This window comes from Cryptomeria japonica, chromosome 3 (genome assembly GCF_030272615.1).
Source record: "Cryptomeria japonica chromosome 3, Sugi_1.0, whole genome shotgun sequence".
Classification (NCBI taxonomy): domain Eukaryota; kingdom Viridiplantae; phylum Streptophyta; class Pinopsida; order Cupressales; family Cupressaceae; genus Cryptomeria; species Cryptomeria japonica.
In genome coordinates this window covers 732,762,878-732,834,966 of record NC_081407.1, presented here as the reverse complement: position 1 = coordinate 732,834,966, position 72,089 = coordinate 732,762,878, and positions in this window count along the sequence as shown.

The following is a 72,089-nucleotide window of genomic DNA, read 5'->3' as shown; positions in this document are numbered from 1 at the left end:
CCTTTAGGTTTTTGATTCTTCAGCAAGGTGCCAAGTTCCTCTGAGCTTTTCTTGAATTTTTCTTTGTGTTGATTTGTAGTTTCTAGTTCTCTTTCTAGGACTTCTTTTTGTCTCAACAGTTCATTTGAGTCATTTTGAGTATGCATCAGATCTGTCTTCAACATGTCATTTTCATAGCTAAGTCTTGTGTTCTCATTTGCTGCATCACTTAGTCTTCTGGTCAATTCTTCTTCATTCTTCTTCCTATCCTCAATCTCTTTGCAAAATCTCATAGTCATATCCTGCATCTCATTTTTTGTTGTCATGATCTCTTGTTTCAACTTGCTTATCATATCATTAAGTGATTCCTTTTCATCATTCTCATTTTGCAATTTTTCACAAAGTTCTCTTCTCTTATTTCTTGCAACAGTAAAATTTTCTTGAAGTGCCTGAATGATGTCCTAAGTTGCTCTTAAATCATCTACTAATTTGATATTTTTCAACTTTTTTGCATCATAATCTGTAAGAGCTCCTTCCAGTTGCTTCATCAGATTTTCCATCTTTACTGGTGTTAAGATCTTCCTCAAGCTGTTAGGCTTTTGAAAATAGAGGACCAAGCTCTGATACCAATTGTTAGGGATCCCACAGATACTGAGAGGGGGGAGTGAATTAGTATCTAACCGGTGATTAGAATTTCTTAACTTAAAACATGTAAAACATAATATAACAGTGTACTAGTATGCAAGAAATAATGCAATAAATAGAATCAAGAACATCCACATGAAAAACACACCATAACACAAGATGTTAATGAGGAAAAATGGTGTGGGAAAAACATCAGTGGGATTTGTGACCCACAATATTCACTCACTAGCCAATAAGAGAATATTACTTACAATAGGGGCCTACACATGCAGGAAGGCCAACTGCCTAGAGCTCACTGCTCAATGGGAAGTCACACTGACTTACAATAAGGATTATACAAATCCAATATCTTGTACTGCTTTAAAATAGCATCTTCTATGCCAGGTTCAGTACCAGTTCCTACTCTATTCTTTACATATACCTCTTGACCTATATTTCACACATTAGGTCTGCCTAATATTTTCCTTGATGCTTCTCTATCACATCACTCAAATGTCTACAATGATCTCTTTTATATATAAGAGTCATTTTACAATTTGCCAAGTTGGCTTACACATTTTTACAATAATAAACAAAATGTAATATAACAAAATCCTATCAGCCTCTGTGCCAGTATACTTCCTTTCTTCTGTGTCAATGTTGGTGTCCTGAGTGCCGGTGTGGAGTGTGATCAACTGATGCCAGTATAATGTCTTTGCTGGTGCCATAGGATTGCAAGGTTGCCATCAATGACAAAACCTTCAATCACATACAATGTCTCATTGGAGTGTGCATATGTCAACATTATTTACACCAACACCCCCCCTTAAGTGCAACTTAGGGGAATGAAGACTTAAGTCAACAATGCAAGATGGGTCCTGGCTACTAGGCCATGATAGGTACCCATGTACAATATGCAAATGCAAGAGAAACTATGCAATGCAATCTCTCACAAACGGAGAAAAGGAGAAAACCTAGTGGGAAAAAACTCCCCCCCAAAAGAGAGATGAAAGTACAAAAGACTCTCAAAGAAGATGGACAAAACCTCAAAGAGGAAAAAGTCCCCCCCATAAGAGAGGAAGGAGAAGTCAAATGACCCCCCCAATGACACATCCCGAACCTTCAAGAGAGTTCGCAACTATTGGAACTTACTCTCAGTGAAAGGTTTGGTGAATATGTCTGCAACCTACTCTGCTGTAGGACAATACTGCAAATCAATGACCTGCTCCTGAATGAGCTCTCGGATATAGTGCATATGAATCTTGATGTGTTTGATCAGCTGCTGTTGGACTGGGTTCTTTGAGATTACAATAGCACTCTAATTGTTGCAATGTAGAACTGTCGGTCGTGGAGTGGTGAACCCAAACTCTGTGAGAATTTGCTAAAGCCAAATGGTCTCAGTCGCTGCATTAATAGTGCCTCGATACTCAGCCTCAGTCAAAGAAAGAGCAATAGCATGCTACTTCTTGCTCTGCCAACAAATGGGGCCTGAACCAAGGTGAAAATTGTAACCGGAAGTAGACTTACGATCATCAAGATCGCTAGCCCAATCGGAGTCTGTGTAACCAACCAGGCGAAGTCCTATGCCTGCTCCATAGTGAATCCCATAGTGATGTGTACCCTGGATGTAATGAAGGATGCATTTGGTGGCTTTCCAATGAAGCTCATGTGGTTCTTGCATGAAGCGGGAAACCATGCCAACTACAAATGAAATATCAGGGCGTGTATGGGTCAAGTAGATGAGACTACCCACAAGTTGACGATAAAAAGTGGCATCAACTGGTGGAGAAGAACACTGAGCCTCAAGCTTGACTCCAGAAAGAAAGGGAGTCGGTGCAGGCTTACAATTAGCCATATGAAAGCGTGCAAGTAGATCAAGAGCATACTTGGGCTACAATAGTGTAATCCTGGAAGGTGACTGTGAAATCTCTATCCTGAGAAAGTAGTGCAAAAGAGCCAAGTCAGTCATAGAAAATCTGTCATCCAAAGTAGATTTGACCCTACTAATGATGGATGCAATACTCCTTGTAATGATCAAGTCATCAACATAGAGCACAACTATCAAGTGAGAGTCATCCTATTGCAAAATATAGACATTCGGATCAAAATGACACTGGTGAACCCTACGGAGAGAAGAAAGGAATCCATCTTGGTGTACCAAGCCCTGGGGGTCTGCTTAAGGCCATAGAGAGATTTCCTTAGTCTGCAAACCAAGGAAGTATCCCAGATGAAACCCTGTGGTTGCTCCATATAAATCTCCTCATCAAGATCAACATGAAGAAAAGCATTCTTCACATCCATCTAATGTACAACCCAACCATGAGCTGCAGCAATAGCAAGTGTCAAGTGAATGGAGTTCATCTTGGCTACAGATGCAAAGGTCTCAGTATAGTCAACACCTGCAACCTTAGAGAAACCTTTTGCAACAAGCCGAGCCTTATACTTATCTACACTACCATCCATTGCAATCTTGGTCTGATAGATCCACTTACATCGAACCATCTTTCTCCCCTTAGGGAGATGGACTAAATCCCATGTGTTGTTCCTCATCAAGGAACTATACTCTTCCTCCATAGCTTGGTCCCACTTAGGAACCCCTGATGCTTCCCAAAATGTCTATGGATCGGAAGCGGTAGCAATGAATGCATGTGGAAGATCCTGATGCTATGATCGAGTTCTCTGTGTATCTGAAGGATCCCCAACAAGAGAACCTGTAGACTCAAGTGTCTGTCGAGCCCAACGAGGTCTAGGTGGAGGTGGAGGTGGAGAACGAGGCTTCTCAACTACAAGTGGACCTTGCGAAGGTGTAACCATGTGAGTCAGAGTTGAAGGAGTCTCATCATCTGAATCACTAGCATCACTATCCACAATGGAGGAAGGTGGAGGAGGTAGAGAGGCTAAGCTAGGAGAGATTTCCTCAAAGTGAACACTCCTCTCAATGAACACCTCATGTGTCTCAGGATCCATCAATCTATATGCCTTAACACCCTCAGGATATCCAACAAATATGCAAGGCCAACTCTGAGGTTCCAATGCCTTGCATTTCTATGGAGGTATGCGAGCCCATGCTGGACACCCAAAGACTCTGAAATGTCTCACAATCGGTTTCCTACTAGCCCAAGCCTCAAAAGGAGTATTACCTTGCAAATCTTTGTGAGGAACTTGATTCTGGATGTGTGTGGCACAACTGATAGCCTTGACCGAAAAGGTGGGATCAAGAGAATGTGCATGAATCATATAGCTAGCCATTTCTTTGAGAGTTCTATTCTTGTGTTTTGTAACTCCGTTCTACTATGGAGTGTATGCTATAGAATGCTAAAGATCAATCCCCTCAAATGTACAAAAATCCTCAAGTCTCTTGTTCACATATTCCCTTCCATTATCTATACAAAGAATCTTGACCACTTTCCTGGATTGCTTCTCCACATGAGTCTTGAAGTCCTGAAATCTGTCAAATACTTCACTCTTATGAATGAGAAAGTAGACCCAAGTGAAGTGAGAGTAGTCATCAATGAAGGTGAGGACATAGCGGGCCTTGCTAAATGAAGGTGCTGGAAATGGACCTGCTACATCACTGTGAACAAGTTGAAGAACTTGCAAAGCTCTCCAAAATTTCCCCTTATCAAACTTCTCCTCGGGATGCTTGCCCATGGAACACCTTGAACATACACCCTCTAAAAACCTGATTCAAGGTAGACCTGTGACCATGTCTTTAGTGCTGAGCTGCTGAATATAGCGGTAGTTGAGGTGACCAAACCGCTCATGCCATAGCTTACTTTCAAAATTTGAATGAGTAAGCAAGGCCCTAGAAGGTGAACTTGGCACAAAGTGGGAGAATGAATAAAGCCTTGAGTTGTCATTGACTTGTCCCACTACTACCAAGGCATCATCATCAAGTTCCTTTACCACAACTGAATTTGGTGTAAACTCAACCTTTTTCCCATTCCCATAGTGAGTGATTTGGTAGATAGAGAGAAGGTTGATAGACAAGTTAGGAACATAGAGAACATTCTTAAAAGTTCCATCATCCATGTCAACTAAACCTTTCCCTTCACCCTCTACTTGTGTATCATCACCTATGTAAATGTGAGGTACCTTAGATGGCTCCAATGATGAAAACTACTCCTTTGTAGAACCCATGTGATATGAGGCATCTGAGTCAAGTATTCACTGCTATGAAGAACTTGTTGTAGACACAAATGCTTGCCCTTTTCCCTTAGACTATGAGGAAGAGGAAGGAGATGAATCCTTCTTTGTGTAGGCAGATGGCAAGTTGATGTTGTTTTTCTTCAGAAGATTAGTTAACTCAACAACTTGCTTTGTGTGGCATCGATGCTCATCATGACCATACTTCTTGGAATATGCACAAGTTGGCTTATCCTTCTTAGGTGGTGTCCCCTTCTTGGAAGAGGATGAAAAATCACCTTGTGATGGAGAGGATGATTTTCCTTTATCCTATTGTGGCTGTGACTTAGATTGCTTCTTCTTGTTGTTGGAATCTTTGCCTTGATTCCCTTGATTAGCCACCAAAGCCTTGGACTTTGAAGACTTGAGAAACCCTATGTTCAACAACGTAGATTGTTCCAATATCAACATTTCTATGAAAGCATCAAATGAAGGCATAACATAGGAACTCCCCACTGTCAAATGATGAGTTTGGAAGCTAGACACAAATGCTGCATATTCTAATGCAAGCTTGTCCAACAAGTTGAATATCAACTGAGCATCCTTTTTGTCAATTCCACAATCCTTAAGCTTTGGTCTTAGCTCATTTGCTTTGGTGACATAATCTTGGATTGTATCAAAACTCTTGGGATCCAAGTTGGTGAGCTCATTGTCAATCTTATAACCTCTGATTTCATCAACTTGACCATACAATTTCTAAAACATATCCCAAGCATCTTTGATTGTAGTACACTTTTCAATATGAAAGATGAGGTCATCTGATACATACTTGCGCAAAGTTCCAAGAGCCATGCAATTATTAGAGAGCCATTCTAATTGAGCATTAGGATCAGCCTTAGGATCAGGTGGTGCTTCTATTGTTCCATCTATGTAATGTGTGAGACCTTTATCCATTAATTTACTCCATACTTTAATTTTCCATGATACATAATTATGTGGAGTTAAAGGTGGAAATTTATGAGGACTCATTGCAAAAAAAATGAAAGAGCACAAGGAAAGAGAGGCACAATCACACAAGACACCCCCCCAAAATTCACTCAATCAAAGAACCCACCCAAAAGTGATGATTTGGCACTGTATACTTAGTGCATGTACAATGGGCCACTTGCCAAAAATGGCAAAGTGGACTTCTGATTTCAATTTTACAACGACCTCAATAAGGCCAAAAGAGACTCAAACTAATAATGCAAGAGATCTAAACTAGGATCCAAGTAATTTACAAGTACCAAATAGGCCAAATAAGACCAATATCTGAAAGTAAAATTTCTATTTAAAATCTCTGAAATCTGATCATAGATTATAAAAGTAGATGGAAAAAAATTCACTTTAAAAAAAAACGGCACCTGAAAATGAGGTCGTATGAGCTCAAACGAGGCCTTTGAAGTTGCAGAATTGAGGATTGGATAGGTACAACTGAGAGAATCTAAAAATTCTGAAAACTCTGTGCACCAAAACTAGAAAATAACCACACCACTACGAAGAGCACAAAAAATTAGCCCAAATAAAAGAAAATTGCACCCAAAAATGAGCAAAATTGAGCAAGTTATGAGCCTCCAAAGTTGACCCAAAAATCTAAACTGCTTAATGGAGAAGGGTCTAAAAATTTCCAAAGAAAATGCTGACTGGGCACTGATTGTGCACTACTGACTGGGCAGAAGGTATGGATCCCAAAAATAATTTTCAATTTTTTTTTTTTTTTTCAAAAAAAATTTTCAAACTGGAAAATAATTTTTCAGAAAAAAATAATTTTTTTTTTTTGAAAAAAATCCGAAAATTCCATACCGTATCGCCCGAATTGGGCAGAAAATTTCCTCCACACCCAAAAATTGATTTTCGCCAAAATAGGTCGAATTTATACTCATTTTTTATGGAAATGGCCTCCCAGATGCAATGGTGAGGTCGAAAACGCTCCAAGATGCCTCCAAAAAGCACAGTTCCTCAGATCCAAAAATAGAAGCCTTCCATGATGTCTCCAAAAACCAATCAATGAAGCCCCAATGACTCTGATACCATGTGAGATTTTGCCAAGATCAAGGGCACAATGAAAAGTATTAAAATAGAGACAAAAGAATGACAAGAACAAACTGTATTCTCATCAATATGAAAATGATCAACTGGATTCTCAAATACAATGAATATAGGCCTGCTTATATAGGCAAGGCCATATGGATGTATGAGCAGACAATCATGACATGTGGCTCAATGAGAAACAAGGGTAGGTAAGAAATACTAGGGGTAGGTAGGAGAAATAATATAATATTCCACAAGAGGTGGATGACCCATCGAATGTGGAGTGTAACAGCAAAATAAGACCATAAAAGGTGGAATTTCTCCTACAAGCTCTATCCCTATGTGCACACTTCCCTAAGTGTCTCAAATCCAAACTACTAAGAGATGCATTATCCTAAGTTAACTTAAGTAAAGTGTAATAATATCCATAATGAATATTTATTTACACCAACAAAAATCATAAAACAAGTAAATGAAACAACAGTCTAAGCACGTCCCATTGTCCTCTATCTCCAAGGGTCCTTCATATTCAAGGTGGCTCTCAGCTTGGAAGAGCACTTGATCTCTAGGATGACAACCTAAAAAATGAGAGATATATGATTCTAAGATCTAAATGTATGCAACTATGATCTTAGTGATATGATATGGATATGAAACTAGATATGTTACTAAAATGAGAAGATTAGTGTGAGATTAAGCTAGCATGAGCATGGTGTGAAGATGAGATTGATCTAGCATTGAAAATAAACTAACATGATAAAATCTATGCTATAATACCACTACAATGATCTAAAAATGCTTGAAGATGGCAATGGAACTCCTTGATAACTTGAACAAGGCAATTCAACTATAGCTTAGATGCAACTAACTAAGATGGGATCCTTGATATGAGAAAATGAGCTCTATTTATAGAAGAATTGGTCAAATGGATGGCCAAGATTGAATTGGATTAAGAAGGGTCAAGATTGAAAGTTATCAATCCATGTGAGATTTTCAACACAATCTTATGTTGACAAGTGTCACAATGAGATTGCTTGAGAGGAGAGGGAATAAGCATTGAATTCTTTTGAATTTTTGATGGTTAATCCCATGTGGGTGAGATTATTGGGTAAAGCTTCTAACCACGGATGCAGGGTATTATCCATTGGTTCAAATCTTGTGAAAAGTTGAAAGATGCTCAAAGGGACAAGCCATGATGGGTTGATGTGTTTAAGGGATGATGTCTTGTTAGAGCCTCAAAATAGTTTTGAAGACTTTGGAGGTTTAGCTTGTGTGAAGGGAGAAACCTTCAAGGATTTTGTAATAGCCTTTAGTGGTTTGGAAGTCTTTGGAGTTTAATTTGTAAAAGCCTTACAAATTTGGGGAACTCAACAAGTTAACTTGGTTGAAAAAGATAAAGTCTTAAATGCATTTAGAAAACTTTCTTCCAATTTTGGTGAAGTGACTTCCCCAAATTTAGGGATGTGACATGATTAGAAGAATTAAGCTCATTAAGTGGGATTTTAGGACTTCTAGAAGAATGATTAGGAGGTTAATGGAAAATGTAGGAGAATGCAAGTGGGAGAAATAGGGATTCTAATTAAAATAAAAAGATTTATTTTAACTAAAATAAATGCAACTTGCATTTGTAGGAAAATGCAAGTTAGGGAGGGGATGTTATAAATAAAATTGATTTATTTATATGTAAGAAATGATTTTAATTAAATATAATTTAATTAAATGGGGGAGAAGGAATTTAATCAAATAAATATAATTTAGTCAATTAATGGAAGAAAGGGGAATTAATCAAATATTGAATTTGATTAATGGCTAGATAGAAAAAAGGGGATATTAATTAAACCTTAGCGTAATTAATAGGTGGATAAATGCTAATTAAACAAATAAAATTCATTTAATTAAATGTTCATATTTAGGTGTCTACATTTTGCCCCTCTTTGAAGTGACATGCGACCACATGTTGATTTAAAGAAAAATCGCTCGATATGTCACTCAAGATTTTCGATTTTGATGTTGTTTCCAAAATTTTTGATATGATGTTGTTGCCAAATTTTTCAATATACCCCAGATACAAATACTGATACTGATATGAATTTGATATGACAAAGATGCCCCCTTGGGAGATAAATTGAAAAAAATTGGACGCTCGAGTTGATTTCGTTGATGTTGGATGATTTGATGATTTTTTGGATGTTTTAGATTTTTTTATTTTTTTTTGATTTTTTTCTTTTTTTGTATTTTTATTGATTTTTGATTTTTTTTTGTATTTTTTCTTGATTTTTGATTTTTTTCTTTTTTTTGTATTTTTCTTTTTTTTTTGGTATTTTTCTTGATTTTTTTTCCCCTTATCTGTGCATTGGATAACTCATGTATAGAAATTTTTGAGTTGAATGTTGTTGATAGGTTAACAAATAGGTCCCCTTCTGATGTAGACAACTGATATGCCATTGATCCATAGGTTGATATAATGACAAAAGGACCTAGCCAATTTGGTCCAAACTTGCCCTTCTTTTTCCCAATCTTGTTGATTGCAAGGATTTTCCTTTAGTAGAAAGTCACCAATTTGAAATTCCCTTGGTTTTACTTTGTGATTGTAGCTCTTGCACATGTGTTGTTGATAGGCTTTGAGGTGATCAAACACACATTGTCAGCAATCATCTAGCAACTCTAATTCTTTCAGTCTGTTTACCCGATATTCCTCATCCGGGATGAGTCCTTTCAGTGATACTCTGAGTGATGGAATCTCAACCTCAATATGTACAATAGCCTCTGATCCATTTACAAGTGAGTGGAATACCCTAAAAATGGTCATCTAAACCATGGGCCCCTAATCTCGACAATGTCACTAAGGTCCTAACCAAAGGCAATTAAATAAATCTTGAGCACACAATTAATTTATAAAATCATCAATGTCACATGGAAAAATTAATCACCCCATATTAATTAAATCATTCCAAGTAAATTATTTTAAACAATTATCTTATTTATTTTATTAAATATCCTAGCATATTTAATTAAATAAATCAATTTGCCATTAAATCATCAAAATGAGGAATTAATTTGAAAAATAAATAAAAATTGCCATAAATCTTCAAAAAAGGAAACAAATCAAGAAAGAGAAATTGGAAATTATGAGCACAAATCTTCAAAAAAGGAAATAAATTAAAAAAAGAATTAATTGACAAAAAAAAATTGAGCAAAGAAATCAATTGGAGATAATCTTGAAAAAAAAAATTAAAAAATCGATAGATAATCTCAAAGAAAGCAATTAAAATAATTAAATATTAAAATTGAATGAAATAGAGAATAAATCAGGTTTTTCTTGATTTTATCTTAATTTTAGTTCAATTTCCTTTAAAACTAAGAAAAGTATCCAATCACATCAATTCACCTGGACTGTGCTTGCTCTTGGAAAATCTTGACCGCTCATCATCATTTGATCTTAGCCTTTGGTTTCTTTCTGAATTTTCTATAAATTCAGGCTCTCATCTCTCATTCAAAAATCTGGGAGAATATATTGTTATTATGTTGTTTTTGTTCTAGGTTCATTGAGAATTTGCATTGAGATTTTTCATATTAGTTATTACATATTGCTTAAATCATTTAGCTTAAATATTCATATATTGCTTAAATCATGTTAGATTAATCTTGCATATCTAGCTTAAATCTTGCATCCATTTAGCTCATATTCATGCTCATATAGATTTAAAAATCCTTCGTTTAGGTGTTGTCTAGTCACTAGATAGCTTAGCAATCTGAGATCAATCTAAACTCACATCTACTAGAAGGCAATGGGTCACTTTGTAATGGTTTATTATTCATTGATTATCGATTTACTAACCATGCATCTAATGACTTAATTGAAGTGTTGTGTATTCCAGATACAGATACAGGTCCACTTTTCTCACACACATTTTTGGCACCCATCGTGAGGCTTGAACCCATAACTAAAAGATTTGTAATGTTTCTTGAACAAATTTAATGTTTGGTTTTTATAACTAATAAACATGTGTTAAATTTGCATATAAAAAAATTTCTTTTTGCTTGTTCTTCTGTGATAGTAAAAAATGGTCTCATTTTGGAAGGCATAACATTTTATTGAACCATTGGATCTAAACCTATTTTTGATATGTTGTCGAAAACCAAGTTGTGTACAGTTTCACTGAAGTGATGTTCCTAGGAATTTTGGGTTTGAAAGTTAGGAATGACAGAGTGTAGTACTATCATTTTACTTTTTCTTCTATGACAGTCAAAAATGGTCTCTGTTCGGAGGGCATAACTTTTTATTTAACTGTTGGATCTAAATAAAATTTTAATATTTTTTGTAAAACCAAGGTGTCCACATTCTAGAGAAGAGGTTTTCCGAATTAGCTCTGGTTGAAAAGTTATAAATGATAGAGTGCACTACTATCAAAACTATCATAAATAGGATAGTCATAAAAAATGGAAATTCTTGTTAGATTAGTTTAATTTACAGTTTGCATGCTAAAATTTCCTTTTGATGATTTTTTTAATGTTATTTTGGCAACTAATTTTGGGATTTTAATGTTTGCAGGTCTGCTTGACAAAGAATTTATCAATCAAACATACGTCTATCAAAGAATAAAAAACAACATGACTACTGATGCGTTGGTTTTGCAGGTTGCCTAAAGAGAATCGACCAAACATCGTGTATTCTTTAAATTAATTTTTAGGCACTTAAATTGCTATCTGGTTAAAGAACAAATCTTCCTTTTGTGTTTTTAGAAAAATCTGAGAGGTAGGAGAGTATGCTCTTGTCTTTTACAGACAATCAGAAATCGAGACCCTCGAAGCTTTTTTTAAGTTTTGAGATTTGTGTACCTTTAGCGGGCCTGTCACAGTGAGAAAAAGTAATCACCCTATGAGAATGACCCAAGTGAGTACAGCTAGACTTGAGCATTCCAACTCACTATAATAAATAGGCCTTTGGTGATTAAATTCTCAGAGGATGGGATTATTTGAGTTTTCTCTTTGAGATCTCTCATATCGAGCATTTTGTAGGGCCTCGCAGTCTCAATCACGTTTACGTGACTACAAATTGTTTCAGTACCTTGTCGGGCTATAGGCCTCAATCATGCTTGCGTGACTTCAAAGGGTAATTTCAAATGAAATTCCTGAATAAGAACTATAAGATAGAATCTACCCGATTCACCTCCGAAAGGGGGATAATCTTTATGCAAGAGAGATAGTAACTCTCACAAGACACTTGCCATATCGTGCCCCCATTAGCATTTGGAGTTGGCTAATATGATGTTGAGAATCCATTGCATGAGACTCAATAGATGTATTCTAATTAGCTATTGGGTGTGTTCCTAAGTCAACAAGCAAAGAATTTCTTCGCTAAGCCAACTTGCATGTTGTGATTGAATTATTATATATCTTGCGTGTTTTCTGTATTTTCATCCCTGAAATTGAAATTGAAATACTAAAATGGGAGACAACACATTAACGACTCAGCGATAAACTATCCGTGTCCAAAACCGGTCTTTGTCAAATATTAAAAACTTAGTCCTTATCAAAAATTGGTCTTTATTAGTCATTGATACTCTGTCTGTCAGAATCTTGTCTTTGTCCAATCCTCTATCGTATGAATTCCTAATCTTGTCAGTCAAAATTGCCCAGATCAGTCTACAACGAGCATAAAACTGGTCATCATCCTCCTCAACATAAACAACCTTGATAGTGTACCCCTGTTGTTACGTTGCACGATTTTGTCGATCATCTCTCAGCTAGTTCAAACAACATCTTATCAAACTTAAGTTAACTTAGATAACATCTTACATAGGATAAATTGTTCCTAAAACCAGATCTTAGTTACTTCTCTCAATCACTACGTTAAACAAACAAATACCTTCAATTTGATCTTGACTTCTGCAACACATCTAGCTCTCGGTCCTATCAATTGTAAATTCTTGTTCAAACCAGAAGCTCTTCTAAAAATTCTGACAAAAGTAAGAAGGCCATGGCTCCCTTAGCTCCAATTCCCATGGCTACCTTGGCTCAAATGAATCAAGATATCAAGAAGGAAATATATGACATGAAAATCCAACAAAATAAATTAATGACTCCATTTGAAAAACAAATGCATGATATCAAGAGTGAGAAACTTCAAGGAATGCTAAAATGATTATATGATTTGACAATAAAAAACCAACAAATAATTAACAATCAAAATCTGAATCTCAAACAAGCTCACAAGACACCTTAACCAAGACATAAAGACATTTCCTCCAAATATCCTCTAGATAGACAGTTTACACCTTTGAGGAAATCTATTAAGTCAACTTTGAAAGAGCTTCTTGAGCATAATCTTATCATATTGCCTAAAAAGACCACACGGGGATGTGAATTTGTGAGTAAGTATTGTGTATATCATCAAAAAAATGAACATAAGACTTCGAAATGTGTGGAATTAAAACATAAGATTCAAGATCTCATTAATAATGGTGTCATTGAAATTGAAGATCCTAATGACTCACCTAAAGAAAAAGTAGGAACTACTTCCAAGCATGATCAAAATCATGAACCTATGTCTAGCAAGGCTCCATATGTGGCCTCCATCCCTTCCATGATGTCTTCATCTCCTTCAAACAATAAAACTTCTCATGTTTACCTTCAAGGGATATCTCCTATGGAAATCCATGTTAATGCCAATATTGATACAAGTTCCTCTAAACATTTAAAAATCCTAGATCCTATGCCGTCATGCACTCTAATTCCAAATGGACCCACTCCAGAGAGTCCCACTCAAAATGCTTCCCCAGCATGCCAAAATATGAACACCTTCCAAGAATCCTCCATGCATATCAACAATATTATCCCTTCCTTAGAAGTGACTCCATGTCAAGAGAATAATCTAAAAAATGAAGAAACAAGTCCTATCTTAAATCAAGATCAAGACACCAAAACTCCTCAATCCTATCTAATGATTGAAAAAGATCCCACCTCCCTAGAATCCCATGATGATCCCATTATACCTTTCCATTTCTTCCAAGATGATCCCTTTCCATCTCAAGAAAAAATCATCCTTCCAAATCCCATTCCTAATCCACTTCCTAAGCAAGATCATGATGCCTCTTCCACCTTTTCAAACGATCCTATTCAAAATAAAGAGTCAAACATCCTTCCTACTTTATCCAATGGTCCTCTTCCATGTCAAGATACAAGTATCCCTTCATCTCCTTTTCATAATCCTCCATATTCACCTCAAGGATCCATCATACCTACAAATCCCTCTCATGATCCTATCATTCCCTACATTCCACCTCCATCTCATAATGGACTCGCGCCTTCTTTCCAAAGAAAAGTGTATCCTACAAGTCAAAATATTTATAAAGGCAAAGGGGTAAATCTCCACAAGCAAGAACCCCTCCATATTAAAGAAAATGTTAAAGGTCATGGCCTTAGGGAAATTTCTCAAGATGTTGGTATCTCTCATAAATCCTACATGTCTCCAGTTAAATATAAATATATTCTTTCCCCATCATCACTTCCATCCATTCTAGGTCCCTATATCCCTCCATCCCTTATGCAGGATCAAAAAAGGCACACATCTTCTAGTACCTTCCATCCATCTAAAAGACCTCCATATCATTCCTATCTATCCACGCATCTTCCTCCAAGCAATTTGGATGCCAAGCATAAAAATCATAAGTCAAGTAATCCATATGTATTCAAGGATCAACATGTCCCATCTAATCGACATGTCAAAACAAAGCAAAATATGATCCAAAAAGAAAAAGAAAAATACAAAACTCCACAAAGGCCCACAAAGAAAGAAGAAAAGTCAAAATTTATATGGGTTCCTAATACACTTGTACAAGTAATGCACTCTAAGAAACTACAAAAGCATGAAAAATAAAAAACCATGTGGATCCCTAAGTGGCTTCTTGAAGCACAAAAGTCTAAAGAAAATCAAAATTGGCATACAAAATTGTTGTTCGTCCATCCAAACCATCCGATTCTATTCCTCCATCACCTCCTTCATCCATTTTGGGTTCTTATGCCCCAAAATCTATAACCTTTCCTCCATCCAAATCTCAAAATTTGAGATTCACTTCTCTTCCATATGTCCACCATCCCTCAAGGTGTATGCCAATGTTGATCTTTCCAACATTTCCATCTAGCCATACATAATTCTTCCAACATCCCATCCATTATCCAACACCTTTTTTCACCCTTCCATCCCTCTTATCCAATCCTTTGCATAAATCCTTGCCCTAGTTTCATTTCATTATCTTGCCAACATCTTTGAGCATACCTTCATAGCCATGGTCTATTGCAACTCATATTCCAAGGGTAGCATCCAAAGAAGAAAGATGCTGGGGTCCTTCTTCCATCCCCTATCATGCCTCTATTATCTTCTAAAAAATAAGAAAAATGATGAAAAAATGAAAAACAAAAATCAGAAAAAAAAGTAAAGAGAAATAATTTCATTCACGAGTGAAAACCACTTCTTGTGGCACCTTGGGCAACTACCATGATGAAAACTTGGCAAATAGGCGTCATGCATAATCCATTATCCTTTTACACTTTACATTGGGGGAAAGTTCCATCCATGTACATCCATCTATTATCCTTCTTCCTCCATTATCCTTCATCCTCCATTATCCCTCATTCGCTCTAACTACATTCATATCCCTTTTCCACCTTTGATCTTGACAAGGTTAAGGATCCTTGCAGGCTTCATGTGTCCTATCTATTACACTTGATCCACACCCTTTTGCTCCTATCCATTATTTTAACCATTTCCTACTTTCATCCTTCATTACCACCTTTGATCTTGCTTATCCTATTTGTCCCCTATCTAGATCTATTTCTTGATCTTGATCAACACTATGGACAAAATGCAAAAACATGCTTTCCACAAACCTCTTGACATGGCCACTTCGTTGGAGCATATGGATTTGTTACGCTATATCCTTGATTTACATTGCTAAAATACTTGCTTTACATCACTAAAATCCTTGCTTTACATTGCTATATCTGGACCCTGTGTTTGGATTAATGTTGCGAGATAGTCCTTGAAAGCGTCCACCATCATTCACTTATCCATTCATGTACTCAAAATCCCTTTTGCCTTGCTATACACTAGGGACAAACATTAAAAAATCATAAAAATCATAAAAAAGTCCTGAACAAACTCCTAAAATCATAAAAAGTCCTGAAGAAATCCTAAAAATTGGAAAAAGTCCTGAAGAAATCCTAAAAATTAGAAAAAGTCCTGAAGACATCCAAAAAAATAAAATAAAATATAAAAAAGTCTTGAAGAAATTCAAAAATAGAAAAAAAAAAAAAAGCCAAAAAAAAGGAAAAAGATAGAAAATGCCTTGGTGAAAACTTGGAAAACACCTGGCAAATAGGCAGCTCTTGTACTCAAGCACTCCATCTATCAACGCAATGTTGGCATTCCCACTTTCATGCAGTTCTTTGATTTTGTTTGTACATAACTTTTAGTTATTTTTGTGACATCCTGGTTCTTTTAAAACCCTCATGGCTTGAAACCTGTCACTGAACTAGTCTAAGGGTAATCGACTGATCAATTTATATGTCTTAAGAAGTATCAACCAAGTCCTGTTTACGTTAGTGATACCTGGTCATCCACTCTAAGTCAGTCGCCTATCTCCTGACTACTGAAGAGTTTGATCATTAAGTACACAAGCAAAACAAGACTACTAAAAACAATCACTAAATTGTTTGAGATATGCATGAAATTTTCTTTGTGTGTTGTCTTTTATATTGGCTTTCACTTATTATTCCCTCTGAGTAACTCGAGGAAGTCTATCTTGACTAAGAGGAGCAATGATTGGGGGCATAATATTTTCTTTATTTTCTGTTTGTAGGAATTATTCTGATGATCTGAAAACATCTAATCAGTTGGGTGTCTATGATAAGTGCCTTCACATCATTTATTCGTCTATTTTGAGGGAATTTCATTATCATACAATCTAGGTCCCTATGAAATCTGTCCAAGGATATGAACAAAAAAAAGGGTCATTGCGGACAAGATAATTAATATTGCACATGAAATGCAAGGAACTCTAATCTACCTATTGTGGTTGTAAAACTCTCAGTGATGAAACTTAAGCATTTCAAATCCAGTGACTAGTTTTAGGTTTCATTTCATTATGCATTTCATTTTGCATTTCATTTTACATTTTTTGAATTTAGAGTGATTTTCGTATAATAGCAATGCTCTCTTTATCTTCTGAATGAGAGTTGGAAACTTCATCATTTCTCAGCTAAGTGGTCTCTTTTTCATCATCATTTCTCCAATCGAGTACTTGTGTATTGAGATGTTAGTTGCATACATAAGCATCTTCTATTGACCCATACATTTCATTTTATGCTTATTTGCATTCATATTATTGCATGAAGAAAAATAAACATTTGCATTACTAGTTACCCATTCTCCTCATTTATTTGCCTAAAAAGAAACAAAAATAAACATCCATATTCCATTTGCATTCATTCATCTATACTGAAAACATATGCATACATATGGAATAAAGCATATAGAACAACATCTCATAATCAATCAACACAAGTACGATGAAATCAAATCAAGAGCTCGTAAATCGGTTGTCCTGAGTCCATTTTTGGGATCAAAATTGAAATCTGATGTTAATTCTCTCATCTAAATTTCACGATGTTGACCACTTAGTGATTTCATCAACTGCTCATTCTCTTCTTCAATTTGCGCTCAATTTCTTGTTAATCAATGCTAAATCTCAATTTAATTCTCACATTAACTCTGCTTTTAATCTTCAATATTAATCTTTATGCTCAAATAACTTATAATCGTTACTAAAAAAATTGCCTACAATCACTGCGCAACCCTCGCTATCTTTTGATTTCGCTCCCAAGGGGGCATACTCATGACCTCAAAGTTTATAATTTCTTGAATCAAAAATCTCCATTACAAGTCGAGCAACTAAGCTTCATCAAATCAATCGCTAGGGGCATATCCATTTCATCACTTCAAATCAAGCTGATATTGTCTTCGTCTGAATCAATTTCTTAACGTTAATCAGTTTCATCGCTTTTCATCAAGCTGATTATTCATTTAAACTCAATAAAAGGTTTAAAGAGTATCTTCAATCACATAATCAATCTAAGCAAGTGTTTAGTTTCATCACATCAAATCAAGCTAGATAGTTTATCTTCTCTCATCATATCTTGATCAATCAAGTTCAAGATTGATTTTATCTTCGCTCACTGTGTCTAGTTCAATCAAGTTGTAGATCAGTAAGATCCACTTCTTGATCAATCAAGATCAAGTTCAGTATCTTCACTCTCTATCGGTCCTAGTTCAATCAAGTTCAAGATCGATTTTATCTTCACTCACTGTGTCTAGTTAAATCAAGTTCTAGATTAGTAAGATCCGCTTCTTGATCAATCAAGTTCAAGTTTGATATCTTTGCTCTTCATCGGTCCTAGTTCAATCAAGTTTGAGATCGGTATTGCTTTAATCAATTCTGTGCAGCTTCATCGCTTCAAATCAAGCTAGACAGTTTATCTTCACTCATCGTATCTTGATCCATCAAATTCAAGATCGATTTTATCTTCACTCACTGTATCTAGTTTAATCAAGTTCTAGATTAGTAAGATCCGCTTCTTGATCAATCAAGTTCAAGTTCGATACCTTTGCTCTCTATTGGTCCTAGTTTAATCAAGTTTGAGATCGGTTTCTCTTTAATCAACTCTATTTAGCTTCATCGCTTCAAATCAAGCTAAACACCTTGCTCTTCATCTGGTTCATGATCAATCAAGTTCAAAACTGGTATCTCCTAGACATCAATTTTTTTTGAACCAACGCACTGCTCGCACATTAATTCAAAGAGGGGAAAATGTAATACCCTAAAAATGGCCATATAAACCATGGGCCCCTAATCTCAACAATGTCACCAAGGTCCTAACCAAAGGTAATTAAATAAATCTCGAGCACACAATTAATTTATAAAATCATCAATGTCACATGGCAAAATTAATCACCCAATATTAATTAAATATTTATTTAATTAATTAAATCATTCCAAGTAAATAATTTTAAACAATTCTCTTATTTATTTTATTAAATATCCTAGCATATCTAATTAAATAAATTAATTTGCCATTAAATCATCAAAAAGAGGAATTAATTTGAAAAATAAATAAAAATTGCCATAAATCTTCAAAAAAGGAAACAAATCTAGAAAGAGGAATTGGAAATTATGAGCACAAATCTTCAAAAAAGGAATTAATTTACAAAAAAAAGAATTAAAAATTGAGAAAAGAAATCAATTGGAGATAATCTTGACAAAAACAAATTAAAAATTGATAGATAATCTCAAAGAAAGCAATTAAAACAATTAATATTAAAATTGAATGAAATATAGAATTAATCAGTTTTTTTCTGATTTTATCTTAATTTTAGTTTAATTTCCTTTAAAACTGAGAAAAGCATCCAATCACATCAATTCACCTGAATTGTGCTTGCTCTTGGAAAATCTTGACCGCTCATCATCATTCAATCTCAGTCTTTGGTTTCTTTCTGAATTTTCTATAAATTTAGGCTCTCATCTCTCATTCAAAAATCTTGGAGAATATATTGTTATTATGTTGTTTTTGCTCTAGTTTCATTGAGAATTTGCAATGAGATTTTTTATATTAGTTATTTCATATTGCTTAAATCATTTAGCTTAAATATTTATATATTGCTTAAATCATGTTAGATTAATCTTGCATATCTAGCTTAAATCTTGCATCCATTTAGCTCATATTCATGCTCATATAGATTTAAAAATCTTTTGTTTAGATGTTGTCTAGTCATTGGGTAGCTTAGCAATCCGAGAGCAAACTAAACTCGCATCTACTAGAAGGCAATGGATCACTTTGTAATGGTTTATCATTCATTGATTATTGATTTACTAACCATGCATCTAATGACTTAATTGAAGTGTTGTGAATTCCAGATATAGATACAGGTCCACTTTTCTCACACACAGTGAGTATGGTGTGGCTCGTGTAGGCATGCGAATGCTAGTTCTGTAGGCCCATAATTTTGGGTTGAGTTGAATATGCCAATCACGACCAACCTCATTCACTATTTTCTTAAGGATTTTCAGCATGGTATTGTTTGAGGCCTCTGCATGGCCATTCCCTTGTGGATAGTAAGGTGTGGAGAAACGATGTTGGATATGGAATCATTTGCCATAGTTCTCTCACATCGTGATTCTTGAATGGTCTTCCATTATCAGTGATAACGGAGCTAGGAATGGCATACCGATAAATGAGATAATTTAGGATAAAAGAGGATATTTTCTTGCCAGTAACAATAGTCAATGGGACAACCTCTATCCACTTTGTAAAATACTCAGTGGCCATGATGATAAAATTATATCCATTTGATGAGGAAGGATAAATATTGCCCACTAAGTTGAGTCCCCATTGATAGAATGACCATGATGTAGTAAATGGTTGCAGCTCTTGTACTGATGCATGTATAAGATTGCCATGAATTTGGCATTTTTGACATTTTCTAGAAAACCGGTATGATTCCTTTTTCATGGTTGGCCAATAATACCCCATCCTTAGAAGTTTATTGGCAAGAATAGGACCACTTGAATGTGTGCCAAAAATACCTTCATGAAGTTCTTTCAAGGTGGTTTCAGACTCATTACAATCAAGAGATCAAAGAAGAGTACCATTGAGACCTCGTTGGTAAAGTGTGTCAGCGGTTAGGGTGTAAGGAGCTTCCTAACAAATAAAGTTGTGTTTATTGTTTCATGAAATATCTAGTGCAAGGATATTATATTTTAGGTACGCATAGATATTTCCATAGAGGGGTGAGTCGAAGCCTACTATGTGTCATATGACTTGGGATTTTGAATTTTCATAGGTAGGGGAAAACAATTGTTCCACCAGGAATTCATAATGATTTTGTTTCTCTGGTATTTGTAGGAGTGAGGCAATGGTTGCCATGGCGTCTACAACTTTGTTGTCCAACCTTGGAATTTGCTCAAATTTGATGTCCACAAAGTACTTCTTGAAGTCATCCACCATACGCTTGTAGGACATCAACTTGTCATCCTTTGTTTGATAGTCATTGTTAACCTGATTAATGACTAACTGGGAGTCTCCAAAGACTTTCAACTCAGTGATCCTCCACTCTATAACTATTTTGATGCCTGTTACTAAAGCTTTGTCTCAGTTATGTTATTTGTACAAGAAAACATCAATCTATAAGGTTTTGGAATAGTGTTTCCTTCTGGAGTGATGAATAGGACATCGACACCTAATTCATGCTGTGTGTATGATTTTTCAATGATGCAGTCAAAGTAGGGAGATCCAATGAAGGATGTCCCATCCTTGTAGCCTAACACAAACACCATGTAAGATATATCTGAAACTAGTAAAACAACATAGATAAAGCAGATGGAGAAACTGGTAACATTAGAAAATACATAATCGGTAAATAGTATGAACAATTGTTATAGTAGATTACTGAATTACATATGCCACATGTTATACCACAACCCAGGACTACAAAACAACTCTTACAAATTAGATATTGTTAGGATTAATGATAATCCCAAAGATACTGAGAGGGGGGGGTGAATAAATATCTAACCAGTTAAGAGAATATTTAACCTTATTAAGTATTTTGCATTCCAAAATAGTGTATCGGTAAACAAGAATTAATGCAGTAAATAGGAACAATAAAGACATCATAGAAAACACATCATAACACAAGATGTTTAAAGAGGAAGCCTGGTGTAGGAAAAACCTCGGTGGGATTTGTGACCCACAATATTCACTCACTGGTAGATGAATAAATATTACTTACAATGAGGGGCCTACACATCTAGGAAGGCCAACTGCCTAGAGCTCACTACTCAATCTACAAAATGAAAGTCTCACTGACTTACAAAATGGATTATGAAAATCCAATACAATGTACTGGCTCAAATTAGCATCAACTATGCTAGGTTCAATACCGGTTTAAGCTCATACTATAACCATAAACCTTGTACAAAATCTGTCCTGTGCATTCGCATATATCTCATCTTCTATTCCATCCACTATCCTTATTCTTCTCTCTATCCTTATCACAAAATGATTTACAAGATCTCATACATATATGAGTCTATTACAATATGCCATGTTGGCTTTACAAAAAGATATTTACAATTAAATACAATAAACAAAAGTTTATTCCTGTTGACTGGAGTGCCAATATGTATTGTTGTCATTGCCGATGAAGAGTCTATCGGTGCCGGTGCCTACCGGTGGTTTACCAAATGAATGTCGGGTGGCTTCTTGAAGGTTGCTAGTAGGTTGCCATCAATAACAACACCTTCATTTCTCACTAGAGTGTAGAATGCCAACAATCTCCCCCTTTGACATTGATGGCAACACTCATGAGAAAAATCCAAAAACTGTTTCCAAAAATGAAGTAAAAAAGTTACCAAAAAATATGTGCTCCCCCTGAGAAAATGATCTCCTCTGAATAGCCATTTTTCTCTGTCCACTACTCCCCCTTTGACATCAATGACAAAGGTTGTCAAAAATTATCAAATGAGTGCAAAATTTTACCTTAAGTTTTGTAACTGGCTAGTTACAATTTGAAATGTATCAGCCAAAACCAAGTTTAAACTCTATATGAATCTATTGCTATCATTCATGGTTGCCTTAGTTCGTTGGATATTTTCGGTGAGATGATGCATATGTTCCTCCGGTGATTTTTCTCCTTGAATTAATGCCTTAGAGATCTCATTCCTAAGAGAGATAAGGTTGTCCAATTTAGGACTGAGTTTATACTTCAGCTCTCTAGCATTTGTCTTGATCCTTGCTTTTTCCTTCTAAAATTTCTCTAACTTTTCCTCAAATCCTGCTATTTCTTGCTCAATAAGTGATATAGGTTCAGATGAACCAATGATGTTATCAGCTATATCATCAATTTATTTTTGTACTCTGCTTATCTCTTTATCAATGTCCTGGATCAATAGATGTGGCTTGCATGTCTCTCTATACAGTTCCTTATACTCCAAAATTGTTGTATTCAATGCTGGTAGAAGTGTGTTAATGTGTTTCGTGCACTTCTTTATTATCTCCTCAAAGAATTTTTCTTTTTCTTTTTCTATTTTCTCTTTGAATGTATCCTCATTTACTTTATCCACTGTTATTACATTTTCAACAATCAATTTAGACAATGTGTCTAGCTGTCCTACAAAATCCTTTACATTATCTACATTGCATTTTGGTGCAATCATCTTAAGAATAGGTATAGTATTATCAATTTCCTTATAGGCCAAAGCATTACAATTAGTTATCTTCTTGATTGAGTTCAGAAGTACTTCAGTCACATTTGTAGGTCTGAATTCACTTAGTGAAGTACCTGATGTTTGACCAACTACTTTTACTATCTCAGTGCTTGCAGTAATAGTAACCAATTTGCTTGTCTCAACCTATGATGGATCAGTCTGAGTTTGTATTTCCACCTATAGTGGTTTGGGTTTCTCAATGATTACCGGTTTTCCTATCTCAACATCTATCTATGCTTCTGCCAGTTTCTCTGTTGGTTTCTCAGTGTTATCAGCTACCGGTATCTCTGTGTTATCCATTGTCAGTATCTCTGTCTCTATCAGTTTCTGTGAGGCCCTACCCCGACTCATCCTAGCATTTAAGTTATTTTCATGTTGAGACTATTATGGATGCTTTATTTTTATGCATTATGGATTTAGAACTTATATGATTCCATGAGTTGGATAACATTGATATATATTGATGCTTCATTTCTATGCATTATAGATATAGAACTCTATATGATTCTAGAATAGGATAACTTTGTGATGATGTATGCCATTATTGGATTTGCAGGACTTTACTATGATGATAGAAATAGGATGCATGTCTTATGTATGGACCAAAATTATGAAGATTATGATAATTATTTATGCAGATTTATTTGGATATAAGATATATTGATTTGACTAATGTCAATTGTATGCAAAGTGTTTCATGTGTATTCTTATTGATGTGTTTAATATTATATGAGGTTATTTGGAATTACTAATGTGTAATTGAGTTGCATAGGAAAATTATCCATGTGACCATGGAAATACTATGGAGAACCAAACCTAGACCTATGTACATTTGTAAAACCAGGGGTTGTCTATTTGGAGAGACAACATCCCATATGTATCATATTTTATTTGTGAAAGTAAATGTTGCATGTGTGTTAAATTGAATTTATTAATTTGTGTAAATCCAACAAGAGACAAATTCCATGTGTAATTTTGTAATGTATTTTATTGTGTCACTTGACACATGTGTTGATTTGTGTCTTGATTTTTGACTTGTCTCTTGGAGGGAGTTGGTTCAACCATAGCCCTTTTCAAACATTTGAATGTGGTCCCAAATTTTCCTTGGGTAGAGAGTCTTTGGAGTGGTCAACTCAAGTTTGACCCGAAAGTTAACTTCAGATAGGTTTCTAAGGAGTCAAATGGACTCCTAGGGGTAGTTTAAAAGTTCTTCCTAAGGCCTATAAGGTATACCTATGGGTTAGGAGTATTTTTAGGCATGTGACTACTCCCATGTGACTGTTTAGTCACCTCAAAAAGTGGGTTTCCTAAGGTGAGAGAAAATTCAATTTAGAAGTTTCCATCTAGGTTAGATAACCTTCCTTTTTGATGTGAGATTCTTTTTCCCACTTTCTCTTACTTTTTCCTTTTTCAGTTTTAGTAACCCGTGAGAACTCTCATTGAGGCCTTCTTAGGCAAGGATGAGAGACTTAGCGGGTAATCACCCACTCTCCATTTTTGGAGATCTTGCAATTTTGAAAAGAATATTTTTGGGATAGAAATTTGGCTAAGCGTAGAAGAAAGGATTGTAGAATTGGGTTGCTCATCCTCAAACTAGTTCTAGCAAACCTTTGGGCAGATTGAAGGTTGGTTCATCTTCTCCCTTTCACGTTGTATGTTTATGTTGGAAAGATTTTTTGTATGTAAAAGTTGTTTTCTTGTATTTTCCTTTGTGAAATTATCATGTGACCTATCTGTTATTTATTTTATGCATTTTCTTGTGATTTGGGAGTAACCAAGGCCTTCTACTCTTGGGAGAGTAGGTTGGTCTTGTGGGTGGAAGGAGTTTGACAGCCTTCAAGTGAGAGGCTCTCATTATGAGAGTGATCTCAAGGGTTGTATATGTGACCCTTGTTGCATAGCCTTACTTATGCATTTGGGGGTCATAAGGAGAGAAAGTATGGCATGAATGCCTTGGGGGGCATAAGGATGTGGGGTTAGTGAACTTATGATATATCTTTGTTTTCCATGAGATGGCTTTGTGATCTACCATTCTTACAGTCTCCTCAGGGTATTTGGTCCACTTCCACCCATATAAAAATATCACATTTTGTGATGAAGTGTAGCCTTGGTTGGGGAAGTGTTGTTGTGTGTTTTTCCCTTGTTGTGTTTGCCTAAGTGTAACTTGTCTAGGGCTTGGTTCTCCAAGCTCAGGGGTGGCTTCTAGAAAGCCTAGGCTGGGAGGTGAGCTCTCCATGGTCATAGCCATATGATTTACATCGAGGTTGCTTGGAAAGAAAGGAAAAAGACAAGCTAGGAGTTGCTGGTTTTACTTGATTTGCAGAAAAATATTAGGGAATGGGATATTAAATTTTAGTTGCAGCAATGTAAAAGAAAAGCTATATGTTGTAATTATTTTGAAAAAGAAATGTATTCATTTTATTTAAAGTCCCTGTTTAATAGAAATGGGAGACTAGTTGGGTATCTCACCCATTTGTAATGTTGACTATATTGTATTCTAAATATACTTTAAAGAAATGTAGTATTCTATTAAGTTATTATTGCAAAAATGAAATGTTTATTTTTGGATTAAGCTCCTATAGTTATGGAAATAATATTTGTTGTATTCATGTTATTTTTGAAAATAAAAGTTCAGTTTATTTCCTTATGCATATTGAAATAATGGAAATGAGAGAAAAGTAAGCATATCTATTCCCTTTTACAAATTATGGTTAAAAAGATTTAATTTGTCTATCTCTAAGGAATATTTCAAATGATTTCTAGTCTAATATAGTTGCTGTTAAAATTTATTAAATTTTGTCACTTTATTTATTTGCTATAAATAAATCTAGAATTAGTAAACCATCTCTAAAGTTAGCAACTAGGTTGTCAATAGAAAAAAAAATGTTTTATTTAAATCTGTTAGTTTTAAAAACCCGCTTTAAGTGGTTTTAGGAAAAAAAAAGAAATATAAACAGATTGTTTAAAGTAAATAAAAGAAATTTTGCCTCCATTTCCATGCTATCAATACTTTGTTAATTTTTGTATAATTTTAGAATGCAAAGAAAATAGATTCATATTTAGTTAAATTAGAAACTAAATCTATTCCTGAAATATCATATATATATATATATATATATATATATATATATATATATGTATGTATGTATAAATCAAATATATATATATATATATGTGTGTGTGTGTGTGTGTCTGTGTGAATGTAACTATATATGTATATATATAAATTAAAAAAAATAAAATCATGCTAACCCTACCCCAAGGGGACCCGGAGCCGAGGCTCCCACGTCCCCCTGGGCGGCGCAGGCTCTTTGTGAGCCATGACCCACAGAGACGGCGCAGGTGCCGCTGCGGGACGCACCTCGCAGAGGCGACTGTGGTCACCGCTGCGGGCCACGTCCCACAGGGACGCCACAACATCTCTGCGGGCCGCAACCCTCAGTGGCACTGGCGGCGCCATTGCGGTGGCTGCGCCCTCAAATGCCACCCCCTGTGCAAAGCCTCCGCCATGGCCCTCCGACTTGGCATTCAGCCTCCTCCCTGCACAAAGAAAACAACATAAAACCCTAACTTAGTTCAGGTTAGGGTAGTTCGAAAGTAATAAAAAAATTAAAATGAAGGGTTAAGTTTATACAAAAAAAATTAGGTTATCATTGTTATTTTATTATTTTGGGTTTTGAAATTAAAAAAAAGGGGGTGGGGGGGGAAACCCATTCAATCTTGAATAGATTATTCCCCATTATTTTCCTTTAGGTGTTAAATGTTAGTTTTTATTTATAGAAAATTATAACGATTCCTTTTGTAAGATATTTGGCTATAGGGGGATTATTGTAATCCACCTAGATTTAGGCTTGTTGAGATTAAACCTTATAGGGCAATTTTTATTATGGAATTATTTAGCCCTTTAGTCAAATTTTAGACATATTATAATTATAGTTAAATTAAATCATGGGATTTAAAAATCCAATTGCTAGAGTTAATTTAATTAATTCCTGCAATGATTAAAAAGATTAATTGAGATTAATAATATCTCTTGTCAATTAATTTAGGGGTTTTTGCTTAAATGAATTTATTATTTGTTAATTGATGAGATTATAATAAATTCTTTGGAGAGTTAATTTTCCACATGTAATTTAGATTATCCCGCTTACTTGATTTAGTTGTTTAAATTAACTTTAGTTGAAGAAGAATTCAAACATAGTTAAGACAAGACTTGATACTGCATTATTTTAGCAAACTTAGTTTTATTAGGACATGCTTAAAAAATTTTTAATTTCATTTGTGCCCAAAAGTTTGGGAATGACAGTTTCACTGGGCCAACATCTACACTACCAGTATTTATTCCACTGTCCAAAGGTTTCTCTATATGCATTGTTTTCTCTGTTTTCTCTGTATGCACTATTTGCACTTCAACCTCTACATTTTCTGTCGGTTGCTCAACAATGTTTCCACTGCCAGCAGTATCATCCTGCACCTCTGTGCTATCCTTGTCCATAATAGTGTTCATTTTATGAGTATCAACATTGATAGTGAATAAAATTTCTGATTCAGGGTTAGTGTCATCATGTGTTATGTCCATATTTTCAGTAGCCGGTGTATCCTCAATGTGTATTGGTGTAGTATCCAAGGGTGGTGGTAGATTGTCAGTTATTTTTATGTTTTGTATTCCACCAACTTTACCTTTCCCTTTGTCCTTGTCCTTTTGATAGAATTTGAATGTTTCATTGGGTCTGTTCAATTCTTCTTATTTTTCTTTTTCTACAAAAAATATATCCCATTTATCTATTGTTTCCTTTGTAATTTCATTAACTCTGCCAACCATTAGGTTCACATGCCGGTGACCACTTGCAAAAACTAATATGTTAGCTTCACTAATTAGTTCATCAATCTCTTCTTCAGAGTAACCGGATGTATAGCTAGTAGTTTTTCAATCTTAAGTTTCTTATCTAACTCCATAACTCCAATCCTCTTTGCATCTAACCTTCTATACAATTCATTTGGCAAATCATCTACAACTTCTATTAACACTTTCTTGTAAATGTCTATATGTAGAATATTGTTGTTCTCAACACTTTCCTTTTTAGAATCAGTGAATGTATTATACAGTTTGCTCACATTTGCCAAGTTGCCTTCATTAGTGATTTCACTCAGTAAGTTATCCAAATGTGGTATAACCTATTGTTGTTTCTTCTTAGGTATCAACTTCTTTGCCAATTGTCTTACCACCTGTTGCTTCTTCCTCAGTGTTCTTGTTTTCTTGGGTGGAGGAGAGGGTACTGTTGAAGGTTTTCTCTTCCTATCAACTCTCTTAAAATCAATAGGTATCTCATTGTCAGATGATGTACCAACCAGTGAGATATGTGCCTCTAGTTGTAATCCTTCCAGATCACTTTCCTTTATTCTAGTAATGTTCATGATGTTTTCTTTGATTTCTTGTACTTGTTTTGTTGCACTCGTTATGTACTTTTCTCTTTTCTTTCTTTGTTTCAATGTTTGTACACCGCTCTCAATTGTTTCTGCACTGCCAAATTTTTTTTTTGTTGGTTCTCTAGGTGCTTCTAATAGGGATTTAGCATAAGTTTCAATAATATTTACATCAGCCTCATACCCCATTTCAGTTACCCATATAGTTCTAGGAAGAACGACTTCCATCCATATTTCATCCTTCTTAATCACAAAGCAGATTTCCTTATCATATTTGTCTACTATACTTTGTGGTAGTCTCTCTCTTGTTTTTATTTTGGTGTGGAAAGCTTTGAAATACTCAGTTATAATATTTTCCTTAGCATTACCCATGTCGGTGAAGGCTTCTTGCAACTATTTTCCTACTGGTATGTCATATCCAAAATCTTTGTGTCCAATACCGAGAATTTGTTTTGAGAAATACAACATAAGACATACCAAAAGATTACAAAAATGAAATGTTCCTTTCTTGTCTCCTTTTATCTTCTTCAAATTGTCAACTAGTTCATCCTTCAGCCATTCACATACATCTATTTTTTGTATCATCATTTACCATATCATAAGCACTTTTAATTAAAAGACTAGAAACTAAGTTAGGTCGGTTTGCATGTGTGGTCTTGTAACCTAAGATCATACTTATGAATCCGACATTTATATCCTTGATGTCATTTACTCTCAGAGATCTACTATCAGATGTTGCTCATGTTAAGGTCATGACTATGTTGTTGGGTACCTTCTTTATTTTTTCAGGTCTGCTGCTAGTAGAGGGTAAACTTGTCACTTCCCTAATTGCTTGCCGGGTGAATTTGTAGACTGAGTCTAGCCAAAGAAATTCTCCACGTGCCCTACTTAGGACAATTCTCACTACCTCCTCTAGAAATTCAGGGATGTTCATGATTTCTACAAAACGTAAGGTCTCAGTAACCTTGTGTTCAGGTTTGACATTTCCATTCTCATCACAAATTACTATTTTAAACTTCTTTAATATTTCCATAGAACCTAACTCTTCAATATTGCAGTGAATATACATTATAGGGTCTTCAACATAAGCTACTCCTTTAGGAATTTTTGAGAATGCGCCTATGGAGTCATCTTGCTTAGCTATCTCAGGAATAATTTTGAAAATGAGCCTAGGGCATTTTACAATTTCCACAACAGTAGGTTTTGCAATAAATTTCGGAGTAGAAGAGGAAGCCATTTGAAAAATACCTTAAGCTACCTGATAATGTTTGAGTGCTTGAAAGGAATCACTTCACTTCTTTGCCTTGAATTTCTTCACTCATATTTTTGCGCTCTCTGCTACTTTGGATGCTCGGTGAATCAAAAAAGAGGAAAAACCGATGATTTGTAGTGAAATTTCATTCAACAATCGTAATAAATGTTCGTCAGTTAAATGAAAACTTAACACATCTACCGGTAAAGAAAAAATCTATGTTCTCACCATCTACCGAGGGTAATTTGCATGATTTTCAACTTGTTGCAATACCCCCAAAGGGTTAGTTCTCAGTTGGATGAAGAATTTCTTGCCGATGGAGTGATACACTGTTCTACTAGTGAATGAATAGTCTCATCAACATTCTGATCTATCTTTCTAATCCATTGTCTTGAAAATTATTGCTTTACCTCATCAACCTTTTCTTTGCCTTTCAAACTGGGTCCTTTATTGTTTGCCGGTGAAGTCTTGCTTCTACAAAATTTTACAATATGTCCAATCTTGTTACAAGCATAACAAGTCACATTATTCTTCTAAATAGCCTTTCCATATCCTATGCCGGTTTGTGTTCTGCATTGATTATATAAGTGCCCAAATCTTCCACAAACATAACATCTCACATTCATTCTGCAATTTTTTGAATTATGACCAACTTTATTGCATTTGGAACATTGATCGGTGGGTGCATTAATGTTCTGATTGTATCTAAATCTACACTGATTTTCTCTATGACCAAACTTGTTACAGTTAAAGAATTTCCCATTAAATTTGTAAGAATTAGGTTGTCTTACTGGTTTACTATGATCGTGATTGTTTGCAGTATCACAACTTTCACCAACTTCAAATCCAAGTCCATTAGTATCTCCATTAGGTTTCTGACTTTTCAGCATATCATCAAGTTCTTCTGAAATTTTCTTGAATTTCTCTTTATTTTGATTTGCAGTAGCCAACTCATTTTCCAGAATTCCCATCTGCCTCATAAGTTCAGTTTTATCATGTTGCATGTGAATCAAATCTGTCTTTAACATATCATTTTCATGACTGAGTCTTAGGTTTCCATTTCCAGCATCATTGAGTCACCTAGTCAAGTCATCTTCATTCATCTTTTTGTCTTCAATATCTTTACAAAATCTCATAGTCATGTTTTATTGCCTCAATTTGTTTACAAGCTCATTAAGAGTTTCATTTTCATCATCATCACTTTGCATCTTCTCATGAAGTTCTTTTCTTTTATTTCTAGCAATAGCAATATTCTCCTGAAGTCCTTGAATGAATTCCTGTGCAGTCCTTAGATCATCTTCAAGTTTGATATTCTTCAACTTCTCTAGATCATAGTCTACAAGAGCTCATTCCAATTGCTTTCTTAAGTTTTCCATCTGTACCAGTGTTAGAATCTTCCTCAAGTTGTTAGGCTTTTGAAAATAGAGGACTAGGCTCTGATACCAATTGTTAGGATTAATGATAGTCTACAAGAGCTCATTCCAATTGCTTTCTTAAGTTCCCCATCTGTACTAGTGTTAGAATCTTCCTCCAGTTGTTAGGCTTTTGAAAATAGAGGACTAGGCTCTAATACCAATTTTTAGGATTAATGATAGTCCCAAAGATACCGAGGGGGGGGGGTGAATCAGTATCTAACCAGTTAAGAAAATATTTAACCTTATTAAGTATTTTGCATTCCAAAATAGTGTACTGGTAAACAAGAATTAATGCAGTAAATAGGAACATTAAAGATAGCATAGAAAACTCACCATAACACAAGATGTTTATTGAGGAAACCCAGTGTGGGAAAAACCTTGGTGGGATTTGTGACCCACAATATTCACTCACTAGCCAATGAATACATATTACTTAGAATGAGGGGCCTGCACATTCAGGAAGGCCAACTGCCTAGAGCTTATTGCTCAATCTACAAAATGGAAGTCTCACTAACTTACAAAATGGATTATGAAAATCCAATACAATGTACTGCTTCAAATCAGCATCAACTATGCCAGGTTCAGTATTGGTTTAAGCTCATACTATAACCATAAACCTTATACAAAATTTGTCCTATACATTCACATATATCTCATTTTCTATTCCATTCACTATCCTTATTCTTCTCTCTATCCTTATCACAAAATGATTTACATGATCTCATACATATATGAGTCTATTACAATATGCCATGTTGGCTTTACAAAAAGATATTTACAATTAAACACAACAAACAAAAGTTTATTCCTGTTTGTTGGAGTGCCAATATGTATTGTTGTTGCTGTCAGTGAAGAGTCTGCTGGTGCTGGTGCCTACCGGTGGTTTACTAGATGAATGTTGGGTGGCTGCCTGAAGGTTGCCAGTAGGTTGCTGGTAGGTTTTCGTCAATGACAACACCATCATTTATCACTAGAGTGTAGAATGCCAACAGTTATATGATCCACAAATCATGCGGTAATATCTTCCACTATTCTGCACTGATCCGGACCTAAGTCATCCTGACTTTAGTCTCCCTGGACCAGAAATCATTAGTTCAGCCTCGAGTAATAGTCTGCACTATTCTACACTGATCCAGACCTTAGCCTTCCCGACTTCAGTCTCCCCAGACCATAAATCATCGGTTCGGCCTCCAGTAACAGTCTACACTATTCTGCACTGATCCAGACATCAACCCTTTTGTCCTCTATCTTCTATCTTATGTCTTTTGTCCCTTCAAATGATTTTCAAAAATTCTCTTTATACCATCCGCAAATAATAATAACTTGATCAAGTCAGCCCAAAGACCAACTGGTTCATAATGAAATGTGCTAATGGTAACATGTCGGATCAAATCACTAAGAACATCTCCAAAGTGCATAAAACATCATGCAGTTCTCCGAGAACATTGGACAATGCACAAGAAACATAACTCGACAATCTGCAATTCATGGAAATCAACTACAACCCGATTCAACCTCACTCAACATACTGCAAGACAAACTAGTAAGAACACATCAACTAGGCCAATATCGGATCGATATCTCATTAGAATCAAATCCAAATTCCATGAATCTCGAATATGATAAAGACCACAAACTCAAGGTGATAAATCCAAATCCACAATACTAAACTCTCAAACATGAAGAAATGCCACGATCTTCAAGAAAATCCATAGCTAACTGCTCAAACCGGTAAGAACTACGTCGATGCTCCTACATCAAACTCTCAGGGTTACTTTAAAAGTGATTCCCATCACTTGATCAGGTTTGACGATCTATACAAGTCCACAAGATGTCGCAACTTCCTTTCCAACCAACCTGTGCATAACTAGGTCTTCCTCCAACAACAAGTTCAAAAACCAGTTCTGATAGCACTTGATGTAGTCAAGGTAGTGAGATCCAATGAAGGACGTCCCATCCTTGCAGCCTAACACAAGATCCATGCAAGATATATCGGAAACTAGTAACACTATATAGATAGAGCAGATAGAGCAACCGGTAACATCACAAAATACATAACCAGTAAATAGTATGAACAATTCTTATAGTAGATTAATGAATTACATATACCACATGCTGGACTGCAACCCAGGGCTACAAAAAAACTCTTACAACTTAGATCTATGATCTACAGATTGTCCTCTCAACAAATCATCATTTGGTAACAACTTCCATTATTCTGCACTGATTCAAACCTCAGTCATCTCAAGTTAGTCTCCTCGGACTAGAAATCATCAATTTAGCCTTCGATAACAGTCTGCACTCTTCTGCACTGATCCGGACCTCAGCCATCCTAGCTTCAGTCTCCCAGAACCAAAAATTATCACTTTGGCCTTCGATAACAATCTGCACTATTCTGCACTAATCCGGACCTCAACCCTTCCAGCTTCAGTCCTACTAGACTAGGATCTCGTCGGATCTACATCTTCACTCGATCTCAAAGTTTTGTCCTCTATCTTCTATCTTTTGTCTTTTATCCCTTCAAATAAATCACAAAAATTATCTTTATATGATCTAAAAATAATAATAACTTGATCAAGTTGGTCCAAAGACCAACCGGTTCATAATGAAATTTGCTAACGATAACATGTCGGCTCAAATCACTAAGAACATCTCCAAAGTGCATAAAACATCACGCGATTCTCTGGGAACATCAGACAAGGCACAAGAAACATAACTCGATGATCCACAAGTCACAAAAATCAACCTACAATCTGATTCAACTTCACTCAACACACTGCAAGACAAACTAGTAAGAACACATCAACTGGGACAATACCAAAATCGATATCTCACCAGAATCAAATCCAAATGCCATGAATCTCGAATATGATAAAGACTAGGAACTCAAGGTGATGAATCCAAATCCAGAATGATAAACTCTCAAACATTAAGAATTTCCACGATCTTCAAGCAACTCCATAGCTAACTGCTCAAATAGGTAAGAACTACACCAGTTCTTCTGCATCAGTTAAAGTATAAGACCCATGGTTTTCTCTATACCGTGAGAATATCTATGTCTAGAAATTGAACATGGATTGGATGACTAGCTTATAATGGTTCTTTTGCTAGATGATCTATGATATCTTGACCTTTGATAGCCTTTATGTATGTGTACTAGATGTCAAACTCACTTAGAATCATCACCCATTTAGCTAACCTTTCTATGAGAGTGACTTTGCTGAGAAGATATTTTAATGGGTCAATCTCTACCAGCAGCTTGACTATGTGAGCTAGCATATAGTGTCAAATTTTTTGAGAAGCGAACACTAGAGCCAAACAATATGTTTCAATGAATGTGCAGTTGAGCTCGTAACCATTCAATTTCTTACTGATGTAGTATATTTCTTTTTCCCTGCCCATTCAATCCTCTTGTGCTAACAATGCTCCTAGTGATACCTATGTAGCTAATATGTAAAGAATGAGAGGTTTTCTAGTTATTGGGGGTACCAATATAGGTGGATTCATCATATATCGCTTGAGTTGGTGGAATGGATTCTACACATCAATCTTCCCATCTAAAAGGGACATTCTTGTGGAGTAGATGAGTGAAAGGAAGGCACTTGTTAGCTAGTTGAGGAATGAACCTTCTAATGGATTGTAGTTGTCCCTATAGAGATCTTAACTAGCTGATATTTATAGGAGGTAGCATATCCATGATTTCTTATACCTTTGCAGGGTCCACCTTGATTCCTTTTTCCGAGACAATGTATCCCAAGAGTTTGCTGGATGTTACACCAAAGACACACTTTTTAGGATTCAGTCATACATTGAATTGTTCTAGCCTTTGAAAGATTTTGTTTATAATTTCTAGATGTCCTTTTGTAACTAATTTAGCCAATAGGTCATCTACATAGTCTTCCATGAATATGTGCATCATATCATGAAATATTGTGGCCATTGTTCGTTGATAGGTCTCTCCTGCATTCTTCAAGCCGAAAGGCATAACATTCCAGTAGTAAGTACCCCATGGATATGCAAATGTTGTTTTATCTTGGTCTTCTGGTGCTATTTTGATTTTATTTTAGCTCGAGAAACCATCCATGAGTGATAACATAGCATGTCCTATTGTTAGATCTACAATTGTGTTGATGCTGGGTAAAGGAAAGTCATCCTTTGGACAAGCCTTGTTGAGATCTCTGAAATCTATACAAATTTGATGCTCTTATCTAGTATAGATATAGGTACAATTTTAGAGATCCATTCCACATAATCTATGGGTTAGATGAATCCTACATCAAGTAGCTTCTTCAGTTCTACTTTAACCAATAGTGCGACATGCTAGTTAATTTTTTCTCAATTTTTGTTTAACATGATTAACTCATGGAGCTATAGATAAGATGTGCATGATCAAATCTAGATCTACCCCTAGAATATCTACACAGGACCAAGAAAAATGTATTTGATTTTCTTTGAAGAAATTGGTGAAGTCAAGTCATTCTTGTTCTGTTAATAACTCTGCCAGATGTATGATTTTTTGTTATTGTTTCAGTGCCAATGTTGATTGATTGAGTCGGTTCAATCAAAATTGGTGATCTCTCCTGATAATGTTCAGGAAGATTGTTAAGTCTCTCATCCTTTGGCACCTCAAATAGGTTTTCACCATTGGATTCATCCTTTGTTTTTACTTTTTTATGATCTAATATTACCATTAAATGGTTTTCACCATTAGATTGATTGTTTATTTTATTCATTTTGCGACTAAGAGAATTGACACTCTCCTAATTAAGAATTTTGTTATGAGATTAACTAGTGGAACATGTTTTTGGGTTTATTGAATAAAGGTAATTAACAATGGTTGTATCATCTTGAAAGATAGGGATATTGAGTGGTTCTATTTGTTCCCAATCAATGAGTTCTGGATATATTGATGGTAAAGGATTGTCTAGCAGGTTAAGCTCTATAGTAGTGAGGGTCATAATGGATACATTGACAAAGTTGGTAGTAGTGAAGTCAAGGTCTATGATGATACCTTCTTCAAAATCTATCTCTCTTTGAACCTGATCATCCTCACTAGTATCATCGATATATTGTGATCCAAATTCAAATGGTCTAGCTCCTGAACCTTATCCCTCATAGGGTATTGGTGTATATATTTGGATGATAAGGATCTTTCTCTCATCACAAGATATTTCATCAGAGGAATCCCATTCCCACTCATGTGAGTTGGTCTCAGAACTAGCTTGTATCTTGTGGATTTGTTCATATAAATTATGAGTGGCATCGTCCTTTTTGATGGAAAACTCTTCTTGTTGGCATTCATTTTCTTATTCCTATTGTTTGCCGACTGCTTCTTCTACTGCTTGTTGTTGTATCAATTCCTATGATGATTGTTGTTTTTGTGCTGATTTTTTTTTGGTTGATGATATTGTTGTTGATCTTGAGGTTCATTGTGTAGTCCATAGCCTAGGCCTTATTTGTCCTTGGCCTATTGTGAATAAGGTTGAATTCATTATGTGATACCTTCTTGATGCTTACCAATAGGACCTTTTCCTTTGTATCCCATTCATTGCCATATTGTTTTATTGGGATTGTGATATCAACAACTGTTGCCCTGATTTCTTCTTCATCTTTGTATAACCAATTAAGGACATCCTTGTCTTTTATTTCCTTTGCTAGTGTGCCTTCTTAGATGAATGCACCATCAAATATTTCGATGGGTTGAGAAGATTTTTCTTTGAAGTTGATGGTTTCCCATGAGACCTTGGTGATATGGGTAACTGTGATAGACACAGGGATTCAAAAGAGTAATCCCGATGCATTTATCTTTCAACTATATCTTCTTTCCAACATCTATGGATAAAGACATGAGTTGATCTAGATTTCTTGATGATGTGGAAGAAAAAGCTTCCCTGTTATGTGGTACTAAGACATTTTGAGCTGCTTTCAAATTGTTGCAATACTAAAAAGAATTTGTGTTTGCTGATACTTATATTTCTTGCCCATTGTATGGAAACTTGAGACATTGGTGATATATTGATGGTACTACTAGCATCTCATGAATCTAAAGACAACCCAAGAGTGTGTTATAAGATAAGTCTATATCAAATACTTGACAAATGGTATCCTTCTGAATTGGTCCCACTTGAATGGGCAACACCACCAATCCTTTTGTTGCTCTTTCTTCATCATCATATTCTTTTTAGTTATCTTCTTTTTAGGATCAATAGCTTTTTCTAAGAAGCCCAATGTACGGATAAGTTTTAGAGAACATATATTTAGACTAGATCCTCCATCTATTAGCACACATTTTATCCAATGTTTATGAACTTAAACTTCGATATGGAGTGGGGTATTGTGTGGATGATTTAGAGAGACATCATCATGTTCTGAGAATGATAGAGTATGAGGTGCGGTCAAATATCCCACCATGGATTGGAATTGATTAATGTCTAAATTGTTTGGAACTGTAGTGTCAACAAGAGCTCTTTCTAAGATATCCTTGTGTACTGGTAAAATTTTGAGCAACTCTAATATTGATATCTGAGCCAGTGTTTCTACAATTGATCTATCAAACTGTATTGAATTCTAGGAGGTGTTGTTGCTTTGGAAGTTCCCCCTTTCAATATTTATTTGAATTGGGCCCTTGTAGCCACATTTACCTGGACATGTTCTTGTTTGTCTTTGATTGTGATGACATTCACTTGATTATCACATATTCATATGTGATTGATGGTATTGTTATAAAGATGGTTTATGCGGGCCCCCCTTTGTTGTTTGATGCTCCATCGTGTCATAATTGGGGATTCCTGAATGATTCATGATCATTGTTGGTTTTATGGCCATCTACTATTATGTCACCCTTGTCTAGTAAATCTTGGACCAAGTTTTTTAACCTTAGGTAATCATTTTTGCAATGACCCTTGTTTCTATGATACTCGCAGTAGTGTGTGTCATTCCACCATGAGGGTTTGACTTGTGGTTCAAAATACCTTGTGTTTGGTAATGTAATGAGTTTGTTTGTCAACAATTCTTGAAATGCTGATTCAAGAGATTGTCCCAAAGGTGTGAACTTCCTTTGATATGGGGTAGGTTTTGTGTTATTGTTGTTCCCTTGATTGTTGTTCCCTTGATAGTTGTTTCCTTGATTGTTAGTTCCTTGATGGGTGTTTCATTTATTGTTTTCTCCTTGATGGGTGTTTCCTTGATAGTTGTTTGTTGGAGTACTACTTGATAAGTTTAGCATTGGTTGTTTTGATTTAACATGGTTAGCATTGTTGGCAATTGACACTCATTGGATTCATTTTATTGTCATTTATGGCAACAAGATTAGATAGAAGGTAACAAGAGTTGATGGAAGTCGCAAACCGGCACTAGGAGGCATATACCGGTAGATACTAGCATTGGAAGTATTCAGGGCTACACTGGCACCGACACCGGCACCGACATTAGTACTTCAAAAAGCCAACATCAAGGAAGATTTATTTTGTAAATCATTTTGTAATTATTGTCGAGGCCAATATTGAATATCTTTTTTAAATGCATTGTAACCCAACATAAGGAATATCATATGTAATAGGTATATAAGTCAATCTGCTAGGTTGATTTAGCAGTAGTAGTGATGGTATTATGATGGTATAGGAATAAATAGATAGCAGAACTATGAGATGTGAAATATGTGTATGGAGATCATTTTTGTATGCAAACATTGTATCATGCAATGATCTATAGATAGCTAGGAAAGAACTCTTGGAGGAGAAACAATACCGGTAATAGTTCAAATTGTGAACCAGTACAGAGCAGAACCAGAACCGGAACTCTATCTGGCATAGCAGATGCGTTCTTGAGTTCATTTTCAATAATTTAGTTTGGCAGAAAGTTTGTAGTTAGTGAGGCTCTTTAGTGATTAGCATTATTCTCTAGGCATTATGCCTTCCTGCAAGTGCAAGCCCCTGTTTATGCAATATCTTTTCATATGGCCAGTGAACTAATATTGTGGGTCACAAATCCCACCATGGTTTTTCCTCATTGAGGTTTTCAACATATAAATTATATGTGTTATGGTGTTCATTTATGTGGATGATTTATTTGCTTCTTGTTGTATGCTTATTTGTTTATCAGTACATACATGCATGGTTAAAAATGTTAAAGATTGTTGATTCTAGTAGAACACTGATTCCCCCCCTCTCAGTGTTCTCAAATCCCAAAAATTGGTATTAGAGCTTAGTACCTTGAAAGAAGTTTAACAACTTGAGGAAGATCCTAAAACCAAAATCTTTGAATATGGTTATGGAAAGGCAACTTGAGATGGTTCTTAAGGATTATGATGTTGAAAGGATGAAGAAATTGAAATTGCAAGAAGAACCGAATTCTGCAAATGAATTCATTTCTATTTTGCAAGAAAGGTTGTCATCTACTCAAGCCAAAAGGAAATAACTTTTGCAACAACCAAATGATGAGGAGAAGAATGCTTTTAAGGAACAATGTCAGAAACTAAGTCAAGAAAATATGCTCATGAAGAATGAAATTCAAGATCTGATCATGAGGTTATAAAAGGTATTGAGGAAATAAAGAAGGAAGACAGTCTTACTTTATCTTTGAAGAACAAGTTTGATGAATGTGGAAGATTGACTCATGAGAATAATCTATTGAGAACTGATTTGGCACACTCCGAGAACAATGAACAAGAACTTGAAAGGCAAATAACTACTCTGAGAGATGATCTGAATACTGCAAGCGAATATAAAGAAAAGTTTAGGATCAGTGTTGTACAATTGGATGACTTACTGGAAAGACAAAGATAGATTGATGATTCCAGAGGACTTGATTGTATAAGGTGAAAGCTCTAGTACTGCTAATGAAGATCAGACAACCGATATGCAGAACTCATTAGAACAAAGGAAACCGGTAAGACAATATAATGCTTATAAATTCAATGGTAGATTATTTGTTTACAATAAATTTGGGTACATGGCTAAACAATATAGAAATAAGGAAAATCAAAACTACAATTATGTTCCCGATCAATGCACAAACTGCAAGAAATATGGTCATAAATAAGAAGACTGTAGAATGAATGTTAAATGTCATGCATGTGGAAAGTTTGGACATTTTTCTAATCATTGTAGGTCAATAAATAATAATAATACCGGATATGTCAAAACAATTCAGAAGAACAATGTTACATGTTATGCATGGAACAAAATAGGTCATATTGCTAAGTATTACAGAAGCAAGACTCAACGAGCTAATAATGATAAAGACAATGAGAAAGGAAAGCAGAAGGTAGATGAAATACAACAAGATCACACCAAGAGACGGGTTAGAAAATCTGAAGAACAAAGTGGAGATGGATCTATACCAACAAATCCACTGGTAGAACAAAGTATTCTTCCACCGATAGAAAATTCCACTGGTAACTGAGGCATAAGCCTTAGGGGTTGGCAAAGTCAATGCTAAATTTTTCATATTACCTCGGAAGAGATCTAAAGAGATCTGGAGAGCTGTGTTTATCATCGATGAAGGTTATCTCGACACTTAACTATGAAACCGACATCCATAGGGTTGTTGGTGAACCATTAATGATAAAAAAATTAGGGGTTTATTGGATGATAAAAGAAGCTAAGTGAATTCATTTTCAATCGCTGAGCATTCAAGCTATCAGAGTGACGTAAAGGCAAACTAAGAGTGAGTGAAGCATTGAGAGAGGATTTTGAGTAATTATCTGAAGCACTCAAAATGACCACCGAAATTCACTCAGATATTTTCCACAATGGCATCTTTATCTTCTGCTCCTACTTTCATTGCAAATCCAACAATCGTCAAAGTTAAGGATAGGTTAAGGCCACTCTTTAACTAGGTTCTCAAAATTGCAAAGAAGGAAGACTTTGCGGGAGCATTTTATAGGGTTCTTGAAGGAGTAATGTATGTTGAAGATGTGAGGGCATACATACATTGCACTCTTGAGGATCTGGGTACCGAAGAGATAAAAAGCATGTATCAATTAGTGATATTGGGAGACACCGGAAAGATCAAACTAGAATTTAAGGCAATTGAAGATCTAGGGTTAACTGGTATTCTATATTTACTGGAGTTCAAGGATGAAGTTATCAGATATGTCCTGCGCAGTGTTCATAATGAATTCATATGGTTAGATAGACCCTACATGATCACAAAGGAAGCTATACAAGCTGTCACCGTCTTACCTAGGGTTGGACAAGAACCTGGTAAGAAAATTTCCAACACAGAGGTTCAAAACTCACTGGCTCCACATTGGATAATAGATCAATGAGGATAAGCACAATAACCAACTCAGACATAAAATTTGCAAGCATGATCATAGGATATAAGGTAACTCAATCCAACCGATTGAATTCTGTTGCAAGTTCATGCATTCATGCCACATATCAAATGTTAAGAAATAATGTGAAATATGACTTATGTGAATGGATGAGGAGTGAGTTAATGTTAAACCTTAAAAGATCAAAGGAACCAAGAAAGGCACATTCAGATATGGAAACTTAATTGTCTATTTGATGCTTTATTTCTTGAATGATCTACTTGGCTTAGGAAAGAAGCAATGGACTCAAGACATACTGGTAGGTATGCAGATCAAAATGGCTATCACCAGTCTTGGTACCAATAGGGATGAGAAGCTCTGGGGTTACTTCAAGACATTTTAGGAAAATATGAGGCAAAGGGAAAAAATATCCAAGAACATTATGGAGAAATACTCCACTGACATATGTTTCATGGTGGAAACTGATGAAACACTCATGGAAGCAGTTGAACCCAAGAAAATATAGATCACTGAGCTTGGATATGAGGTAGATGATAGTATTTTTGAGATTTATGCAAAGATACTGTTAGATGTCCCATTGGATGACAAAACAAAGCACTTCTGTACATCAGGAGAAAATACTCTTGAAGTGAAAATAGGTTTCAATAGAAAAAGGAGAGAGAAGATAATTGATAAAATGTCTGCATATGTGCAGAATGTGATTTACAAGATAGACACTCAGCTAGGTTCCCAATCTAAACATGCAGTCAAATGGATAGAGGTTGCTACTAAATAAGTGAAGAAGCCACAAGTTCACATTTCCCCAATCACTTCTGACTCTGACCCTAAGGATAATGAGCCTTTGGCTTTTAGAAGGGTGCAAAGGAAGGATGTGGTAAAACCACCGGTAGAGCAACAAAAGGTTGAACCAAGGAGGAGACTTGTCAAAAAGGCAGCTCAACCTACTGAACCTCCACCACCGGTAAGGAAGCCTATGCAGAAGAGGAAACCAGTCACATCGATAACAACAAGCAAAAAGAAGAAGGGTGATGATACCAGATCTAGTAAGACAACAATGACCTATGCTAAAATTATTGATGAAGTGACAAAAGATGGGATATTAAAGAATATTTCAAAATGTTATGAATTTTTTGAAGAGATTGAGCAAAATGAGTTAGAGGAAGCTATTTTATTGTATATAGATATCTATAAGAAGGAATTAGTTGAAATTTTGAAAGAGATACCTTTATCTCTATACAATAAACTTGAAGCTAGGAGACTTGATGCTATCAAGAGGGATAAGGAAATCAAGGAAGTTGCACTTTTGGAACAATGTGGCTCTATAAATAATGAAGAGATGTATAGATACCACTAACAAGACAATTTTTAGTAGTAAAAACCGGCAGATAAGTCTTATGTTGGGTAGAGTAAATGAGGTTATAAATGAGACAAGTAAGGGGTGGACAAAATTCTTTTAGAAAAACCCATACTTTCTCACATCTGAGGAAGAATTTGCAAAGGCAACATCCCCTACAATTCCTGATAAATCAAAAGGAAAGGGTATTTTAGGAAGTTCTACTCCAATTTTGACACAATCACAACCGATTGTAACTATAGGCACACAACCACAACTGACAGTCACAAAGAGTGTACAGTTTATATGGGCACAAACCAATTTTGAGCAAGAGAGTCTACAAGAAACTGGAAACATTGTGGATAATACTCCACCGACAGTAACCGACACTGCACCAAGTGGCGAAGCCACCAGTGTAAAAAAGGTTGAGATGGACAAGGTCAAATCAACCGAGTCCATACCAGCAAGCAAAACAGATTCACCGGCAAGAGTTTTGGCAATTGACACTTCTCAGGCTGAGAAGAAATTAGTTTCTGAGTTAAGTCCAATAGAACTAATGATGATGGCCACTCAAAAATTGTTGAAAGAACTAACTATAGAAAAAGGGTTAATTGATAAATCGGTCTCTGTATTACACAATATAATGCCTCATTGTCAGATAGAGGATGGAGCAAGCCCTTCTAGTAATCTCAAAGCTTTAACATAACACATATCATGTAACTATCAATCCTTGAGATAGATTGCAGACCCACGGGCTTTAGACAATTTCTCTGCTGCAAAAAGAGAAGCTTTTGATCAACTTATAATAACTGGGAAGAAGAAGATAGAGGACAAACTTATCTCTATTGAGCTTTGTTTGAAACAATGCACCAATATTTACAAAGTATGTTGTAATATAGGAAGTCTAACAACTAATGTAGATGGCAGATTGAAAGAATTATATGACAAAATGGCTACTATTGCTAATTCTTTTAATGGGTTAACTACACTAACTACATCTATTTATGGACAAATTTTATCCTTGGAGAACCAAGTTTTTGCATTTGAGAAAGAAAAAGATAAAATACTGAGGAGAGCAAGAAATTTAAGAGGATTGGTGAGTCCAAGACTTGACTCTTTGGGTGTTCACAAGAGAGAATGCATGGATATGCTAGCAAAGCCCATACCAGTAGATACCTAGGAGAAGGAATCACTTGCCCACTTACTCAGTGGACCTGCATCAGTATCAGACACTTTCAAATCAAGATGGGACACATATCTTCAGTTGTTGCAAAAAACATACCCAAATTTTTTGAAGATGACTAAGCTCGAATGACTCTAACTGTATTCTTCCATTTTTTATTATTTCACTGGTCTTTGACATTAATGTCAAAGGGGGAGTATGTACATTTGTAAAAATTATCAGGTAATATGTTATCAGTTGAAGTGCGTTTCTCAGGGGGAGCACATTGACAGGGAATCCATTTTTCACATGAGTATTGCCATCAATGCCAAAGGGGGAGATTGTTGGCAATTGACACTTATTGGATTCATTTTGTTGTCATTGATGGAAACAAGGTCAGATATAAGGCAAAAAGACTTGATGGAAGTCACAAATAGGCACTACGATGCATATGCCAGTAGATACCAACATTGGAAGCATTCACCGATACTGACACCCGCATCAGTAAATCAGAAAGCCGACATCAAGGAAGATTTATTTTGTAGATCATTTTGTAATTATTATCGAGGCTGATATTGAATATCTTTTGTAAATGAATTGTAAGCTGACATAAGGCATATCATATGTCATAGGTATATAAGTTAGTCTACTAGGTCAATTTAGAAGTGGTAGTGATGGTATTATGATGGTATAGAAATAAATAGCTAGCATAACTATGAGATGCGAAATATGTGTATGGAGATCATTTTTGTATGCAAACATTGCATCATGCAATGATTTATAGATAGCTAGGAAAGCACTCTTGGAGGAGAAGCAATACCGGTAATATTTCAAACTATGAACCGATATAGAGAAGAACAAGAACCAGAACTCTATCTGCCATAGCAGATGCATTCTTGAGTTTATTTTCAGTAATTTACTTTGGCAGAAAGCTTGTAGTCAGCAAGGCTCTTTAGTGATGAGCAATATGCTCTAGGCAATATGCCTTCCTGCAAGTGTAGACCCCTGTTTATGTAATATCTTTTCATATGGCCAGTGAACTAATATTATGGGTCACAAATCCCACTATGGTTTTTCCTCATTGAGGTTTTCCATGTATAAATTCTATGTGTTATGGTGTTCATTTATGTGGATGATTTATTTGCTTATTGTTATATGCTTATTTGTTTACCGATACATACATGCATGGTTTAGAAAGTTAAAGATTGTTGATTCTGGTAGAACTCTGATTCCCCCCCCCTCTTGGTGTTCTCAGATCCCAACAAGCGTCAACTACACCATCATTGACAACATTCTTGTTTCTTGTCCAAAATTTTAATTTGTTTGAGTTGGTGTTGTAGTAGTTGTTATAGTTATTGTTTGATGAACTAGCACCTTCCTTATAAAATTTCAATGTTCCCCTTTTAATTAGGTCCTCTTCTATTTGGATGCCATTATAAATCAACTTTTGAAAACTGGGTAGACATTGTAGTTTAAGCTGATAATTGATCTTGTCATTTAGATTGTCTATAAAGATTTCAATTTTTTACTTTTAGGGTACAATCCAAGGATATCTAGATATTAATCATCTCCATCTTTGCAAAAACATCATGAATGGTTCATTTTTCTTTTGTTTTGTGTTGCAGAGGTCAGACATGCTGACCTCATGTTGAATGTTATAAGAGTATTGTGAAACAAACTTGTTCACCAACTCTTGAAATGATCTAATGGGAGGTGTGAATTTTGAAAGCCACTCCATCTTTTTTTCTCCTAGACTTCTTTGAAATAACCTCATCATGTAAGTGTCATTATGGGCAAACTCCAAGCTCATTGTGCAAAATTTCCTTATATGATCGTGAGGATCACTCTTACCATTGTATTTGTCATACTTTGGTATTTTGGAGTTTGGTGGGAATGGTACCATGTTTAAACTTATATCAAAGGGATAAGGACATATATCCTCTAATGAATATCATGTTGTGGCCCCATGTTGCATGTCTTGCATTTTTTGTTGAAGTTCTTGTAGTTGTTGTGTAAGTGTAGTAAGATGATTGTTTTCATTGTTGGTATCCTGATTGTTTGTGTTACCTTGATCATTGGTGTTGTCTTGATTGTTTGTATTGTTGTGATCACGCATATTATTATGATAAGTGTTGTAGGTGTATATTCTTGATTTATCCTTTTCATGTGTTCAGTTTGCTTTGGTTGATTTGTCTCAAAATATTCAGGGATCTTAACACCTTTGCTAGATAGCCACAGGAAGTATTTTTGTTTGTCTATTTCACTGAGTTTCTCTAGGAGTTTTTTAGGCTAGGGTCTTGTTGTGCCTCCTCAATAACATCATCTATTATATCTTCCTCATCCATATTTAGGTACTTTTTCCAGGTGTTAATTTCTCTATGTTCCATGCTTGATTCGGGTTTTTCTTCCCACTCATTGTTTTTATGGGATTGTGTAAAAATTAGCATGAATTGATTTAATTTAATAGGTGATTGGATCCTTGGGTAGATATGTGATGCATGAGCATCCCCACTTCACAACAATATTGCATCAACCAAAAATATTTCCTTTCTGTTTTGTTTGCAGTTTTAGTTTTCCTTTCCGTTTGTCCCAGTTTTGTCTCACCGGATCCTATGGAGTTGGATTCTACTTGAAGACTTGATCATATTTCTTGCTTTCCAAACTACATCTCATTTGGATCACTTTCCCACAAGATATTGCTACCGGTTTCCATGATAGGTTCTTGTTATCGATTGTTCCTTTGTTACCAGTTGCCCAAGACCTATTCTAGTGATCTATTGGAACCTGTTCTGAAGCTTGAAGAGACTTGGACATTGATATCGATGTTTCTTGGTGTGTAGACGACCTTCTAAATTTCATCCTTTATATATTCCAGAGGAATCTCTTTGCAGAGGCTGACCTTGTTCGTTTTACATGTTAGGTCTTGTTCTTTGTGTTTTGATCCCTTTTGGGCCGACTAGATCCTTTGGATTGATATATATATATATATATATATATATATATATATATATATTTGTAATCATTCTTTAGAATGTATTCAATTAGAGAATTAAGAAGTATCAGATAGATAAACTATGCATAGAAGATAGATATTTCAATTCAAGGTCCTGGTGTGACCTATTCTACCTATGAGAGTTGAGAAATACAACACCACAGGAGCCCAAAAGATCTCTACAAGCTGAAAAACCTATTACAAGGAGAAGCTAGGAAGCAAATAACAGATAAAAGAAAAAAACAAAAAAATATGCTCAAAAGATGAGAGCTCAATATTCACAAAAATGTGTAATGTGATAATCCTTACAATACAATGAAAAGAATCCAACCTCTAATAGGTCAAGAAACCCTAAAAAGGAAAACCTAGGCTTGCACATAAAGAATTAATTATTATGCACCTAAAGTTAGCTTAAGTGTAAAAGAGATAAAGGGAACTTAAATAATTAAACAAATATTGTTTAATTAATCAAGTAAATATCCAAATACTCTAACACCCCCCCTTAACCTAGACTTAGGGAGAAGCTAAAACCTAGAACAACTACTGAAAGCAAGAAAGATGTGTCCCGACAACAAGGCCTGATCAGGTACCCAAATACAACCAAATCTCTATGAACTAGAGAAATAGAGAAAACCACATGGGAACAAAACTCTACTCCAAACAAAGATGGAAAAAGAAAAAAGAAGGACTGAAAAAGCCTCCAAACAAGAATGTTCCAAAAAGATAGGAACATGAGAAGATCAAAAGAATCATTGAAGCATGAAGAACCTGCAAACGCTGTCAAAGAATAACTGCTGATCTGAAGAACCTCCACTGAAATAGAACATGACCAGGTAGAGAAGACTGTAATCTTTATGAGTTCCCTCAAATGACACTACTCGAATCAAAAGGCAAACAAAGACAAACAACTGAACTTGAAGATATAGATGGCATGAGAAACCAAAGTCTGAAGAGCTGATCAATCAAACCACAAAAGCATTAGAACCAACAAGACAAACCTCCCCATAATGTTGAAAAGGGAGAGGGACGGGTACACTGAAAAGAATGGCCAACAAGAATTGCACGATGAAGAATGAGGAACATCAAAGGTGCAGAGATAGTACATTGTGTCATGGAAGGAACACTCACTTGACACATAGCATGAGGCGAATGTCATGGAAGGAACACTCATTTGACAAAGGTGGATGGAAAACAAGGCAAACATCAACCCCCTCATGGCACTTTAGAAGTAGTGCATGTACAATAAGGCACAAGATGTGCAAGATCCCAAGTAAACAATGCATGATGGCACTTTATCTCAGTGCATTTGCATAAAAGAAGATACAATGATAAGAAGACTAGAAAGGAGAACCAAAATAGAGACATCCCACTCAGAGAAGAGATCCTAGGACCTAAAACAACCAAGATATCCACAGAGTGCTGAAAAACCAAAAAACTAAAGAAAATATTCCTGGAGCAGAATTTGGAAAGAAAACTCATATGGATGGAAAGTACACAGGACAAGCTTTCCAATGATATAAAGTTTTCAAAAAATAGAGTTCGGATGATCATTCTATGGCTCCCAAAGTGCAAAAACAAGACCCCACTTTCACGGGAAAAAAAAAACAGCAAAATTGAAAAAAAAAATTCCAACACCACGAGGTTCGTCTCGGAACTAGCTTTCCGACGCCTATTCATTTTTGAAAAAATGACTCTATTTGCCAAAGTTATGGGGAAAAAACCAAACCCCCCTTCAAAACAAGAGGGAGGGGTAGTCTGGTGGTAGGGTCGGGCAGAGGTGGCCCATGGATGGCGTAGTGGTGGCGGCCAGGCGATGGGTTCCAGTGGGCACGGGCAGCAGTTGGGAAGCATAGGGAGCGCCTGACAATGGAGAGCACCGGCGGCAGCAGTGGCGGCAGTGAGGAGAGGATTGGCAGCGACGTGAAGGGTGCTGGTGGGGTGGGCGTAGCGTGAGCAGTGGTAGTGGGTGCAGGAACCGACAGGGGTGGTGGCCAGGGGCCGGAGGTGCTAGTAGGGGGTGCCGATAGGGGCCGGAAGGGCCGTCAAATGGCGATGCGAGTCCTCCTCTGATAGTAGTGGCAAGCTTGCGGTATGGCAGGGGGTCCCACGGTACCCTGCGTATCATGAGGTAAACCCCCAAAACAAACTGATTTTTGATAAAAAACTTCTGCCTTTTTGAATTTTTGATTTTTGATTGATTTTTTTCAAAAAACCAAATTTCGGCCTACATGCCGTAAAAGGGTTTAATTTTTTTTCTCGAACTATGTGCCAAGGTCGTATGCCCTGGTATTGGAGAAAAATACTCCTAGAGGCTCAAGAGCCAAAAAAGGTCAACTTTTATATGACTATAGGGGTTTTTGGGCCTTTTGAGCACAATGGTGAGGTCCATTTAGGCCCAAAGTGCTAAAAAAAAGGCCTATCCCTAAGTACATAAAAAAAACTTCCTGAAACCCCAGATTGACTTCCAATGCAAAAATCCTCAAACCAAGAATAGATAACTACAGATCTGAAGCTCTGATACCATGTGAGAGTTGAGAAACACAACACCACAAGAGTCCAAAGGAACTCTACAAGCTGAATAACCTATCACAAGGAGAAGAAAGGAAGCAAATAACAGATAAAACAAATACACAGAAAATATGCTCAAAAAGATGAGAGCTTAATATTCATAAAATGTGTAATGTGATAATCCTTACAATACAATGAAAAGAATCCAACCTCTAATAGGACAAGAAACCCTAAAAAGGAAAACCTAGGCTTGGACATAATAATTAATAAAAGAATTAATTATTATGCACCTAAAGTTAGCTTAAGTGTAAAAGAGATAAAGGGAACTTAAATAATTAAACAAATATTGTTTAATTAATCAAGTAAATACCTGAATACTCTAACACTACCATGCCTATGTACCGATATGTTGTAACCTAGTTGTTAATGGTTGGATGTAATCAAATTTTATGCAATAAAACTATCTGTTCTGCATTTCCTCTATCATGTCTATGTGTTTACGTTGTGTTTACTCTTGCTGACTAGTTTGGACTTATCTCCTTGAGGTTCCTCCTCACCGGTGACTGCTTCAAGTGGTATGAGAGTGAAGTTTCATTATGTGTCCTGAATTTTGTTGTGGGGTGGCAGATTGTGGATTTGAGCTGCAATTGGAGAGGACTAGCATGAATAGATGGAATGAAAGGGAACTAGGAATGGTGGAGCACATGGGAATGCAAACCTTGTTTTGATGGAAATATTGTGAGGAATAGAAACCCAGAGAAGAGGTCGACATATTGAGGATGTGAGTGAAGATGAAGGAGAAGAAGCCTCAACAGATCAAGTGAACCTATCAGCAGTTGATCTAGATGAAGAAAGGTTTTTAAGGGTTTTGAGTAGGGTGAACACTAAACCTCATTTTACCCCACTAGAATATGATGGAAAGTTAGACTCAGATGAGTCGATGAATTGGATCTTAGAGATGGAGAAGCATTTTGATTTTAAAAACATTGTAGAAGAGAGGAAGGTGAAATATGTTTGTACCCGGTTGAAAGTTCATGCATCTCTTTGGTGGGAGCATTTGCAAGTTGATAGATAGAGAAGAGGTAAAGAAAAGATTAAGACATGTGATAGGATGATTGCTAAGTTAAAATCAAAGTTTGTCTCGATGAATTATAAAGTGGATTTGTTCCGAAAGCTGCAGAATATGAGACAGAAAGAATCTAGTGTGAAGGAGTACACCGAAACCTTTTACAAGTTGAACATCAGATCTAGCTATGTTGATGATAAATTTGAACAGATTGTAAGATATTTGAACAAAATGCAGATGTCTATACAAGATGAACTTAGTATGATAAAATTGGAGAGTGTTTGAATAGGCTTACCAGTATGCAATAAAGGCTGAAGAGAAATTGAACAAAAGACATGAGCAAAGATAGAGAGGTAGAGGTGGAATGTTTACTAGAGGAAGATTTCAAGGAGGAAGAGGATATACCAGAGGAAGAGGAACCAATATAGATCAGAACAAGGATAAGGAAGTGAGCAAAGAAGGTAATTTGAATGTAAGAAGATAGAAGGACATCGTGTATTTGAATGTAAGAAGATAGAGGCTATCAGAAGAGAAGAAGTGGTGGAAGAAAACCCCACCGAATCAGAAAATAAACCAGAAGATGGAGAACTGTTGATGATGAGGAGAGCTTTGTGGCATACCAAAGGAGATGAAGAACCCTTGCAGAGGAAGAACCCGTTCAAGACCAGATGTAAGGTATCTGGTAAGTGTTGTAAAGTTGTTATTGATAGTGATAATTCAGATAATATAGTTTCAAAAGAGATGGTGAATAAGTTGAAATTAGAGAGATTGAAATACCCTAAGCCTTATCAGAGAACATGGATTCATGATGAACATAAGTTGTTAGTCAGTGAACATTGTTTAGTAGAATTGAAAATTGGGAATTATCATGATGAAGTTTTGTGTGATATTATGCCTATGGATATTTGTCATCTTTTATTGGGAAGACCTTGGCAATTTGATAAACAAACAATACATGATGGGAGCAAGAATACATACACTATTGTGGCCAATGGGATGGAGCAAACCTTGTTACCTTTGGAGGAACCTTTGAAGAGTGAAGTCTGTACAAATGCCATAATCTGTTTAGTAGATGGAAGGAAATTCATGGTTGGACTGAAACATGAGAATGTGTGTTTTTCCTTAATTGCTAAGAAGAGTGAGAGACCAGAACCAGAAGGAGAGCACCTGATAGAGATAAGATATTTTTTGATAGAATATGAGGACATCATTTTAGATACTGTACCTGATGGATTGCCACCTGTTAGAAGTAGTAGTCATTGCATGGACTTGGTTCCTGGAGCTAGTTTTCCTAACAAAGCTACACACTGGTTGACATCAACAGAGAATGAAAAACTGATTAGACAAGTGCAGGAGATATTGAAGAAAGGTTTGATTAGGGAAAATTTGAGCCCTTGTGCAGTACCAATAGTATTAGCACCTGAGAGGAATGGAGAATGGAGGATGTGTACCGATTCAAGACCAATAAACAAGATCATAGTGAAATACTGATTTCCTTTGCCTAGGATGGATGACATAATGGATTGTTTGAGTGGAGAAAAATAATTTACAAATATGGATTTTAAGAGTGGATATCATCAGATCAGGATCAAAGAAGGTGATGAGTCGAAGACAATATTTAAGACAAATGAAGGACTATATGAATGGTTGGTGATGCCTTTTGGATTGACTAATGCACCAAGTACTTTCATGAGGATGATGAATGAAGTATTAAAGAAATTATTGGGTAAGTTTGTTAATGTGTATTTGAATGACATTTTGATCTTTAGTAAGACAAAAGAGGAACATTTGTTGTAGTTAAGACAAGTTTTACAGAGGTTGAGAGAAGAGAAGTTGCTAATCAATATCAAGAAGTACACTTTCATGAAGGATGAGTTAGTCTATTTAGGATTTGTGATATCTGAGGACAGTTTGAAGATGGACCCTAAGAAAGTGAAAGCCATTGTTGAGTGGCCTATACCAGAAAGAATTGGAGAGTTCAAATCATTTCATGGATTGGCTAGTTTTTACCAGAAGTTTATTAGAATTTTCAATTCAATTGTAATCTTATGACTAAGACCATGAGAGGATGTCGGAAGGAATTCAAGTGGACCACTAGAGAAAACAAATGTTTAGAATTTTTAAAAAAGAAAGTGACTAAGCAGCCTATGTTGTCTTTACCAGATTTCAATAAGGTATTACAAGTGGATCATGATGCAAGTGGAACAATAATAGGAGCAATTTTGAGTCAAGAAGGGAGAGAAATAACATATTTCAATGAGAAATTGAATGATGCCCAGAAGAGATATTTAGTGTATGATCAAGAATTTTATGCCATAATTCAAGCCTTGAAGAAATAGAGACATTACTTGTTGCCTAAGAAGTTTGTGTTGTATACAAATCATCAAGATTTGTAGTATTTGACCAGTCAGAGTAAGTTGAATAAGAGACATATGAGATGGGTATAATTCTTGCAGAGTTACACCTTTGTGTTGAAGCGTAGAAGTGGTAAATCCAACAAAGTTACTAATGCATTGAGTAGGAGGAAGAGTTTTCTAACAGAGATGAGAGTGACAGTATTAGGTTTTGAAGATTTGAAGACCTTGTATGATGAAGACCCAGATTTTGCAGAACCTTGGAAAGCATGTAGAGAATTGGTTATGGTTGATAGGAGAAAATGGTTGGATTATTTCATTTAGGATGGGATGTTATTCAAAGCAGTTCAGTTATGCATACCTAAGAGTAACATGAGAGAGAGCCTAATGAAAGAGAAACATAATGGAGGTTTAGTTGGACATTTTGGTATTAATAAAACAGTTGCATTAGTGAGTGATCAGTACTTTTGGCCCCAAATTCATAAGGATGTTAAGAGATATGTGCAATTGTAGAGTTTGTTATGTTGCAAAAGGTAGTAGTCAAAATGTGGATTGTATAAACCTTTGACAGTACCGATAAGACCTTGGGAGGATATATGCATGGATTTTGTATTTGGTTTGCCTAAGACACCAATAGGGAATGATTCTATATTTATGGTAGTGAATAGTTTTTTAAAGATGGCTCATTTCATACCTTGTAAGAAGACATCAGATGCATTGCATGTAGTAGACCTATTTTTTAAGGAAGTGGTGAGGTTGCATGGATTGACTAAGAGTATAGTTTCAGACAGTGACACTAAGTTTGTTGGTTATTTTTGGAGAACACTTTGGAAGAAGATAAAGAAAGATTTGAAGTTCAATTCTACTTTTCATCCACAGACTGATCGACAAACTAAAGTAGTTAACCAGAGTTTGGGAAACATGTTGAGATGTTTAGTGGGAGATAAAATCGGAAGTTGGGATTTGATCCTTGCACAAGCAGAGTTTTCCTATAATGATTCAATGAATAGAAGTACCGGAAAAACACATTTTGAGATTATTACCTAAGTGCATCCTAGAGGAATAGTAGAATTGGAAGACATTAGCAGTGAAGACCAGAAAAGTTCAGAAGCAAAAGATTTTGTGGATCACATGTCAGCATTGCATATTTAGGTTAAACAACATTTGGAAGACATGAATAACAAATATAAGGAGAAGGCATATGAGAAGAGGAGACATAAGGAATTTGAAGCTGGTGATGAAGTGATGGTATACTTGAGAAAAGAGAGATTCCTAGTTTGAACTTATAATAAGTTGCAGATGAAGAAGTTTGGACCCTGTAAGATTTTGAGAAAGTTTAGTTCTGGAAATGCATATGCAGTGGAGCTACCAGATAGTCTAAGTATTTCACCTATATTCAACATTGCAGATCTTCATGAGTACCATGAACTAGAATTCAGTGAGGATAGTGTTGCAGACCATGAGAAACAATTGCCCTGGAAGGAACTAGATCAGATTGAAGAGATTTTGGATGGTAGGATTGGGCGTAGTACCCGGAATAGTCAGTTCAAAGAATATCTTGTGAAGTGGAAGAGAAGACCATTTGAAGATTCATCTTGGATTCCCTAGATAGAGGTAGACTGTCTTGCTTTCCCTCTGACCCTAGCAAAGTGAGAGGTTCACTTTTTCATTAACCTCAGATGCCTAATGCAAGAGCATCCCAGTTCACAACAATCTTGCATCAACCAAAAACATTTCCTTTCTATTTTGTTTGCAATTTCATTTTTCCTTTTTGTGTGTCCCAATTTTGGCTCATCGGATCCTATTGAGTTGGATTATACTTGAAGACTTGATCATCTTTCTTGCTTTCCAAACCGCATCTCATTTGGAACATCTTTCTTGCTTTCCAAACCGCATCTCATTTGGATCACTTTTCGACAAGATATCGCTATCGGTTTCCATGATAGTTTCTTGTTACCCATTGTTCCTTTGTTATCGGTTTCTTGAGACCTAATTTGGTGATCTACCAGAACCCATTCTGAAACTTGTGGAGCCTTGGAATTTGATCTCAATGTTTCTTGGCTTGTGGCCAACCTTCTACATTTCATCCTTTGGATTTTCTGGATGAATCTCTTCGTGGAGGCCAACCTTGTTTGTTTTGCACGTTAGGTTTTGTTCTTTGGGTTTTGATCCCTTTTGGACTGACCAAATCCTTTGAATCAATATATATTTGTAATCATGCTTTATAATATATTCAATTGGAGAATTAATAAGTATCAGATAGATAGACTATGCCTAGAAAATATATCTTTTGATTCAAGGTTCTAGTGTGACCTATTCTACCAGGCCTATGTGTTGGTATGTTGTAACCCAATTGTCACAGGTTGGATGTAATCAAATTTCATGAAATAAAACTATCTGTTCTACATTGCCTCCATCATGTCTGTGTGTTTTCATGGTGTTTACTCTTGCTGACAGGTCTGGATTGATCTCCTTGAGGTTCCTCCTCACCGGTGACTTCTTCAATAAGCTAAGTTGATCTTTCCTCCTTTGTTGAGGCGTTAAGAGAATGTCAACTTTTTGTTCAAAGGCACGTGCTTGCAAATTTTCCTTGTCAAAATTGGTTCCTTTAGCATAGATAGATATGAAAGTGGTGCAAGAAAGTGAAATTTTTTAGGAATAGTTTACAATTTATGTAGAGAAACTTCCTTCTCTTAAAGATTTTCTCTTGGTTAGGTTTCTTTCTCTTCAAATCAATTTTTTGATGAAGATTCTTCCTTTTTAAGTGTTGAGGAGTGGTCATACAAGTGATCAAAGTTTATTATTGTTGATAGGTTGAATCGATAACAAATACTTTGTTTGGATACTCAAGTTCACTAAGTTGAATAGAGGGTTTGATATGCCCCCTATTGATGTGACTAAGTATGTCAAATGATATGATAAAGTTCCCCAATTTTGAAAACTTGATTGATTTGACTAACTTGGATACCTAGACTAAGTATATGATGTTGATATTGATTAAAATTATGTCACTTGGATCAATAGTTGATGTTCCTCTAATTTTGTTTGAAGAAACCTGATTTCTACAATTTGTAAAGTGATTCTTTGAATTTTTTGATATTTTTTAAAGATGCATATCTGATAAGAACATAGAAAACACACATGAAAGAAATAGTAGTTTTGGTCTTAATCTAACATGAAGTGTATGTTCTATTGAGGATGTGTTAAAAACCCCAATGTTTTCACTGGTTGGATATAGGAAAAATACACCAAGTGGACTCTTTAATCAAGGGTCATTAGTAATACCATAGCCCACATCTGGATACTCCTTTAGCTCAAATAGCTATGTCACCCACTAGAGCGAACCCATTTTTTTGCCTTTGTCTGGAAATTAACTCAAAGAGGATTTCTCCTCAATTGAATCCTTATCCTAGGAAATGTATGGTGAGTGTCTTGGGGGCGGATTCTTCCCCACCCTTGCACTATGATATTATCAATGTTTGGATACTGACTTGGTGAAAAGCTTCTACTCTTAAGCCTCTCTAGTAAAGGTTCCATTCGATGTGGCGAAAGATAAACTCCCTTAAGAGGCTTCCCAACCTTTAAATCAAAGGCTTTTTGTATCTTGAGGATAATGGGGGAAGGCTATCAATGCACACTACCATTGGAGGGGATTTTCATTAGCCTCCACATTTGATTATAGTGGGTTGGTAAACTTAGCTAAAAGTAATTCCCCACTTAGGTCGCTCCCCTCTCACTGATCTTATGGGCTTCATGCCATTGCAAACCTGGTAAAGGTTGTATCTTACTTGCATGAATTGAACGAAATCTTGAAATGGTGAGTTTGTCTTTTTGATCACCCAATTAAGGGGAGAGCATAAACCTATCACTTTAACACAAAGTAATCAATCTTCGTTTTAATCCTTCATAGAAATTTGTTTTCTAACTTCTATTTGGATATTTTGCTCCAACAAGCATGGTTTTCAATTTTAATGCCATAAAGAAATTTGTTTTGAACTTTGAAAAATCAAATCCTGGCCAACAAAAGTAAATCGCTTTGCAAAACCCAAAGGTGGCTCGTTATTTTTACTTAGAACAAAAAGGTTGATTGTCATTTTTAGCCTTTTGCAAGAAATGAAAATTTGTTGGTTCTTTTTAGAGCCCAAAAAGAAGTGTGATCCTGATCTTGCAAAAAGCAAATAAGAAATTTGTTGATCTTTTTATAACCTTGCAAGAAAGAAAGGTTTGATTGTCTTTTTTTTTTAAGCACCAAATAAAAATGAGGTCCTTTTTAGTTGCACCAAATCAAAATGGAGTTCCTTTTAACTTTTTGAAAGAAAGGGATGTGAATTCTTTTTACCAACTTTGAAAAAGTAAAGAAAAAAAAGTCTATTCTAACTGCCTAGAACCTGCAACAAAGATTAGTACTTGCAAAACACTTCAAATGTTAGTCCAATATTGTGGGCTTAAAAGCCTAAAAATCCTTCTTGGGGTTACAAAAAATATCTTTTCTATCAAATACATAGCATAAATTTCTTGAACCTGTCAAATTTGTGACAAGAACCTATAGATTTTGTCAAAAATGCGACTGGAAGTTTATGATTTATGAGTCTATTTAAAAATGCGATAGGAACTTGCTGATTTTTGAGTTTGTCAAAAACGTGACAGGAATTTTCTGATTTCTGAGTTTGTCCACAAATGTGATAGGAAGTTTCTAATTTTTGAGTCTTCTCTATCTGTCAAAAATGCGTTAGAAACCTACAAATTCTGTCAAAAAATGTGACAAGAACTTGCTGATTTCCGAGTATGTCAAAAACGCGACAAGAAGTTTATGATTCTGTAAAAATCATGACAAAAACTTATAGATTTTGTCAAAAACTTGACAAGAAGTTTCAAATTCATGAGTCTATAAAAAACATGATAGGAAGTTTCTAATTTCCGAGTTTGCTCAGTTTGAAAAAAATGCGACAGGAACCTACAGATTAGATTCTGTCAAAAACGTGACAGGAAGTTTCAGATTGCTGAGCCTGTCAAAAATGCGATAGAAATTTTTAGATTTCTAAGTCTGTTCTGTCTATCAAAAATGTGACAGGAACTTATAGATTCTATCAAAAATGTGACAAAAACTTCTAGATTCTATCAAAAATGCGACAAGAACTTGCTAATTCTATAAAAAATGCGACAGGAACCTACAAAACATGTTAGATTAAGAAAAAGTGTTGCAAATCGGACCTTAAAATTTTAAAAATGCTGCAAAACTTCACATAAGGATTAGAAATGAAGGGACAAATTGCCCTGCGGTGGGGGCCAGAAATGTATACTCAATAAGTGTGGAATCTACAAATGAGAAACAAACAACTCAAACACACCAATGAAACATTATGTTAGAGATCAAAATCATAAAGAAGTAAATGAAACAACACTCTAAGAATGTCCCATTGTCCTCTATCTCCAAGGATCCTTCAGATTCAAGGTGGCTCTCAGCTTGGAAGAGCACTTGATCTCTATGATGACAACCTAAAGATCGAGAGTTATATGATTCTAAGATCTAAATGTATGCAACTATGATCTTAGTGATATGCTATGAATATGAAACTAGATATGTTACCAAAATGAGAATATTAGTGTGAGATTATGCTAGCATGAGCATGGTGTGAAGATGAGATTGATCTAGTATGGAAAATAAACTAACATGATATACTAAAACATGATGAAATCTATGCTATAATACAACTATAATGATCTAAAAATGCTTGAAGATGGCAATGGAGTTCCTTGATAACTTGCACAAGACAATTTAGCTATAGTTTAGATGTAAATAACTAAGATGAGATCCTTGATATGAGAAAATAAGCTCTATTTATAGAATAATTGGTTAAATGGATGGCCAAGATTGAATTGGCATAAGAAGGGTCAAGATTGAAAGTTATCAATCCATGTAGGATTTTAAACCCAATCTTATGTTAACAAGTGTCACCATGAGATTGATTGAGAGGACAAGGAATAAGCATTGAATGCTTGAGAGTTTTTTATGGTTAATCCCATGTGGGTGAGATTATTGGATAAAGGTTTTATCTAGGGATGCAAGATATTATCCATTGGTTCAACTCTTATGTAAAGCTGAAAGATTGTCAAAGGGACAAGCCATGATGGGTTGATGTGTTGAAGGGATGATGTCTTGTAAGAACCTTAAAATCCTTTTGAAGACTTTAGAGGTTTAGCTTGTGTGAAGGAAGAAACCTTCAAGGCTTCTCTAATAGCCTTTAATGGTTTGGAAGACTTTGGAGTTTAATTTGTAAGAGCCTTACAAATTTGGGGAACTCAACAAGTTAACTTGTTGAAAAAGATAAAGTCTTAAATGCATTTAGAATACTTTCTTCCAATTTTGGAGAAGTGACTTCCCCAAATTTAGGGATGTGACATGATTAGAAGAATTAAGCTTATTAAGTGGGATTTTATGACTTCTAGAAGAATGATTAGGATGTTAATGGAAAATGTAGGAGAATGCAAGTGGGAGAAATAGGGTATTTTAACTAAAATTAAATGATTTATTTTAACTAAAATAAATGCAACTTACATTTGTAGGAAAATGCAAGTTGGGGGGGCGGGGGAGTGGTGGTGGTTTATAAATAAATTTGACTTATTTATATGCAAGAAATTATTTTAATTAAATACAATTTAATTAAATTGCAGAGAGGAATTTCATCAAATAAATAGAATTTATTCAATTAATGGAAGAAAGGGGAATTAATCAAATATTGAATTTCATTAATGGTTGGATAGAAAAAAGGAGATATTAATTAAACCTTAGTCTAATTAATAGGTGGATAAATGATAATTAAACAAATAAAATCCATTTAATTAAGTGTGCAGATTTAGGTGTCTACAGGTACTAGCTACTTTCTTTGGAAGAATCACATGGAGTGTCATCTGAGATGCATTGGTGAACCTTACTAGGATGATACTAAAAGCAACTATACCATTCCTACAAATGGTCCTTCAATTCCAGATGAGATCAAAATTGTTGAATACAATATTAGGGCTAAGGAAGAATTGTTGAGTGCTCTGACTGACTCCAAGATGACAAATGTTATGGAATTGGAGCCTGCTCATGAGATTTGGAAGAAGTTGGAAACCTTGTATGAAGGTGTCAATTATGTGAAGATTGCCAACTTGCAAAGCCTAAAGAGAAAATATGAGATTTTGAGGATGAGCGAAGATGAGAACATCACTTCTTACATGAAGAAGGTGAATGAACTTGTGTGCAATATCAGATGTGTCATTGGGAAGTTAGAAGAATCGGAGATTGTTGCTAAAGTGCTCAGATCTTTACCCGCATCCTACAAGCATAAAGTTGCTTCTATTAAGGAGATCAAAACTATGATAGATGTAACTAGGGTCATGTTTATTGGTAAGCTTTTAGAATTTGAGTTGAGTGAGTTTGGTGATTCTCTTCGTAAGGTAGAATTTGCATTCAAGGCTATTGTTTTCAGAAAGGATAAGCAAAAATATGATCTAGGAGAAATTTCTTCAAGGTGGATGTCTAGTTATGAGAAGGAAAGGAAGGAAATTGAATATGAACAATGGAAGCTTGAGGAGATGGAAGCCCTTGTTGCCAAGAGATTACCCAAAGGAGCCAATAAGTATGAAGGAATATTGTCTCTTCAATGTTTTTATCTCAATAAGATAGGTCATTTTGCCTCAAGGTTTCAGGAAAGAGTTCCTAAGACAAAACCTTATAAACCTACATTTTAGAAGAGATGTTATTATGTTGCAGATGAAGGTTTGATAGATGATGAATTTTGTAAAGGAGGTACAAGTGATAATTGTAGCGTCGTAAATTATACACCCTTGCTAGGGTGGTACAATTCTATGCTTAGTTTAGCACCCGCCTCAGTATGTTTTCATCTTGCATTGTAATTTCCTTTTAAGAATTTAATTAATTAATTTAAGTAAATCTAAAGTCATATTTAATCACTCCCCACATCATAAAATTGGGCCCTTTACGCTAAGTGTGCCCACTTTATTTTATTCCTCCAATAAATCATTAAATCATTAACCCTAATTATGTCCTATTTCGACCTTTAAGGCTCAATTTATCATATCAAAACATCTCAAAATCAACTGTAACTTTGGGATTTGCTTTAATATCATCATATCTAATGACCCTAAAAATTAGGTGAAAATTTGGCTAGACCATGTCCAAAGTGCACATGGTCCCCAACATTTTTCTTGAAATTTCAAAAGCATAATTATATGATATTATAATGCTTAACCTCAAAATATTGGTGGGAAATTGAAATCCTAGGTCAACCTAAAAACAAAATTAAGATCTAGGGTTTCATACATAAGAGCTCTCTTTCTTCATTTGCAGGGATGGAATCTAAGAGTGAAGATCTAGGAAAAAGCTTTTGGAGCGAGCACAAGGAGCCTTCTATGCAGTGAAAGAGAAGCCTATGTGGAGTCTTCAAAAACATTCAACAACATTCATCAAGTATTCACCAAGCATTCATCATAAATGAGGATCCTTGAAGACATTGAAGAATAATAGGAGATCACCAACTGACGATTGACTTGTACCTCTCCCTTGGGTTTGGGTATGGTTTAATGTTGTTTTCATGCCTTTGTAAGAGCTTCATTACATCAATTTGCATATTTACAGTCATGATTTAGATCACTTTGCATCATTGATTTAGAGAATTTACTTTGTCAATTACAAGTATTTTGGGTTGCTCTAGATTGTTTTCATTCATCCTAGGGTCTTGCACACACTATTTTACTATACAAATCGATTATTTGTGGAGGTGGAAATCACTAACATAGGGGTTTGACTAAGGAAAACCCCTTCATAGAAATCCAAACCCTCTCTTTTCAGTTGCAGGTACAGAAATAGGTATGTGGAAGGCTCCCCAGATCAGTAGAAGGCACCAAAACTGTCCTAAGGTCTCAGATATGCCCTAATCCACTAGGGACAAGGGTGTGGCACCCTAGTCCTTCCTAGGATACGGGCATGGCACCCTAGTCCTTCCCAAGACAGGGGCATGGTGCCCTGGTCCCCCTTAATTTTATTGATTTTTGGTAGGGTGGTGGTTCAGGATCTTAGGATTTCAGCTCTTCAGTTGCAGCTTTCTATTAGAGCATCAAGGACAGGGGTGTGGTACCCTAGTCCTGATTAGTTTGGTTCATTTTTCAACACTAGGTGCACATTCAAATTTCTCTTATCTTCATATACAACAAGAGGAAGAGAAACCCTGAGAAATAATCCTTGTCTCTCTCTTTCTCACAAGAAGTAGCCAAAGTGAGCTATCTCCCTAGGCTCTTTCGTATTCCCAATGTGTTGGCAAAAGTGGGATTAGGTCCCAGTCACCCGGTCTCACTTTTTCCCCTCCACAATAATGAGTGGATGTTTATTGCTATCAAGGAAGATGGTCCAATTCCTATTGACTCTACTAGCTACGTGAGTGCGGAAAGAGATTTGGCTACACAAGTTGAAGAGAAAGATGAATGGGTGATTGACAGTCGATGCTCTCGCCATATGACAAGTCATAAGAGTAAGTTTGTGAGTTTGAAAAAGTATGAAGGTGGCATTATGAAGTTTGGTGATGATAAAGTTGGAATAATCCATGGTAGAGGGTCCATTTATTTTGATGGTAAGCACAATACCGAGGATGTCTTGTGTGTAGAAGGTCTAAAGCATAATCTCTTGAGAGTTGGGCAAATGCTTGACAAGGGATATGATCTTCAATTCAAAAATGGCAAGTGTAGAATCTTAGGTAGTTCTACAATTGAGATTGCATCAGGTACAAAGTAAAAGTAATATATTTTATTTAAATAGTGTTGGTAAAATATGTTTGATTACTCAGGTTGATGAAAGTTGGTTGTGGTATAGAAGAATGTGTCGTGAATTTTAATAACATTGTTAAGATAATTTTTACTCAGACTGTGAGATATCTTCCTAGGTTGATGAAACCTTCTAACAATTTGTTCAAGCAATGTCAGTTAGGGAAACAAACTGAAGAGTTACTTTCAAGAATAAGAAGCATTGTTCAAGTGGATTATTGGATCTTGTGCATACTGATTTGTGTGGTCCTTCTAGAATCAGAAGTTTGTAGGGAGAAATATATTTCATTTTGCTGATAGATAATTATTCTAGGATGATGTGGGTTACCTTCTAGAGGGAGAAGTTTGATGCTCTAGATAATTTCAAGATTTTCAAGTCTATGGTTGAGACAAAGATAGGTTTGAAGCTGAAGTGTCTAAGATCTGACAGAGTTGGTGAATTTACATCAAGTGAGTTCAATGCATTTTGTGAAGAACATGGAATAAGAAGACAATTGTCTGCTTTGAGAACCCCTCAACAAAATGGAGTTGTGGAAAGGAAGAACAAAACCATTCAAGAAACTGCCAGGACAATTATGTTGGATGGAAATGTTCTGCATGTCTATTGGAGAGAAGTTGTGAGTACTATTGTTTACACTCTTAACCAGGTGCATATCAGAGGTGATACCGTTAAGGCTCCTTATGAATTATGGTTTGGTCATGCTCCTACTATTAAATATTTTAGAATTTTTTGAAGTAAATTTTATATCAAGAAGGATGAGGATCTAGGAAAATTTAATGCTAGATGTGATCAAGGAATATTTCTTGGTTATTCTACCAAAAGAAAGGCCTACTGATATTATAATAAGAAATTGAGGAAGATAGTTGAGAGTGCAAATGTCAAGGTGGATGAAAGCAATGAGAGACAATACAAATCTTGTTGATATGATTCAGATGATCAGAATGACAGTACAAACAATGAGAAGCAACCTCAAACCCAAAATCAAGTCTAGATCATTCTAGTGAATCCAGTGTCTCAAGGAGAAGGAACTAGTGCAAGTACGGAAAAAAGAACACAAGAGTCTAAAATTTAAGAAAATCCTAAGACTCCCAGGTATGTAAGGTTGAATCATTCTAAAAATCAAATCATAGGAGATAAAAATAAATGTGTTCAAATAAGAAGAAGAATCATTGAAGATCAAGTTGAGTATTGTTTGACTTCAAAGATTGAACCTAAGGATGTGAATGAGGCATGTAAAGATGAACATTGGGTAAAAGCAATGGAAGAAGAATTGATGTAAAGATTGAAAAGAATAATACATGGGATCTTGTTCCAAGACCTAAGGACAAAAATGTAATTGGAACTAAATGGGTCTTCTAGAATAAATTGAATGTGCAAGGTGAAGTTGTTAGAAACAAAACAAGACTTGTTTGTAAAGGATATTAACAAATGGCAGGAATTGATTTTGAAGAAACTTTTGCCTCCGTGAAAAGAATTGAAGTTGTAAGATTGTTTCTTTCTTTTGCTGCTTACAAGGATTTTAAAGTCTATCAAATGGATGTCAAGTCAACATTCTTGAATGGTTGAATTGGAAGAAGAGGTGTACATTGAGCAACTAGATGGATTTCAATTGTTTGGTTAAGGTGATATGGTTTGCCAATTAAAGAAATATTTGTATGGATTGAAGCAAGCCCCAAAAGCATGGTATGCTAGATTGGATAAGTATCTGTTGAAGCTTGGATTTAACAAAGGTACTGATAATAGTAATTTGTACTTCAAGATTAATTATGATAACTATTGGTGTAAATAATTATTCATCTTGGATATTATTACACTTTACTTAAGTTTACTTAGGGTAATGCATTTCATAGTAGTTTGGGTATGAGACACTTGGGTGTTTATGCCACATTGAGATAGTGTGTGTAGGAGAATTTCCACCTCACTTATTATGGAGTGATAATTCCACCTTCGGTGGGTGATCCACCTCATGTGAAATATTTTATTATTTCTCCTACCTACCACACCTATTTCCTACCTACCCTTGTTTCTTATTGAGCCACATGTCATGTTTGTTTTCTCACATATCCATATAACCTTTCCTATATAAGCAGATTCATCTACACTATCTGTAACATCAACACTCTCAATAATGTATTCTTGTCCTATATTTTGTTTGTCAATTTTGTACATTTTATTGAGCTCTTGATCTTGGCAAAATCTCACATGGTCTCAAAGACATTAGAGTGTCACTGATTCATCTTTAAGAAGCATTATTACAACGTCAAGAGGCAGATATAAGGAGAAACATCATTTGGAGGCATCCTAGACCAAATCCGACCTCGCCTTCGCGTCCGGGTGGCCATTTCCATGTATTTTGAGTATAAATTTGGCCTACTTTGGTGAAAGTCAAATTTCGGGCTTGGAGGAAAAGTTTTGCCCAATTTGGGCGATATGGTACGGATTTCAAATTTTTTAAAAAAATCTATATATATGTTTTTCTACAAAAAAAAAATTATTTATCATTCCCTAGAAAAATTTCAAAAAAAAAATTCAAAAAAAATATTTTTGGGGGGGTCCGCAGACCCTGCCGTACTGCAGGTTGGAGGGTCACCGCAGTCCTTCCGCCAGGCAACATCTTCCTCCACCGACACCCTTGGCTTATGTTCCTCCAGCTACCGACACCTCTCTACACTGACTGCCCTTTGGCTATCTTTCCGACAACCCGTGTTGTGCAACCGACCTGCTCCTCCCACGTTCTGGCCTGCCTATCTACCTCCCGGCGCCCCCAGCTTGCCTTCGGACACCAATTGCTGACCGTTGGCCAGCTCCTTCACTGAGCCAACATGGACCCCACCGCCACGCGAAGACCCTATGCCACGTCATCCCGCCGCCACTAGCCTCTATGCAGACCACGAGGACCACACTACCACCAGGCTCCACACGGATCACGGGGACCCCACCGCTACGTGGAGACCCTATGCCCCGTCAGTAGCGCCATCTCATCTACCACGTGTCACTTGCACATCTGACAGACTCGGCACGTCAGATCTGCTACCTTAGCAGTCTAGTCAATAGACCACATCATTCGTCTGTACCATACGACTGCCACGTAGGCAGGGAGGCAAAGTTTTTGCGATGGCTAAACAACTGTCAAATTTAGACTCAGTTTGCTGACATCATCAATTTTTTGAAATTTTTGTAGGCCCCTCTCATTAAGCTTTCTGATTTTGCAGTTCAACTTCAAATGCCCATATCTTGCTCATTTTTGCTCCTTTTTTGGTGAATTGTTTTTTGAAATGGGCTAGAATTTTGTGTACTTTATTGTGGTGGCATTATTTTCTGATTTTGATGAACATTTTTTTTTAGAAATATCAGTTTTTGGTGACTATACTTGTCCAATCCTCATTTTTGCAACTTCCAGGACTTCGTTTGGGCTCATACGAACTCTGTTTTAGGTGCCTTTTTTTTGAAAGTGCATAATTTTTCGTGTAGTCTCATAATATGCTATCAATTTGCAACAATTTTGGGTAGAAATTGTACTTTCAGAATATGGTCTTTTTTGGCCAATTTGGCACTCGTATTCCATAGATCTATCTTGCTAGTCTTTTGCTTTGAAGTTCTCATCCTATTGGGGTAGTTGTGAAATAAAATCAGAAGTCCACCTTGCCCTTGTTTCCACGTGGCCTATTGTACACACACTACATATAAAGTGCCAAAATCATCATTTTTTGGGGGGTACTTTGATTGATTGAATTTGGGGGGGTGTCTCTTGTGCTTTGTTCTCTTATGTTCCTTCCTTTTTGCTGCTATGGATTCTTCTAAGTTTCCTCTCTTAACTCCTCATAATTATGCTACTTGGAAAATTGATGCATGGAGTAAACTTATGGAAAAAGGACTAACTCATTATATTGATGGAACTATTCTTGCTCCCACTGATCCTAAGGTTGATCCTATTGGTCACTTGGATTGGCTCACTAAAAATATCATGGCAATTGGTACCTTAAGAAAGTATGTATCAAAGGATCTCATTTTTCATATTGAGAAATGTACTCTAATCAAGGATGCTTGGAAAAAGTTTCAAGACTTGTATGGTCAAGTTGATGAGATTAGGGGATATCAAATTGATAGTGATCTCACCATGTTAGATCCCAAGAACTTTGATACTATACAAGATTATGTCACTAAGGAAAAAGAGCTGAGGGCACAACTCAAGGATTGTGGAATTGATAAGAAGGATACTTAGTTGATCTTCAATTTGATGGGCAAACTTCCACAAGAATGTGCAACATTTGTTTCTAGTTTCCAAACCCATAGGATGACAATGGGTTTAAGCTACACAATACCTACATTTAATGCTTTCGCTGAAATGTTGATGATGGAATAAACTAAGTTGATAAGCATGGGCATTCTTAAGACTTCTAAGTCTCAAGAATTAGTGGAAAATCAAGGGAACAAAGGAAATCAAGGAAAGGACAACTCCAACAAGAATGAATGGCAATCAAAGTCTAAGGATAAAGCACCATCTTCTCCACAACAAGGAGATTCATCCTCTTCCAAGAGGGACAATTCACCAAAGAGGGAGAGACCTACTAATGCCTATTGTAAAAATTTTGGTCATGAGGAGCGTTGTTGCCATTCTAAGAAGATTGATGAGCTCACACACATCCTCAAAAAGCATAACATTGATATTCCTAATATCTACTAGAAGGATGATTCATCAACTTCCACTTCCTCATAATCAAAAAGGAAAGGGCAAACATTCATGGCTTCAACAAGTGGGAAGACTCACTCTTTGGGACAAGAAAAGGAAAAGCTCTTTGTGCTACTACAAGTCATGATTCAGGGAGATGGCTTCTAGATTCAGGGGCTTCTCATCATATGTCATCTTTGCAGTCTATGTTCTCTTCATTTGAGCCTCACATCATGCCACAAATTTTGATGGGCAATCATAAATACATAGATATGATTGGGAAAGAATCTATTGGCATTGGTGATAACTCCTTCAATGATGTCTTCTATGTACCCCACTTGACAAACAATATCCTTTCCATCTATCAAATCACACATGGCATAACTAAGAGAATTTTGGAGTTCACACTTGAGTCAATTTTCATTAGAGACTTGGAGACTAGAGTTATCATTGCAACTGGGGTGGTTGATCATGCATCTTGGTTATACTCCTTTTCAGATTTTGTTAATGATAACGATTTCACATATGAGGATTCTACACATGATGATCACACTTCTTGTGATGATTCAGATTTTGAGGAGAACTTTGAGTACTTGAACTTGGGGATTCTCACATGTGACCCCGTTCTTGAGCCTTGTGTTTCATCTCCTCCTACTGATATCATATTACCATATACACCTGATGATGTGGATAGTGTGACAATTTTTCCTTCATGTGATTCAGTGTAGCAGGATATTCATTGTCTTTTAGCTTTAGTTTCATGGGATGAGTACTTGATAGACATTGCAGGTTTTTTTTTGGAATCCTAGATTGCAGATTTGGGAGACATCATTGATGATATTCATCTTCTCTTTGATGAATATGATCCTTCTTCGATTGTTGTGAGGGAACACTCTGACCCTCTTGTTCATTCTCTACATGATCATTCTTTCGAGGTTGAGATGATTGTGGATACTTATGTACAACAGTTGGAGGAGGTTTCTTTATATTTAGAGGAGACATGTGAGTCTTTGGACATTGTTCTACTTTCATCTCCGCTCAATCTTGGAGTGCCTTTTTCAGCAGCGTGGAGCAGTTTACCACCTTTGGAGGGGGTATCTTTCAGCATAGACATGGGGACACTTGAGCAGTTTTCAGAGATTCCATTCATTATAAGTTTTTTTCATACATCTTCCCTTCATGATTGGGGAGACTTCATGGATACACCTTTGGTTTTGTTTCTTCCTAAGGGAAGGAATGTTGTTCGGCATTTGTGGAGAAGTTTCTTCATACATCATCGAGATTCTATCATTGGTGCAAATTCTAGCTTCTCTTCTTCTCTCATATGGGGGGACTTTTTCCTCACACGGGGTTTTGTTCCTCACATGCTTCTATGAGAGTTCTTTGTATCTATTTTTCATCTCTCTTTTGGGGGAGGGTTTTCCCAATGGGTTTTTCTCTCTTTCCCTGCTTTGTGAGAGATTTCATTGCATTGGTTTTCATATATTTGCATTTGTACATGGGTACCTAACATGGCCTCATAGCCGGGACCCATCTTGCATTGCTTTGTTGCATTGTAGACTTAAGTGCATTCCCTAGGTAAGTTGCACTTAAGGGGGGTGTTGGTGTAAACAATTATTCATCTTTGATATTATTACACCTTACTTAAGTTTACTTAGGATAATGCATTTCATAGTAGTTTGGGTATGAGACACTTGGGTGTTTGTGGCACATTGGGATAGTGTGTGTAGGAGAATTTCCACCTTTTATGGTGTGATCTTGTTACTACTCTATCATATCCATTTATTGTGAAGTGATAATTGCACCTTTGGTGGGTGATCCACATCATGTGGAATATTTTATTGTTTCTCCTACCTACCACACCTATTTCCTACCTACCCTTGTTTCTTATTGAGCCACATGTCATGCTTGTGTGTTCACATATCCATATAGCCTTGCCTATATAAGCAAGCTCATCTACATTGTATGTAACATCTTTTTTTCTATCTATTGAAGAGAATACAATTTATTATTGCCCTATATTTTGTCTGTCAATTTTGTACATTTCATTGAGCTCTTGATCTTGGCAAAATCTCACAATAACATTTTCATTGTTGAAGTTTTTGTTGATGATATTATCTTTGGAGGGAATGATATTTTGTGCAAAATTTTTGCTAATGAAATGCAGAGTGAATTTGAAATTTCTATGATTGAAGAGATGAAATTCTTTTTGGGTTTGCAAATCACACAGCCAGAAAAAGGAATCTTTATATCTCAGTCCAAGTATGTGAAAGAGTTGTTGAAGATGTTTGGATTGGAATATTTAGAGACAGTTGGTACTCATACAGTGACCGGATGTAAGTTAACTAAAGATGATGATTCCCCTAAGGTAAATTAGACTAGATACATATCTATGATTGGTCGATTACTCTATTTGACTTGGACTAGACCTGGTATCATGAACGCAGTTTGTCTTGTTGCTAGATTTCAAGTTGATCCTAAGGAATCTCATGTCGTAGTTGTCAAAAGAATTTTTAGATATTTGAAAGGAACAATTGATTTTGGTCTATGGTATCCTAAGGATGATAATTTTACTTTGAATGCTTTTACTGATGTTGATTGGGTAGGAGATGTGGATGACAGGAAGAGTACTAGTGGTGGTGCATTTTTTGGGGGAAAGAGATTGGTTTCATGGTTGAGGAAAAAATAGAATTCTATTTCTGTATCTATTGTAGAGGCAGAGTATATATTGTTGCATTAAATAATTGTACTTAGGTGGTATGGATGAAGTAGATGTTGAAAGATATCATAGTAGTGCATGATGAGCCTATTTCTATCTAGTGTGACGATTTAAGTGAAATTAACATTTCTAAGAATCTAGTGTTGCATTAAAAGACTAAACATATATCCATCATGTTTCACTTTTTGAGAGAAAAGGTAAATTAGAAGGAAGTCAAATTGGAGTATGTGTCTACTAAGGAATAGATTGCAGACATCTTCATGAAGCCTTTGTCTAAGGATAATTTTGAGTATCTCAGAGGGAAGTTAGGGGTGATTGCCCCTCCTGATCAGAATTAAGATGCATTGGTATGCATCAGTCTGGTGCATTTCATAGTCATATCTTGTGATCCAGATTGATGATTGGAGGTTTCTACTCAAGGGGAGTAGTTAGTTTTGTGGTTTGATTCCAAATATGTTCTTTTTCCATTGATGTCAAAGGGGGAGAGAGTCATGTGAAAATTTGTGTAGAGATAAGAAAAAGGAGAAGAGTAGTGTGAAAGGTCTAAGGGGGAGCTGTTGATATCTTTGCCATTGATTGTGTTAGGTTTTCACATCATATGTTGTCATTAATGTCAAAGGGGGAGATTGTTGGAAGTATGTTGCAGATATGTGCTTGAGAGATATTTGAGAGATGTGTTGTCATTGATGTCAACATATTTCTTTGTCTGAGACAATGGTGCAATGAAGTTTAATGAGTTAGTGTATTTAGAATAGTAACTATAATGAAGATTAGAGTTAATGGATTGAAGGGTTTTTTTTAGTTGATTCAGATCAATTTTGAGAGGTTATCTCAGAGATTTGATTGAGTTATGGGTATCTGTGTTTGGATGGTTTTTCAGTTGTTCAGTGGTGACAGAGTGACAATATTTTGACCTGCATTGCTCCACATTGTAAGATCTTTTTTCTGCAGATTTGGAGGTATATTTGGGATATCGGTGTGTGTTCTCATTTCATGTGGTTCGTGGTTTGGAGGTGCGCAATTGATTTTTATAGGTTGACATTCATTAAAGTTAGTGTTCTTGACGTTCGGTATGAATATGCTGGTGATTCTAGTAATTTTTGTTGGTGTAGATGTTGCTATAATAATTCATGATGCTTGTGGATGTTTCTGGATCATGTTCCTTTTGTGTTGATGGTCCACATTGATCATTGAGTTCATAATTGATGATTTTTTTGGTACATTGGTGTTCTTAATATTTTTGGTTGACCGGATACTTGTAGCGTGTTGCAGATATTCAAGGTGTAATTCTTGGAGGTGTAATTTGTTTGAGGCAAAATATTTGGGTCCATTCTATGTCTTGACCAACATTTCTTGGTCCGCATGTAATACTATATTGAGTGAGGTTATATTTTTATAATTAAGTGGTGAGTGTTGAGTTGACCTTGATGATTTATCCAAGGTTAATGTCTTGTATAAATAATTATAATAACTTTGTATTCAAGTGTGGGTGTGTGGATGAGAGTGAGTATGTATGTGCGCTAAATATATACATCTTTTGAACGTAGAGAAGAAGTTTGAACAAGAAAGTTGTTTTGTGCTCCAATGGGACTGAACCAAGCATAAAGGAGACGTTATTTCTCAATTCATGATTTCTAGAATTGATCCATGATTGTTTGTATAGGTAGTGAGCCTTCCCTCGGCAATGAGCCTTTTGATTTTTAGAAGTGAGCTCTAGGCAGTGCGCCTGAATGCATGTGCATTTCCCATTGTAATAATTATAACATGGTATACCTATATTGTGGGTGTATCCCCACCATGTTTTTTCCCTAATAGGGTTTTCCATGTACAAAAATCTCGGTGTTATGTGTGTTTATGATGTGTTGGTGATTCATTTTTTCATGTTTAATAATCAGATCTGAGAATAAGTTTAAGTAGTGTGAGTTTTTGTGACAATTGATTCACTCACCCTCAGTTGTTTTCCCTATCTCCATCAC